Source organism: Martes martes (genome assembly GCF_963455335.1).
Source record: "Martes martes genome assembly, chromosome: 1".
Classification (NCBI taxonomy): domain Eukaryota; kingdom Metazoa; phylum Chordata; class Mammalia; order Carnivora; family Mustelidae; genus Martes; species Martes martes.
In genome coordinates, this window is record NC_137888.1 from 164141999 (window position 1) to 164207497 (window position 65499).

Here is a 65499-nt window from a genome sequence, read left to right on the forward strand (position 1 = left end):
CCGGGTACCAGCTCTGTGCGTCGCCCGGCACCGACTTGCACCCCTCCCCCCCAGAGACGGGGAACTCACCACCTTTCACCGGTAAACGCCTCCCTGTGATTCCTGTGGGTCCAGACCATGGTTGCAGGGCACGCGCATGGGATTGTAGAGTCTCATCTTCAAATCCCAGTTCCGCCGGTTCTCCTGCTATGTAGCCTGGGCCAAGTTACTTTACCCCTCTGAACCTCAGTGTTTTCATCCGTAGGCATTCAAGAAGCAGGAGTTGCTGTTGTAGGTCAAGCCAACCAAAGCACTTCCACCCTCCAACCCACTCTTCATGCTGGCCTGCTTCAGAGTCAGGCAAGATCTGAAGGGTGTACCCAGTCACCAGGTCCCCTGCCTGCCATCTCCAACCCTCAGACCATAAGGTCAGTTTATTCATTTTATAGAGATGCAGCTGAGACCCAGAGAAGCAGAGACTTACTAAGGGTAAGTCTCTGGACTTACCAGTGGACCCGCAGTGGAATCAAGACTGACCCTAGATCCCTCCGCGCCTTGGGCAACAATCCTTATGTGAAGCTCCCCACACTTTCTTCAGTTAGGTACAAGCTCAACCTTGGAGAATGTGTAAGAGTACCGGAGAGCCCTGTGCTTCTTTAAATAACCAGGAGGCTTCTGGCTCTTAAGAAAGGGAGTAGCATGTGCTTTGGAGCAAAACAATCCTGGGTTCAAATCCCTGCTAGTCAGCTTCCCGGCTGTGTGACCCTGGGATAATAACACAACCTCTCTGGCCTATGTTTTTCTCATCCATAAGATGAATAATTAAAAGTGCCTTTATAGCACACTTACTGGGTAGCTGGGTTCTAGAGCAGTGCTGTGCAACAGAACTTTCTTCACATTTTCTTTGTCTGCTCTCTCCAATATGGTAGCTACTAGCCACGGGTGGCTATTGAGCACTTGAAATATGACTAGTGTAACTGAGGAACTGAATTCTTAGTTCTATTTACTTTAAATTAATTTAAATTTAAATAGCTACCCATGGCTGGTGGCTACCATAGTGAACAGAACAGTAGGAATACAGCCCCTGACCCTTGGGGATTTATATTCTAGTGGATGATATGAGCACTAAGGAAGTAAGTGATTACATAAGGAAAACAAGAGCTATACTGAAACATACAAGGGGGTGAGGGAATAGAGAATGCCTGGCATATGGAGGGGCAACTTTAACTAAGATGGTCAGAGAAAGCCTTTTTGAGGAAGAGACATTTGGGTTAAGACCTGAATAGATGAAAAGGAGACAGCTGGGCAAAGATTTGAGGGAAGAGATTATCAGACAGAGGGAACAGCAAGGGCAAAGGTCCTGAGGTAGGAACAAGCCTGATGTATTTAGGAAAAGGCAACAGCTGGAATGTGGTCAGTTCCCTATTAGAAGAGAAGTCAGAGAGATGGGCAGGGGCCAGATCATTCTCAGCCTTTCAGGCCAAAATGAGAAGTTAGATTTCATGTCAGAGCATTAGGGAGCCACAGAAAGGCATTAAGCAAGGAGACGATGTGGTTGGTTTATTTCTTAGAAAGCTCCCTCTGGCTACTGAGCAGTAATGCAGTCAAGAATGATGGTGGTTTGCATTAGCAGAGCAATGTGAAGGTGGGAAGAAGTAGACAGATTCTGGATGTATTATAGAAATAGATTACAGCAGCTTCACTGAAAGATTGGATGTGGAAGTGAGGGAGAAGGAGGAGTCTAGGTTTTTAGCAAGAGCAAGCTGAGAAGATCATGATGCTTTTTATGAGGATGAGGAAATCAGAGGAAGGAACCCTTTGCAAGGAAGGAGGACTTAAGAGCTTTGCATTGACCTGTTATCTTGGAGATGCGCACAAGACATCTAAGAAGAAATGTCACATTGACAATTGGACACACCATTTGTGTGGTGGAGAGAGCATTGGGGTTAGAGATAGAGATCAAGGGAAGGAGTTCACACGGAGATGGTGTTTAAAGTGATGGGAGTGTACAAGGGTGGATAATATTAAGTGTTACCAAGGAGGTGCAACAAACAAAACTCTTCTATGGTGGGAGCTTTAATTGATGCAGCTACATTGGAAGACTGCTTGGCAATATTTACAAAAGCTAAGCATGCATCTATTTACCTTGACCTACTCACATAAGCAATTCCACTCTCAGACATGTATCCAAGATATACGAATGCATGTACATCCAACAAAAGAACGAATATACATATATACATACATATATCCTATGGATATACATATATTTATAAAATAGAATACAATATAGTAATGAAAACCAACAAACTGCTCTTATGCAAAATAATGTGAATGAATCTCAGAGGTATTATACTGAATAAAAGAAACACCATGAGTGCATACTGTATGATTCCTTTTGTATGAAGTTCAAAACCAGGCAGAACTAAGTGACAGAAGTCAGAATAGTACTTAACTAAGGGATACTGGTTGGGAAAGGGCACAAGGTAGCCTTCTTGAGGTGCTTTAATATTCTCTATCTTGATGGGACTTATAATTACATATATATATATATGTATATATGTATCAATTAATCAAGCTGTATTTTGATATATGTAAGTTTGCCTCAGTAGAAAGGAAGGAAATGAAATAAATATATAATTTAATACATTTGTTTTTCTGTTTAACAGTATTTTTATAATAATTTTATAAGTTAGTAAATACATTTTTTTCCAGTCAGAAATTACTAAACAGTTTGGCAGTTTCTTATAAAGTATACGTGCCATATGACCCAGTGGTGACACTCATAGGTATTTACCCAAGAGAAATGAAAACCTATGTCCATACTAATACTTGTACATGGATTTTCATAACAGCTTTTTTCCTAATTACCAGGAACAGGAAATGACTCAAATGTCCATCAACTGGTGGATGGGGAAACCAACAGCAGCACATTGGTATGATAGACTTTTACTTAGCAATTGAAAGGGATGAATTGCTGGTATATGCAACAAAACAGATAAATCTCGAGAACATTATGCTATGTGAAAGGAGCCTGAGACAAAAGTCTACATATTATTTGATCCCACTTATGTGAATGTCCAGAAAAGGCAAAACCATAATGAGAGAAATCAGATCAGTGGTTGCCAGGATCTGGGGATGGGAAGATTGAGTGGAAAGGGAACAGTTTGGAGTGATGGAAATGTTTTATACCGTTACTGCAGTGGTGATTAAATCACTACATACAGGTGTCAAACTTTATCAAGTCGTGCTCTTAAAAAGGACAGAGTTAGGGGGTGCCTGGGTGGTTCAGTCAGTTAAGTGTCGACTTTTGATTTTGGCTCAGGTCGTGATCTCATGGTCATGAGGAGTTCTGAGTCAGGTTCTACTCTGGGCATGGAGTCTGCTTGGGATTCTCTCCCTCTGCTTCTGTCCCTGTTTGCTTTCTCCTCTCTCTCAAAATAAATAAATAAAATCTCAAAAAAAAAAAAAAAAGGAAGGCAGAGTTACTCCTCAGTAAAGCTGATTAAGAAGAATTAATGAATATATAAAGTCTTAGAGGTGAATGAGATCATTAGAGAGGGGAGATGAGAGAGAAGAGAGCCTGGGACTATGAACTACGGAACTCCAACATTCAAAGGTTGGGGAGAGGAGAGGGAGACAGGGAGACTCTGAAGGAGTAGGGGTAAGGTAGGAAGAAAAGTTGAAGATAGTGATATCCAGAATCCAAGGAAAGAGGGATTTAGGAAAAGGTAAGTGGGGTGCCTGGGTGACTCAGTTGGTTAAGCAACTGCCTTCAGCTCAGGTCATGATCCTGGAGTCCCAGGAAAGATTCCTTCATCAGGCTCCCAGCTCCACGGGGAGTCTGCTTCTCCCTCTGACCTTCTCCCCTCTTATGTTCTCTCTAATAAATAAAATCTTAAAAAAAAAAAAAAGGAAAAGGTAAATGGGCACATAGAGGGCTATCCCTGACACACATCAAAAGGTAACTGTAACACCGATTAGGATGGCTATCATTAAAAAAAGAAAGATAGTAAAGAACAAGTGTTAACAAGGATATTGAGAAATCAGGGCCCTTATGCAACATGGGTGGAAATGTAAAATGGTGCAGCTACTGTGGAAAATGATATGGTAGTTCCTCAGAAAAATAAGAATATAACTACCATATGATCCAGTAATTCCATTTCCAGGTATATACCCCAAAGAATTGAAAGCAAGGTCTCAAAGAAATATTTGTACAACTGTGTTCATAACCGTATTACTCACGATAGCTAAAACATGAAAGCAACCAAAATGTCCATTGTTGGATACGAGTGGATGAGCAGAATGTGCTCTCAAATGCAATGGAATATTCTTCAGCCTTAAAAAGAAGGAAATTCTGACTCATGCTACAACACAGATGATCCTTGAGGCCATTATGCTAAGTGAAAGAAGCCAGTCACCAAGGTCATGAATTCAAGACCCACATTGGGCATACAGCTTACATATAAAAATAAATAAATAAAAACAACAGAAAATTTTAAAACGTGGGGGTGGGGCACCTGGTGGTTCAGTCTGTTAAGTGTCAGATTCTTGGTTTTGGCTCAGGTCATGATCTCAGGGTGGTGAGATCACCCTGCATCAAGCTCTGCGCTCAGCTGGGAGTCTGCTGGAAATTCTCTCTCCCTCTCCTTCACTCTCCCACTCTGCCCCTCCCTTCAAGTGCACACATGCCTGCTTGCTCTCTTTGTCAAATAAATAAATAAAAATCGAAAGAAAGAAAGAAAGAAAGGTAAAAAAGGAAGAAAGACCAATCACAGAAAGACAAATACTGTACGATTTCACTAACATGAGGTATCTGGAGTCATCAAATTCACACAGAAAGCAGAATGGTGATTGCTTAGGCTGGGGGTAGTGGGGGTGTGAGGAGTTGTTCAGTGGGGTCAGAGTTTCCGTTTTGCAGGATGAAGAGTTATGGAATTAGATGGTGGTAATGGTTACACAACATTATGAATGGATTTAATACCACTGAAGTATAACTTAAAAGTGGTTAAGGTGGTGAATTTGATGTTATGTGCATTTTAAAAGAATATAAGAAAATTGGGGGGTGGGAAATAACTATTATTATCAGAGATAGGGAGGGGAGGAATTAAATTTAGACTTACCGAAAAGTTGTATAGAAAGAAGAAAATAATAAACAGCTGAACAGAAATGAATGAAATCGAGACTAAAAAGGTAATGTAAAAAAAAATCAGGAGAGCCTGGGTGGCTCAGTGGGTTAAGCCTCTGCCTTTGACCAGGTCATGATCTTAGGGTCCTGGGACAGAGCCCCGCATCTGGCTCCTTGCTCAGTGAGGAGCCTGCTTCTCCCTCTGCCCCTCTGCCCCCACTCATTCTCATTCTCTCAAATAAGTAAATAAATAGATCTAAAACAAAACAAAACAAAAAACCAATCCTTCTCAAACTCTTCCAAAAGGTAAAATAGGAGGGAACATTACCAAAAAGTTGCAAAATAATACGGCGTTTCCATATACCCTTCACTCAACTTCTTCCCTTAATGTAGAGAAATAGTTTTCCTTTAGAACACTAGGATTGAACCAATAAGTAAAGGCGTTATAGGTAACAAGAGAAACATTTATCACTGTCAAAGAAGGAAGTTACATATGAGGAAAGGGGGAAGGCTAGAAGGAACCCTGCCTGTGGTGTTGGATTGAAATCACACCAGTATGAACTTGTGGTGTTTATTATCAATATGTCTTAGTCCATTGGGGTTGCTGTAACAAAATACCATAGACTGGGTGGCTTCTAAACAAGAGAAATTTATTTCTCACAGTTCTGGAGTCTGGGAAGTCCAAGATCAATGCACTAGCTGATTCAGTGTTCCTGGTTCAGGGACGGCCTCCATCTTCACTGAGTCCTCCCACAGCAAAAAGGGTGAGGGATCTTTCTTAGATCTCTTTTATTTTTTAAAATTAATTAATTTATTTATCAATTAAAGATTTATTTATTTATTTGAGAGAGAGAGCAGCAGGGAGGGGCAGAGGAAGAGGGAGAAAGAGTCTTAAGCAGACTCTGTGCTGAGCGTGGAGTCCAAGGCAGGGCTCCATCTCATGACCCTGAGATCACGACCTATTTCTCTACTCACAATGCTTCTGACTTTTCAAATGTGTGCTTTTTTTCCCTCACACCAAGCAGTTCTGACACTAACTACCCATACTGGGCACAAACCCCAAAGTTTAAGAGCTTAAATGCGTGGGGCGACCTGTGCGGCTCAGTTGGTTAAATGACTGCCTTCAGCTCAGGTCATGATCCCAGGGTCCTGGGATTGAGCTTAGCATTGGGCTCCCTGCTCAGTGGGAAGCCTGCTTCTCTTTCTCCCTCTCCCTCTCCCCCTGCTTGTGTTCCCTCTCTGGCATGTGTCTCTCTCTGTCAAATAAATAAACAAAATCTTTAAAAAAAAAAAAAAAAGCTTATCTGCGTAACATTGTCCCCATTTCAGATGCTAATTGCAAGTCTGAGCCTCTGATATTCCTGACCAAGTGGCTATGAATCAGGGGTTCCCATACTCTCCTCCTTAGGTTCACTAATTTACTAGAATGGCCCATAAAACTCAAGGAAAAGTTTACTCATGTTTACTGGTTTATGATAACGATATAAAGGACACGGAGGAACAGCCAGATGAAGAGGTGCTTAAGGCAAGGGAGGTCTGGAAGGGTCCCAAGTGCAGAAGCTATTGTCTCCAAACCCCATAGTTTAGGGATTTTTTTATGGCAGCTTTGTCACATAGGCAAGATCATGATTAGCCCAATCTTCAGCCTCTTTCCTCTCCCCAGAGATTGAAAGTTTCAGGCTTCTAATCATGGCTTGGTCTTTCTGGTGACCAGGCCCCATTCTGACACTATCCAAAGCCACCAAGACTCACCTCATGACAACAGAAAACATTCCCATCCGCCAGGAAAGGTCAAGGACATTAGGAACTCTGTGTGAGATGCTCCTTTCACCTCCATGAACTCGGGAAATGACAAGGGTTTTAGGAGCTGTTTGTCAGGAACTGGGAGCAGAGATCAAATATTAATTTCTTATTATGCCACATATACATATACAGTAGTTTCAGAATTGCTAACCCTTACTCCCGGGAGTAAGGTGCTGGGCGGGGTGGGGGGGAGCATTTCCTTATTTTCTGGCACTACAAGGTACTTCAGACTCATCCTGTGTATTTCCTCACCCAATCCTAATGTTAGCCATTTCTCTAAGGAGTCCTGATTCCTTTGACTGGAGAATGGTATTAGAAACCAGTTTCTGAGTGTGGGATGTACTTGTTGCTACTGGGATGTCATTGCTCGCAGACCCTCTTAGCTGACAGAACAAGGAGTAGCAAGAACCTACTTATATCCAAATACCTCAAGAAATGTCTATATGTAACCATTTGTATCTCTAGTAAGTCTCCTTCTTTTAATAACTATAACCTCCTACTCCAACAATGAGAAACCTGGCTCCCACCATCAGCCACCCACTTACCTAATTGTTCAATTCCAGTGTATATGTACAACAACATCAGAGTTGTGAACCTGTATCTCCATGGGAAACAATTTGATCGAGTATAGTACTTTGTATATCTTCTTTTGCCTTCAGTTTTGCAACTTCCACTCATTTCCAAAGGATTTAGGTCAGCATCCTTCTCCCCCATTCTATTCAATGACGTTGTTGCATACTTTTATAATATAATTAGATTGTTTTGTCACATTCTGCATTCCATCTTCAAATCTTCTGTCCTTCCTAAGTGGTTTTATAAAATTTGAATATATTAAGATTCACCGTTTATGCTGTAGAGCTCTGAGTTTTGAGAAAAAATGGTCATGTGTTCACTATCATAAAGAATAAATTCATCATCCTAAAAAATCCTCTCTGTTCCACTTATTTGTTCCTCTTTCTTCTCCTGGATTCCCTGGCAGCCACTCATCTTTTTTACTCTATCTACAGTTTTGCCTTTTCCAGAATGTCATTTAGGTGGAATTATACAATGTGTAGTCCTTTCAGATTCGCACTGTTACTTAACAACATGCATTTAAGATTCACCCATGTCTTTTGTGGCTCGATAGCTCATTTCTTTCTCTTTTTTCTTTTTAAAAATGTTATTTATTTATTTGACAGGGAGAGAGAGAGAGAGAGTGCACAAGCAGGGGGAGCAGCAGGCAGAGGGAGAGGGATAAGCAGACTCCCTGCTGAGCAGGGAGCCCAATGCAGGGCTAGAACCCAGGACCCCGGGATCATGATCTGAGCTGAAGGCAGAGGCTTAACCAACTGAGTCACCCAGGCACCCCAGCTCATTTCTTTTTATTGCTGAATAATATTCTATTGCATGGACATACCGTAGTTTGTCCGTCCATTCACCTATCAAAGGCCATCTTGGTTGCTTCCAGTTTTTAGCAACTGTGAATAAAGCTGCTATAAACATTCCCATGCAGGTTTTTGTGTGGACATGAGTTTTCAAATCAGTTGCATAGATGCCTAGGAGTGGGATTGCTGGGTCATATGCTAAGCTATATATAGCTTTTTAGGAAATTTCCAAAATGTCTTCCAAAGTGCCTGAACCACTTTGTATTCTCACCAAAAATAAATGAGAGTTTCTGTTGCTCCACATCCTCACTAGTATTTGGTGGTGTTAGCTTTTTGGATTTGGGCCATTCTAATAGGTATCTTGTGGTATCTTATTGTTCCAATTTACAATTTCCTAATGACAACGATAATGATCATTTCTTATATGCTTATTTGCTCTCTCTGTATCTTCAGTGAGGCGTGTTCTTATTGTCAAATTTTAAGAGTCTTAAATTTGTATGTTTTTGGATACAAGTCCTTTACCAGAACTGTGATTTGCAATTATTTACTCCCAGTCTGTGGGAGTAATAGTGTCTTTTGCAGAGCACTAGGTTTTACTTTTTTTTTTTTTTTAAGATTTTATTTATTTATTTGACAGAGAGAGAGAGAGGAAGAGAGCACAAGCAGGAGGAATGGCAGAGGGAAAGGGAGAGGGTGAAGGAGAAGCAGGCTCCCTGCTGAGTAGGGAGCCTGATGTAGGGCTCGGTCCAAAGGCAGACTCTTAACTGACTGAGCCACCCAGGAGCCCCAGTAGATTTTACTTTTAATAAAGTCCCACCTACTAATTTTTTCTTTCATAGATCATGCTTTTCGTGTGTATCTAATAACTCATCATCGAACCCAAGCTCATAGTGATTTTCCCCCAATATTTTCTTCTAGATGTTTTATACTTCTATGTTTTATATGTAGGTCCAGGATTAATTTGGGGTTATTGCTGTGAAAGGTAGAAGGTCTATATCTATGTTTGCTTTTTGCATGTGGGCGTACTATTGTTCCAGCACCATTTGTTGAAAAGACTATCCTATCTCCATTGAATTGCCTTTGCTTCTCTGTCAAAGAAGAGTTGACTATATTTATGTGGGTCTCTTTCTGGGTTCTCAGTTCTGTTCCATTGCTCTATTTATCTCTTCTCTCACCAATACCATACTCTCTTGACTACTGTAGTTTTATATCAAGTGTTGAATGTGTATAGTATCAGCCCTCTGAATTTGTTCTTCAATACTGTGCTGGCTGTTTGAAGTCTTTTGCCTTTCCATATACATATTAGAATCAGTTTGTTGATGTTTATGAGATAGTTTGCTGGGATTTTTTTAGGATTATGTTGAAACCAATAGATCAAACAGGAGAATTGGTATTTGAACTGATTTTTCTTCAGCCACAACCAGTCTAATGAGCCCATCAAAGTCATTCTTCATTTCTACCATGGTGTTTTTGATTTTTACTATTTCCTTTTGATTCATTCTTAGTTTCCATCTCTCTGCTTACCTTACCTACCTGTGCTTACATGTTGTTTACATTTTCCATTTTCCATTAGAGCCCTTAACAATGTTAATCACAGGTATTTTATTTTATTTTATTTTATTTTTTTATTTTCAGAAGAATTTATCTTTTTTTTTTGACCCATCTTAATTTTTTTTATTTTAATAAATATATAATGTATTTTTATCCCCAGGGGTACAGGTCTGTGAATCGCCAGGTTTACACATTTCACAGCACTCATCATAGCACATACCCTCCCCAATGTCCATTTCCCCACCACCCTCTCCCGTCCCCCCTCCCCCCAGCAACCCTCAGTCTGTTTTTTGAGATTGAGTCTTTTATGGTTTGCCTCCCTCCCAATCCCATCTTTTCATTTTTTCTTTTCCTACCTCCCCCACCCCCACCCCCGCCTTGCATCTCCACTTCCTCATATCAAAGAGATCATATGATAGTTGTCTTTCTCCGACTGACTTATTTCGCTAAGCATGATACCCTCTAGTTCCATCCACGTCGTTGCAAATGGCAAGATTTCATGTCTTTTGATGGCTGCATAGTATTCCATTGAATCACAGGTATTTTAAACACTGTCTGATATTTTCAGCATCTGTGTCATATCTGCATCTGGTCTTCATGCTTGCTTTGTCTCTTCAAGCTGTTTTTTTCTTGTTCTTTAGCCTGCATTTTGTTTTTTTTTGTTTTGTTTTGTTTTTGTTGAAAGCCAGACACAGTGTTCCAGTAAGTAGGAACTGAAGTAAATAAGCCTCTAGTGTGAGAATTTATGTTAATCTGGCATGGAGTTGGGGTTGGTTAGTGTTTTCTGTAGCTATAGCAGCTAGAAGCTTCAAATTCTCACATCTTTGTTTTCATTTTTCCCTATTGACTTTGGGCTTCCCTAGATTCTCCTCCTCAGAGAGAATCTGCATCCTTCAACCATAGCCTACTGTTGTTAATCTGGAGTCCTATTGTGGTGTGGTAAGGGGTGAAAGAGGAGAAGTGTTTTATAAACTTATGATTAAATCTCAGTATTTCTGTGCATTTGTGTCCCTGGGCTGTGAGTCTTGTGCATGTTTCTTAGCTTTATTCCTCCACTTTAGGTGATGTAGAACAGCCAGTGGGATCTGGAGTGGGAGAAATGTCGTTCCCCTAGATGGGATAAGGATTGGTAAAGACTTTTCCCCTGGAGTGTTGGGGTTTGTTATAGAGAATACTCTGGGTGCATTTCATGGCAATTACTCTTTGTCTCCTGTCAGAACCAGGAGGATATCTCTTTGTGCTCTTCATTCGAAGAATTTAGTGAGATTTCCAGAAGTAAAACTCACAAAAGTTTGAATCTTTGATTCTTTCCTTCCTCCTTTGTTCAGTTTCATTTTTATTGATCTAGGAAACCATGAAAGTTTTTTTCAGCAAAAATCTAAGAATGATAAATGTACTCACTCTGTGATGCCTTTATTAAGCATTTGCTCTTAAATATTTAGGTGGATTTTGAATTCTAAGTTGATAGTTATTTTCTTTCACCACTGTGAAGATATGATCTATTATTTTCTGGTTTATATTGTCGCTATTTACATGTTGGCTCTCATTATAACTAACCTTCCTGGTATTGCCTCACGGTCAAATATTGCTACTCTGACTCCTGCCATCACCTCTACATTCCAGTAGGAGGAGATACTTTCACTTACAATTTCTTGGCCACATGTAGGTGTTAGAGCACTTGAAAATGTAGCCATGTGCCAGCTATTTTTCTAGAATAGGGATCAGAACTGGTTTATTCCTGGACTTTCCACCTGTAGGTACCCATAGGTAACTAAAGATGGGTTTTATCAACAAATCTTCCTCTTCACTCATATTGGTTCCTAGTCAGGACTTACAGTGTTGCCTGAGGAGAAGGCCTGGGCAGCAGAACCAGCCCCTTTCCCCCCAGACACAACCCTCTGCCCCCAGGGTTATTTCACTTGGTCCTGTGGGGAGGCCAGGCTCCCCTATGTCCCACTTCTGTCTGGATCTCAGCAGGGCTCCCTGTCCATCTCTTGGCACTCCATGTTATGAGATCTCAGCCCACTTCAGAGGGGCTTGGATGAACTCTTTAACTTACTGCAGGACTCAAAAGAAGCACTTACTGAGCACTCTTAGACCCTTTCTCCTGTTGGCAGGTGACTTCTCCATTTGCCGTCTGAAGAAAACGTGGCTCAGAGAGGTTAAGCAATTTGACTCAACTCAGAACTCAAATTAGGTCCCCCAACTCTCAGCTCTGCACTATTTATAAGACTAAACTTCCTTCTGAGGGAAAGATGTTTGTGGCTTGAAACAAATAAGGTTGAACTCTCGTTGCATCACATAACTGAGGAGTGAATGAGGCAGGCAGGTTGCTGGGAAAGATTGGCATCTCCCAGCTGTGGGGGGAAGCCAAGGATCGAAGTGAATGTTCCTTCAAGTATTTACCGAGGAGCCAGGCCGTTTGCAAGGCATAGGAGGATATAAAGGCAAGTTGAGCTTAGAGCTGTAGCTTAGAATAATTTACTTTGTGGGAAGACAGAGCTTAGGGCTTAGAGCTGTAGCTTAGAATAATTTATTTTGTGGGAAGACAGAGCTAAGTTTAAGTACCCTCTAGCTGTGTGAGCTTAGGCTAATGACTCAATCTCTCTGAGCCTCAGTTTCTACATCTATAAAATGGAAATAATAACACCCACCTCAGGAGGTAAACTTTTGGCAGAATACTTGGCACATGGAAAGCCTGCAGTGAATGGTAGCTGTCAGTTTTTGCTGTATTATTGTCATGACACCTAGCAGGGGAGACATACACCGCCAATGTATGATGGCTGAGGAAGGATTATGGGAACACAGGGGAGAGAGTTGGAATGTCTGAGTCAGACCTTGAGGAGCAGGTATGTCCTCCAGGCAGAGCACTGGGCTGCCATTCCAGACACACAAGCTTGCATCTGTGCAACCTCAGGCTTCATCACAAGGTATCCTGAGCCTGCCCTTCACACCCACAGGACAAGTGTGTCCTGTGACATCTGGGCTTGAGCCCAGTCTGGACAGACTTGCAGGGAAGTCACTTCCCAGAGTTCTTAGGAGAATTCCCAGGCTAAGGCATTATCTCCTCCAGCAGAGATTACCTATTTCCAAACTCTTGGTCTTGGATCTCAAGATGCTCTCAAAAGCTTCCTCTTTAAAAATCTTCCTCCTGGAGCCCCTGGGTGGCTCAGTTGGTTGAGCATCTGCCTTCAGCTCAGGTCATGATCTCAAGGTCCTGGGATTGAGCCCTGTGGGCTCCCTGCTCAGTGGGGAGCCTGCTTCTCCCTCTCCTTCTGCCCTTGTGTTCTCTCTCTTGCCCTTGCTCACCCCCTCTCTCTCTCAAATAAATAAAGTTTTTTTTAAAAAACCTAGCTTCTCCCATCTTCCCTCCCTCCAGTTCATCTTTCTCTTTTCTTTCCTCTTCTCCCTCCTTCCCATCCTTTCTCCCTTCTCTCCTCTCTTCTTTCCATTCTTTCTTTCCGTCATAGAGTTTAACAACCCACACTTCCCAACTTACAGAGATGGTTGAACCACTCCTAGAGAACATGACTGTACTTGTGGGTCAGACAACACCGGGATGGGTTCACAGTTCACAGCCAGAGGTTCCACGACACGGTTTCTAGCTGGGAATCTTCTGGTGTCCGGTGTCTGATTGCTAAATGTTTAAACACTGGGTTTAAACAAAGACATGGAAGCCACAGTCCAGACACTATTAAAGAACAGGACCTCTCTATTGCTGAGGAATGTGGGTCCAGTGACATACCGTATTCTTTTTTTTTTTTTTAAGACTTTATTTACTTATTGACAGACAGAGATTGCAAGTAGCAGAGAGAGAGGGGGAAGCAGGCTCCCTGCTGAGCAGAGAGCCCCATGTGGGGCTCCATCCCAGAACTCTGAGATCAAGGCCTGAGCTGAAGGCAGAGGCTTAACCCACTGAGCCACCCAGGCACCCCAACATACTGTATTCTTAAAGACTTTTATGATGGAAACTTCAAACATACACAGAAGTAGGAAGGGTCGTGTGATGAACTCCCACCTACAAATCACCCAGCTTCAGCTCTTATCAACATTAACTCATTGTGATTCCTTTCTCCCACTCCCACATTTTCTCCATTGTTGGAATGCTTTAAAGCACACCCCAGACACTATCATATCACTAGTAATCACTTTACTCTGCATCACTGACAGATCACATTGTTTTTACATAACTGTGCTATCATCACGCCTAACAAAAATAACAATGGACCTTAAATAATCTAATAGTTAATCCACATTCAGATTTTCCAGATTGTGTCCAAGATGTCTATTTGCAACTGGATTCTTAGAAAAGCATATCATCATCCCCATTCTACAAATAAGGAAACTGAGGCTACCCTCCCTCAAGTCACAGAGTTAGTAAATAACAGATCTGTTTTATATCAAAGACACTGTCCTCAATTTTTATCCTGTACTGCTGACTTAAAGCTTCAAAAGCCCTAAGGAAGAGAGAAAGAGACAGAGACAGAGAGAGGAAGGAGGGAGGGAAGGCAGAGGAGATGTATAGAAGGAAGGAGGGAGGGAGGGAAGGAGGGAGAGAGGAAGGAAGGAGAAAGAACAGCCACTATCATCTGGAAGCTGGCATTGTGCTCACAGTTGGACTGTGCTATTCTCTGCCAAGACATAACCAGTTTCATGAAACACCAACCTCAGATAAGGTCCCTCTGGGACCATGATAGAGACAAAGCAAGGCCACTTCACAACTGTTCTTCAGCCCAGACAAAACAAGGTCCCTGTGCCACCCACTAAATACCTAGCACCCCTCTCTTGGCTAAAATCAGTGGGAGTGCTACATCTTTATGGTTCATAGGTCCCCTCCCTGTAGGTGAGATTTATCGAGATCTCTCATCATAGGCTAGCCCCTCCTTTCTGGCAGCATCTAATCTAGTGAGCCCCTGCTACCTCAGGCCCTCCCCAAACCATCTGGCCAAAGCAGCAATCCTGTAATAGTCTCTTTCCAGTACCCTCTATCAAGACAACCCATGGGGGCACCTGGGGGGGCTCAGTCCCTTAAGCGCATCTGCCTCGGCTCAGGTCATGATTTGGAAGTTCTGGGAGGGAGCCCCATGTCGGGTTCCTTACTCAGCGGGGTGTCTGCTTCTCTTTCACCCCCTCCCCTCCTCTCCTCCTGCCCCTCTTCTCCCCCTCCTCCTACCCTGTATACACTTGCTCTCTTTCTTTCCCAAATAGATAAATAAAATCTTTTTTTTTTTAAGATTTTTATTTATTCAGGGACAGAGAGAGATCACAAGCAGGCAGAGAAGCAGGCAGAGAGAGAGAAGGGGGGGCCAGAAGCAGGCTCCCTGCTGAACAGAGATCCCGATGCGGGACTTGATCCCAGGACCCTGAGATCATGACCTGAGCTGAAGGCAGAGGCTTAACCCACTGAGCCACCCAGGCGTCCTGATAAATAAAATCTTAAAAAAAAAAAAAAAAAAAGACCCTTGTGGTCCCCACAGGTGTGTTCTCCCTCAACCTCAATGAGTAGCAAACCCACCTTGTTTAACCACAGGTGGCTCCAGTAGCCTCTGGCTGGAGGACAGTGATGGCCCTTGGGGTTCCATTTGGCTCTGGATTCTGTAACTATGACATTTCCACAGTTTTGCCTCCTAGACCAGCTGCAAGGCACACAGCGATAGGAAATGCATCACATCCCTTCTTCAAAGCTGCAGCTGGGTGCTGGACACAAGTTGGCCCTCAAGATGAGACCAGTTCCCCCCTAACCCAGTACTGAGTCCAGCAGTCTTGGGCGGGGTCAGGCCTCGCTGTCCTGTTTCCCCAGAGGCCATTTTCTGCCCCCCCCCCCCACCAGAGCCGCAGGTTTCGGAGTTTTGCCTGTGTTCTTCCTGCTCTTCAAATGAAGGGCGTTGCTATTTGGCCAGAACTGTGGGGCCCCAGCTCCTGGAGCCTGGGATTTGAGCTCTCCCCCATCTGATGGGGAACTTGATTCATTTCTCTTTCCCCTGATTCTCTGACCTTCAGGAAAAATAAACCCTAAGGACCTCAGGGCCCATACTCAGCCATAGGACCCAAGTTCCCAACTCACTTCTCCACCTTTCTTCTAATGGCACCGCAGCTCCCCAGGAGAGAGGACTCCCCCACCCTGTCCCTGATTGTCACTGTTCATTTTTCTCCAAGGAGTGCTGCTTTTTTCCTTTCTTTCCTGCAGGCCGAATGTTTATTCCTACCAGAGCCATTGAATACACCCGATTTCTCTCTTCCTTTCCTATATAAAGCCAGACTCAGAACTGAAAGGACGGGGCTGTCAGGAGTTTGGTAACTGTGGTTCAACCCCAGATCTCATCATTTCATCACTTTGTGGCCTGGGGCAAGTTACTTAACCCCTCAGGGTTTTAGCTTCTCCCATGAAGCTTCTTGTGTTCTATCTGCTCCAGGGTCAGACACTTCCCTCACCTGGAGTAAGGTTCACATTTTCTGAACACAGGATCCTTTTGGGAAACTGGCTCATCTTCAGGCACAGACATCCCTCTTCTTTGACTGAAAGCCTCAAGGAGGGCAGCAGTTCTAGACTGTGATTTGAGCACCTGAGGTGACAGTGGGGGAAAGAGGAGTGTCTCTTTTTTCTACAAAGTGGTATGATCACTGGGCTGAGGGTCAGGAGTTCTGGGTTCTAGTCCCCCCTTTGCCCCCAAACTTTCTACACATCGGCGGTCAGGTCTGTTTAATCTCTGGACCTCGGCTTCCAAGAATGCTTGTTCAGGGGCACCTGGGTGGCTCAGCTGGTTAAGCGTCTGCCTTCAGCTCAGGTCCTGATCCCAGAGTCCTGGGATCAAGCTCTGAATCAGGCTCCCTTGCTCAGCAGGGAGTCTGCCTCTCCCTCTGCCCCTCCCCCTCCCACTGCTCTCCCATGTACACACTTTCTCTCCCAATGAATAAGTAAAATCTTAAAAAAAAAAAAAAAAAAAAAAGAATGCTTGCTCAGTTTGCGTCCTTGTTCAGCCAGATCCTGAGAACTGGAAGAGAAAATAACTGGCACTTTGAAGGGTGGCCCATGGACTGGGAGAAAATATTGGCAAACCACATATCTAACAACTCAACAGTAAAAATATAAACATCTCAACTAGAAAATGGGCAAAAGACATGAGTAGACATTTCACCAAAGAGGATGTACACAGATGGCAAATAAGCACATGGAAAGATGTCCAACATCATGAGCCATTGGGGAAATGCACAATGAGACTCATCAGAAGGATTCAGATAAAACATGGCAGCAGCATCAAATGCTGGCAAGGATCTGGAGAAACTGGATCACTTGTCCATGGCTGGTGGGAATGCAAAATGGTACAGTCACTCTAAAAAAGATTATGACACTTTCTTAATATACTAAACAGGTAATTACCATATAACTTGATAATTGCATTCATGGACATTTATTCCCAGAAGGGTGAAAATTTATTTCCATATAAAAGCCAGTATATGAATGTTCGTAACAGCTTTTATTCATAATAGAACTGGAAACAATCAAGTGTCCTTCGGTAGGTGAATGGCTAATGATCTATAACAGATCCACACCATGGAATAGGGCTCAGCAATGAAAAGGAACAAGCTATTGACACAAACAACAACGGGAACGAATTTAACAGAGAAGTAAGCAGGATGAAAGAAGCTAATCCCCAAAGGTCACAAACTATATGGTTCCTTTATATAACATTCTTTTTTTTTTTTAATTTTATTTATTTATTTGACAGACAGAGATCACAAGTAGGCAGAGAGGCAGGCAGAGAGAGAGAGGAGGAAGCAGGCTCCCTGCTGAGCAGAGTCCGACGCGGGGCTCGATCCCAGGACCCTGGGATCATGACCTGAGCTGAAGGCAGAGGCTTTAACCCACTGAGCCACCCAGGCGTCCCTCTTTTTTTTTTTTTTTAAAGATTTTATTTATTTATTTGACAGAGATCACAAGTAGGCAGAGAGGCAGGCAGAGGGAGGGGGCAGGAAGCAGGCTCACCACTGAGCAGAGAGCCCGATGTGGGGCTCGATCCCAGGACACCGGGATCATGACCTGAGCCGAAGGTAGAGTCTTTAACCCACTGAGCCACCCAGGCGCCCTATATAACATTCCTGAAACGATGAAATTATAGAAATGGAGAAGAGATTAGTGGTTGCCAAGAATCAGGGAGGGGAAAAGTGAGAAGAAGAGTGGGTGTGGCTTTCAGAAGGCAGCTTGAGGGATCCAGGTAGTGATGGAAATGTTCTGTATTTTAACAGTATCAATGTTAATATCTCTCTTTGTGAAACTGTCCTGTAGTTTTTCAAGATGTTCCCATTGGGGGAAGCTAGATAAAGAGCATATGGGATCTCTGTATAATTTCTTAAAACTGCATGTGATTATCTCAAATAAATAATTATTTCAAATACATTATAAAAAGTTTCATTAAAGAAAAAAATGGTCAGAGGTAGTTTTTTGTTTAATGTTTAATATTTAATTAATTTATTTATTTGAGAAAGAGAGAGAGAATGAGTGGTGGGAAGGGGCAGAGTGAGAGGAGAAGCAGGCTCCCCACTGAGCAGGAAGCGTGAAGAGGGGGCTCAAGCCCCAGAACTCAGAGATCATGATCTGAACTGAAGTCAGCTGCTTAAGTGACTTATCCACCCAAGCATCCCTCTTTATGAATTTTTATTCATGTTTTTTAAAGATTTTATTTATTTATTTATTTATTTCACAGAGAGAGAGAGATCACAAGTAGGCAGAGGCAGGCAGAGAGAGGAGGGGAAGCAGGTTCCCCGCTGAGCAGAGAGCCCGATGCGGGGCTCGATCCCAGGACCCCGAGATCATGACCTGAGCCACAGACAGAGGCTTAACCCACTGAGCCACCCAGTGGGTTAAAGTGCCCCATCTCTTTATGAATTTCTAAAATGTAACTTTGATCCTCGTTCTTTAAAGTAGACATAGAGACCCTGGCATGTGAGAGTTAGAAGCACTATCAGGGTCACCAGGTTCAAACTCTGCCTTCAGCTAAGGCTGGTTTTCATCCTGCCCATTTTATAGGCAGAACAACTGAGGCCCAGAGGCCAGTATGAGTCATGCTTAATCTGGATTTAGGAATATTTTAAATTCCAGCTCATATAGCATCAGCTCCGGCTGTTGGTTCTCAGACTATGGAGTTGCAAAGATTCGAGTCTCCGCCAGAGGCTAACTCTTCAAACATGGATTTCAGTGACATATATAGGGGTTTCTAAACCAGACGTTTAGGTTGGGGTTTCTGCACAGAGGAGTGGAAAAAGTCCCAGCTTTGCATCAGGGAAACTGGGTTTCAAATCCTGACCCACCCAGTCAGTTTCCGGTTAGTTATGTGACCTGGAGCAAATAATTTCAGCTCTGACCCTCAGTTTCCTCATCCATGAAATGGGGCCACTGCCCCCTGATTTAGAGGATCCATTTAATAAATGTTTTGAGGTGCTTAAGACAGGCCCTGTCCTCACAGATATCCGTTTGGTGACTCAGTAAAAGTTCACGTAGAGAACCAGACTCCTGGGTGTGCCTAGTAGGAGGACGCTCTTACCCCCCTATACCTGCATAGCATAACTCTCAGTTCCATCTGCCTGAGGGATCCCAGTGGCCTCATCACAAGAATGCAGAGGCAGAGTGTGGGCTGACGGTGTGCAGGCATGCTTCCAAGCACTTTATACCAATCATGTCACCATGGATAGGGACTGCCATCTCCCCATTTTGATGGATGTGGAGACTGAGGCTGAGCTTTCTGTTGCCTCCGGAGTGCACAGTGCACGTGCTTGCTGAGTCAGGTGGGCCCCCAGCAGGCAGTTCTGGAATGCAGGGAAGCCGGATGCCACGCTCAGCTGCTGAGTTGGCTACCCTGGGGCTGTCAGCTGTGTCCACAGGACAGTGGGAGGTTGTCTCATGAATCACCACCCCCCCATACACACACATAGGCCAGTGAGGTCACCTTGGGAGGGAGCTGAGCGGGGGCTTCCTGAGCACCTCTGGCAGCCCCGCCGCAGCCCTGGTCATCTGGCCATGTGGGAGAGATAGGAAATGCCCTGAGGTTGTGCCTCTGTCCTGTGTCAGGTCCATACAACCTGGTGCTACAGGTGAGGTAGGAAATAAACTCTTCATTTACTCAGAGAGGGGAAGTACCTTCGCCTGGGATCAGGAAACAAACAGAAGGTGAAACGGGGTTTTTCCGAGCACTTACTATGTGCCAGTCCTTGAAACTTTTAAATGATATGAAGTATTCTTTAGTCCAGTGATCCTTGAACAAGCATCAGAAGCACCTGGGGGGCTAGTTAAATACAAATTATGGGTCTCACCTACGGAGTTGCTCATTCAGTAGGACTGGGATTGGACCTGAGAATTTGCATTTCTAAAGCGTCTTCACATGATGCTAATACTGCTGGTTCACATTTTGAAAGTAACTAATCAGTTCAACTTCCTTTCCCATGTTTAATAGTAGTCTTTAACTTTCTTCTTACATACCTCCAGCGATGGGGGACTCATTGCCTCTTCTCTCAACCTATGCCATTTCTGGATTGTTCTTACTGAAAAGACAGGAATTTTGTGTGTGTGCTTGTGTTGAGATGAAAACTAACTTTATTGGCCTTCCCCTGTAGCCCATTCTTTCTGCCTCTGGATTACATTGTGTCATCAGCCAGGAGCAGCTGGAAGGGAGAGGAGATGTATAGTTAGACTGAGGGTCTCCCTTACCCTCCCAGTCCACCAACCAAGCCCTGCCTATTCTACCTTCTAGATCAGGGCTGTCCAACAGGAATATGTTGTGAGCTCTATGTACCTACAAAAATTTTAAACTTTCAAGTAACTACATTAAAAATAGCAAAAAGAGGGCACCTGGGTGGCTCAGTGGGTTAACTGCTCTGCAGGGAGCCTGCTTCTTCCTCTCTCTCTGCCTGCCTCTCTGCCTACTTGTGCTCTCTATCAAATAAACAAAATCTTTAAAAAAATAAAATAAAAAATAAAAATAAAATAAAAATAGCAAAAAGAAGCAGGTGGAACTAATTTTAATCACATATTTTCTTTAACCCAGTGTATCCAAAGTAGTATCTTTTTAACAGGTAACTAATATCAAAAATATCATTGAGCTCTTGTATATTCTTGTTTTTCATAGCATGTCTTGGATGTGTTTTACACAGCACATCTCAACTCTGACCAGCCACATTTTGAGGACTCCATAGCCACATGTGGCCTGTGGTTACTGTTTGGGACTGGGCAGTGCCCCATCCCCAGTCCTTATCTCCCCTGTCATGGCTTGTGCTCACCTGGATGCCTGCCCCTCACAGCTTCCCTAATCCATAACATGGCAGCCAAATTGTCTAAATTGTAGATTTGATCATGTCCCCCTTATGTGTGTTCTCAGGATAACATCTGGCCTCCTTGGTCTGGCTCCCAAGGCCCTGCCTCTTGCTTTCCCTTCTCCCCTCTTCCAGGCCCCACTCTCCTGCTGTACTGAGTTATTTCCAGATCCTCAGGACAGCAGTGTCTCTTCCTCCTAAACCTTTGCATACATGGTTCCCCCTGTCTGGAATGTCCTTGCAATTCTTCTTCGGCTTCCCTTTCAGGTCACTCCTTCAGTCAACAAACTTTATTGAGCACCTACTATGTGTCAGACACCAGCCTAGGTCCTGGAACAAACAATACATAAGGAGGAAATGTGTATTACTAAAAGTATATAGTATGTCGGATGACGAACAGTAAATCGAGATGACAGGGAAAGGTGGTGCTGGCAGTTACTCCTTGTACCTGGTGGTCAGGGAAGGCCTCTTAGTGACTTTAGAGCAGAGACCTGAAGAAGTAAGGAAAGGAACCAGGTGGCTACTGGGGAAAAAGCATTCTAGGCAGAGGGAACAGCCAGTGCAAAGGCCCTGAGGATAGAATCTAACTAGAGTGTTTGGGGCACATTCCAGTGTAGCTGGGCAGAGTGAGAGAGGAAGTCATTGGAACTAAGGTCAGAGAGAGCAAGAGGTTGGTCCCAGATAGTGGAGGGCTATGTAAGAACTTGATTTTTATCCTGAGTGAGGTGGGAGTCCTGCAATAGTGCTGAGTGGAGGAGGAACATGAGCTGACTTGGGTTTTAACCTGATACTTCTGATTGCCATGATTAGGACAGCTACTGGGCTGAGGGTAGGAGTAGACAGACTAGTGAGCATGTTGGCTGGACCAGCATGGTTGCCATGGAGGTGGAGAGAAGAGGTTGACTTTGAGATACATTGATGGTGGGGCCAACAGGGTTTTCCAGATATGTCAGATACAGAGTATGAAAGAGCAAAGAGTCAAGGATGACTCTGAGATCTTGGCCTGAGCTTAGGATCCAAATGACTCCTCTTCCAGGAAACCCTCCCGGGAATGCACAGCTCTCTGGGCCTTGCCCTAATGTGGCCTGTCATGGCCTGTCTCTAGCTTGCCTGGGTGCTTTCCAAAGCCGTATAGGACTTGTTTACTATTCTGCTTTCAAGTTGTTTGATAAGTGAGTAAGAAGCAAAGGCAGGCTGAGGTGGAGTTATTCTTGGACTCACTGTAGGTCAGTCCCCACCCCTCACCCCCTTGGGGCCTGTGTTTTCCTGTCTGCACAAGGCAATGGATATTCTAGCCTTTGTCCAGTTTCCTCACTGGAGAGGGCACTGTCAGTCCCATTCACAGGAGTCCCTCAGTCCTCTGAGTACTGGGCCTTGGGTTCTGCTCCCGGCCCAACCTCACCCCTTGGGAAAGCACTGGGTTGGCCCACACGGCTGGGTCCTGAGTCAGTCTCACCAATGAGGTGGGATCTGGGACACACCCCACCTCCTCCCCGCTGAGAGTTTGGCCCAGCCAAGCCTGGTGCAACTACCCCACACATCGCTTCCCCCTGACTCAGCAGTCATGGCCATGCGCAGAGGGTGGTTCTAGGGGTTTAGCTGCCTCATCTGCTGTGCCTGGGGTGTCATGAGGAAATTTCAAATCAGACAGGAAGGCCTGGGGCCCCGATAGTACCAGCAGGAAGGAATGCCACCCGGGTGAACGAGTGTGACCCAGGGCAACTCATGCCCCGCCCCCTCCCTGCCACGGGGGTGTGGCCTGGCCTCTCTTGCCGCCCTCTTCCCCTGCCCAGTCTGGCATCGGCACAGTCCACACACGGCTCTCCTGGCAGCCAACACGGGCCTCCAGACCACAGGTACTGGGACACGTGCCGGGTGAGGGGCGGGGAGAAGGGTTAATTTTTAGAACAGGCTCTTCCACCGGCCTGATGTTTTGTGGTTCCTAGGTGGACCTGGATTTGCTCTGCACCTTCCTGGCTGGGTGAGCGCCTCAGTCTCCATCTCTGGAGGTGTCAGGGGAGGATGACAAATATTCACTTCCCTGGGTTGTTTTGAGGATTGGGCCAGCCCTTGTCTGGCCATAGCAGGTGACCAACTCCTGTTTCTGTTGCCAGCTTGCTGCGGGACCTTCAGAAAAATCTTTGATAGCTCTGAGCCTCTTTCCCCATTTGTGAAATGAAGGGCCAAACTAGATCTCTGAAAGCTTCGTCCACTCTGCCCTTGCGGGACCAAACACTTGGGAGGACGAAGGTGTTTCCCCCCAAAACATCCCAGTTTCTGTGCTTTGACTAGCACGTGAAGGCAGCTGCCCTCCGGACATCCCCTCCGAAGGCGCCCTGGGCCCTCTGGGCTGGGCCTGATAGAAGATGAGGAGGCCAGTCGTCTCCTCTGCCTTGGGCTCAGTGGCACCTCTGGGGAGAAAACGCTGAACTTGCAGAGCCGGGCCGTGGGGGAAGGGAGCCCTGCTGCCTGTCAGAGGCTCACCCAGGCTGAGGGGCCTGGGAGGGAGCCCCGCCCCTCAGTCCCGCTCCCCTCAGTCCCGCCCCCTCAGTCCCGCCCCCCTAACGCAGCCACCGTCGTCGGGGGAGCCTCTCCGCTCGTAGGGAGCGTCCCAGCCCGTCTCCTCAGAGGTGGCCTTCAGGCCTTCAGCCAATCCGTTTTCTTTGGTAAGGGGGACAAAAGATGAGAGTCATGTGCTTATTATTTTATGCTGCTTTGTTTAGAAGCTGCCAGAAAAGTTGAGTCAGGAGTGTGTTAGGGGGAGTTGTGGTGAGGGAAGGATGCGGTGTTCTGTCTGGGGTCCAAACTAAGCGGACCTGTAAGTAATGGGCCCTCTCCTGTCTCTGAAACCCGTGGAACTGGGGCTAGTGCAGCTCTCTAAAACGCCTCTAAACCTGTGCTGTGAAATCCGCTCCGGCCACTCTCCTAGAGCGCTCTCTGCTCTCCCTCCCGCTCCGGCTCCGCTGCGGGGTGGGGGGGTGGTGCGTGCTGAACCTGGGGCGGGGGGTTGGGGGGGGTCCTCATCCTTTTTTTCGTTCCATAACAACTTTATTGAGATATCATTCACATACCATCAAATTCACACTATTCAAGTGTACCAGTCAGTGTTTTTTAGTATATTCAGAGTCGTACACCCATCACCACTAATTTAGAATTTAGAATTTTTATCACCTCCAAATAAACCCCAGACACTTTAGCAGTCACCCCACATTTCCTCCTTCCCCTGGTAACCTCTCATCTACGTTGTGGATTATCTCTGTGGATTTGCTTATTCTGGATATTTTATATAAATGGAATCATTTAACAGGTGCTCATTTCTGACTGGCTTTTTTTTTTTTTTTTTTCACTTAGCTTCATGTTTTCAAGGTTTATTCATGCGGTGGCATGTCATCAGGACTTCATCCCTCTTTCTGGCCAAATGGTGTTGTATGATTGTATCACATTTTATTTATCCGTTCATCAGTGAATGGACACTTAGGTTGTTTCTACTTTGTGGCTGTTATGAATAAAGCTGCATGGACATTCATGTGAGAGGAGTTTTTGTGTGGACATAGGTCTTCAGTTCTGTTGGATGTATACCTAGGAGTAGACTTGTGGGGTCCTATGGTGAATTTAGGTTTGACATTTAGAGAAGTCACTAAGCTTTCCCAAAGGGGCTGTACCATTCTGCAATCCCACCAACTATACATGAAGGCTCCCAATTTTCCACATCCTTGATAGCACTGGTTATTATCTGGATTTCTTACCGTAGCCATCCTAGAGGGTATGAAGCAGTATCTCATTGTGGTTTTGTTTTGTGTCTTTTTAAAGTTTTAGTTATTTAAGTAATATCTGTGCTCAACATAGGACTCGAACTCATGACCCTGACATCAAGAGTCATATGCTCCTCCGAATGAGCCAGCCAGGCGCCTTTCTCATTGTGCTTTTGATTTGCATTTCTCTTAATAAAGAGATGTCGAGCATTATTCCAGGTACTACTGACCATTTCTTTAGAGAAATGTCTGTTCAAATCTTTTGATTTTCAAATTAGGTTGTCCTTTTATTGTTGAGTTGTAGGCATGCTTGTTTTTCCAGGGGAGGGCTCTGAGGCTCTGAGAATGAATGTGGTGTGCAGTGATCCCATTTAGTGGAGGGTAGTGGTGGGAACTCAATCCAGGTCTGTCTGACGTTCAAGACCCAGCAAGCTCCTTCTCTAGAACTGGACTCCTCCTTTCTGGTTTTCACTGTTGCCAAATTGCATGTGTGTTGTGGGGAGAGGGGGAGAGAGAGACAAGAGAAAAAGATGAAAAAGAGAGAGAGAAACTTTGGTGACAGAATGAGAAGGGAGGCTGGAGTGGCTCTGGCTGTTTAAATAGGCACCCACCTTAGAGAGTCAGAGCTGGGGAAAACCTTTTAAGAGTTTTTGGTTTCTTCCCATTAATCTTCAAATGTTGTGGGGGAGGGGCTCAACAATTTTTACTAGGGGGCTCACTCCCCCCTAGTTTTTCTTAGTTCCTAAATCTGAAACAAATCTGATTCAACCTTGAAACCCCACCAGAGAGCAACAACCCCTAGTGTCTAGCTGGGTCCAAGGATCTGAAGGAGTGGTTGCCACGCCTTTTTTTTTTTCCTCTGTTTTTTTGGGGGTGGGGGCAGAATATGGGCAGGGACAGAGGGAAAGGGAGAGACAGAATTCCAAGCAGACTCCACACCCAGCACAGAGCCTGAAGCAGGGCTCAATCCCATTACCCTGAGATCACCACCTGAGCCGAAATCAAGAGTCTGATGCCCAACTGAATGAGCCACCCAGGCGCCCCAGTCACACTTCTAGATTGCACAGCCTTCCCAAGAAAAAAGCTTTAGGCACCTCCAACAGATACATATTTATAGATTTGGAAATGATATACAAGGACTGTGATGATTAGCTAATGTCTAAAGGCCCAATATACACTCAGTGTGAATTTAATCACAAAAATAGTGGATGGAAGTCCACATTCCGAGTAGTTTTCCTATTGTAATTTCAGTAAGCAATACACATTGTATTGTTATCCATGCTGTGGCATGTTGTCAGGACTTCATCCCTCTTTCTGGCTGAATGGTGTTATACGATTGTATCACATTTTATTTATCCATGGACACTTAGGTTGTTTCTACTTTGTGGCTATTATGAATAAAGCTGCCGTGGACATTCACATGTGTATTGCTTACTGAAATTACCTCTCCATGTGTATGAGATCCCATTCATTGTTGTTTTCAACATGGTATGGTGGCTGATAAAGGCCTTGAGCGAGGAGCAGGTAGCAGTCTGTGCTGCACTTTTCGTGCTGCTTGCTTGCACTTTCTGGATTAGTTATCTCCATCTGTGGTTTCTTTGTAGGGACTCTTTGAAGCCATTTTTCTACTCTGTAGAAGTTGATTTGGTTGAAATGCATTGTTTGAACCTCAAATCCACCCAACCTGGCACCAGTGTATCGCAATATATGGTAATAGGCTGAATCTAGAGAAATGAAAGACAGGGTCACAGCAGACCTATTGTGGGGCTTCCCATTGGGCTTGGGATGCCCACTTAGTAGGCATGACATTCAGTATCTGTCATATAGCCAAGGGTGCACATCAGGGTTAAACTATATACTGTTAGCTATTTTTAGTTAAAAGTTTAGTAGAAATAGGTGGACTAATATGTCCCTCCTGTACTTTGGAGGTTATAATTTGAGAGACTGGTAGGTTCTGAGCTAAGAACATCTAGGCCAACCTCTGCCACCCTTCATGGCAGGGTGCCCATGACCAACCAAAGCAGTTCTCTAAAGAATTTTAGAAAATTGTTCTTTTTTATTGAGCTGGCATCTGCCCTAGTGACCTCCCAAGGTCCTGGCCTCTGGAGCTCACAGCCCCATGTGGTCCCTCTGTCCTGAAGGAAGCCCTGCAGATACTGGGGGACAGTGACCAAGTCTGTCCATGCAGTGCTTATCCCTAGGCTCCTGTTCCTCCAGCCACTTCTCTTGGCTTTGATCTTAATACCCCACACATCCCCTGGATTATCTGTTTGTCCAGACCCTATTCAGAACCTATGTTCAGAACCCAGGATTGAACATAGGATGGGAGATGGTGAGATATGGGTCACCTTCTTCACTGTAGTCTCTGTCTTTCTGTTAATATGACCTAAGGGTGTGTTAGCTTTGCTCTGTAGCTCTATCATTTTGTTGGCTCATATTACACTTTAACAAACAATGGTTATGCACCTGCTATCTGCTGGACACCAAGTTAGATGCTTGTGCTAACATTTACTTATCTTTCAGAGGGTCTTTGAAAACTCCTAGGTCTTTCTGTATGAACGGCCTCCAAGTTGGGTTCACCCATCCTCTTTCTGCACAACTTGATTTTGTCCCTTTTTATTTTTCTATTTTATTTATTTTTTAAAAAAGATTTTATTTATTTGTCAGAGAGAGAGAAAGCACAAGCAGGGGAGTGGCAGACAGAGGAGAAGCAGGCTTCCCACTGAGCAAAGAGCCCAATGTTGGACTTGATCCCAGGACTCTGGGATCATGACCTGAGCCAAAGCCAGACACTTAACCGACTGAGCCACCTAGGCCTCCCGATTTTATCCCTTTTTAACCTTCTAGGTTCAGCTTAGGTGCACTGCTCAGAGGCAACCTTAGGCCCTGGCTGCTTTGCTGGGTGTGCTGTGGCCAAAGGGTCATGTAGATTCCTAACGGGTCCATCTGGCTCGTGGTCCACTGGCTGGGGGCAGAGTGGGTTGTTATCCCACCATTAAACTGCCTGGACAGACTTGAGACAAGATGGTGGAGGAGGTGGAAACTGAGGCATCTCCCTTCTTTCTCTCTGTGAGGTTCCCCTCATGCTTGACTTCAGACTCAGATTTGAGTTCATATCTAGACGCCTTGCTTTGTGACCTTGGGCAAGTCCCTTTCCTTTTCTGGGGCTTGGCTTTGGTGTCCTGGCTACAACTCTGTGGAATTGTAGCTTGGAGACAGGGAGAGACCGCCAAACCTGGGAAGCTGGGGGTGGGGTGGGGGTGAAGTGAGCCTGGGACAGGAAGGGAGAGAGTTTTAAGAAGAAGGGGTATGAACAAGTAGTATAAAAGAAAGAAAGAGATCCTAAAGAAATTTTGTAGGCTGGCATTTCTCTAAGCTCTTAAATTCAGTACTCTTCCACTTCTTTTTATGAAGCACTTTGTCTATGCCAGGGACTAGAGTGTAGTAGAGAGCAAGAAAAACATGATTCCTCTTCCCAGGGAGCTCAGAAGTAAAGTCTTTTTAATTTCAATCCTCACAGCAACCCTGCAAGCAAGGACACTAATCCCCATTTTACAGACAAAGAAACTGAGGCTTAGAGAGGTAAAGTGATTTACCCAAAAGATTTACTACAGAGCTGGGAAGCAAAGTGATAAAGCACTGCTTGAATGGGCTCTGTCAGACCCCATTGCCTCAGTGACTTAATCAAGATACCTCTCAGTATAATGTCCCAGCAAAAGGCATGATAATTTTACCATGTACTTTCCTATCCACAACCCCATATGCACTCCAAAATGTGAATAACAAGAGTGATGTTATTATCTGTCTTGCAAATGAGAATAAAAACCTAGAGGGTGGAAGTGATGTGCCCAAGGGCCCAGGGTGGGTAGGAGGCACGGCCAGGACTAGGCTCTTGGTCTTATGACGGTTGAGTCAGTTTCCTCCCCCACCCCTGTCCCTGCCCTGGCCGTGCTGAGAGGACTTACGAGCCACACCTTGGGATCCCAAAAGCTGATGAAAAGACCATTTCTGTTCCAGGCCCCTGGCTTCCAAGGGTCTGTTTCTAATTCATTCCCCTCCCTAACAACTCTGGACCTGGGCATTGGCACTGTCCAAAATGTGCAGCAATAGTGCCCAGGCCTGGACTCCAAGATGGAAAGGCTGACCTGGAAAATGTCAGGGATTGAAGCCTGTGGCATCTCCCAAAGCTGCTCCAAAATACACTAAACCATATTCTGGGGGAAAAGAGCTGTGCTCTTGCACGCTTTGGGGAAGCGTAGGAATAGGGTACAAGAGCTTTCTCTTCTGCAGGCCTTTTCGGAGCCTTTAATATGCAATTGCACATTTTAGAACTCCAAGTGGGGGCTATGGAAAGCAGTGTCACACAAACTTCTTTGAACACAAAATCTTGGGGCATTTCAATGGCTTGCTGTTTCCCACAAGAAAGTAGATGCATCTTATTGTTAGAACATGCTGTCCTGGGCCTTCCTGCAGGTCATATCAACCGAGTCCCAAAGTTCTTTGCTAACTGGATGAATCAGGTAGACATTAACTGGAGGAGAGCGCTAGAATGCCAAAGCTGAAAGAACCTTACAGAAGGCAGGCCAGCTTCTACATGTGGGGTAACTGAAGCCTAAGGCAATCCAGCAATGTGTTTGGAGGGGCGAGGCCAGAGGCAGGGAGGGAGAGGTTCTGGTAGTCCGAGTGGACCATGCTCTGCCTAGCATGTGGTGGTTTTATCAACAATGCAAACTTCCTTGAGCCACAACCTAACCCTAACTTTGCTCCTAACAGCAGCTCCCTGAGTGGAAACCTCCAAAGGAGAGAGAGCTGGAAATCTGCCCTGTCAACAGTGCTCCTAAGGAAATTGGATTATTAGCCAAACTGGAGAGACATTGGGCATGGGCAAAGAGAGGGGATATTCTCATTTATTAAGTGCCATTATTCTGGCCTTGTTATAGGCACAATATCATTTAATCCCCACAACACTCTCAGGGACATATATTAATACCCCATTTTATAGATGGGAAACTGAGGCTGAGAGGAACCAGGCATCTAAGGGACAGGGATAAGAGCACAGTAACAACCAACTTCAGAGCCCTCAGTTCCCTTATTAGCTCTCTTGGGAAGGAGGCAGTGGGAACGGAAAGGCCAGGCCTCTTGAAGGGAAAATGGGACAAACTTGGGCTTTGGCTGGCTGAGGAGAAAGGAGCCAGGGCATCCTTCCTATCTTTGGCGTTTGGGGGCCCAGGAGCGTGATGGAGTCAGAGAGGGAAACTGGTTTAAGAAAGATGTTCAGCCTCTGCAGGGTTCCAGGCTGTGGCAGGCACTGGGGTTAGAGACTATGGCAGCCTAAATAATGGCCCCCAAAGATGTCTGCAACCTAATCTCTGGAAACGGACCAAGTAAGCTTACATGGCGAAGGAGAATTCACATTGCAGATGGAAGTAACGTTGCTCATTGGCTGACCTTAACACAGGGAGTTGATCCTGAATGACCTGGGTGGCTCAATGTCACAATGACACAAGGGTCCTTAAAAGTGGAAGAGGAAAGGGGCACCTGGCTGGCTCAGTCAGTACAGGTGTTGGAGAAACAGCAGCAGCAAGGAACAAGAGCAAGGAAACGGATTTTCCGCTAGAGGCTCCAGAAAGGAATGCGGTCCTGCTGACCCCAGGGATACCTGAGTTAGACTTCTCACCTACAGAACTGTGAGACTAAATTTGTGTTGTGTCACAAGTCACATTCCCAAAAGGGACAGGCTGATGGTCTTACCTAGGTACAGGGCAGTGACTGCTTGTCCTGGAGCTGTGTCAGCCAGACCAGGATACATTTGAAATTAGGGTGTATGCCTGTTTGGGGTGGCTTGGGAAGCCAAAGGAGATTCTGGAGGACTTTGGTATAACCTCCAGAAGAAAGGACTTCAATACCAGGTAGGCAAAAACAAGCATCCACCCTTAGTCAGCTCTGTTCTCTGCACAGCTGCTCTTTCTGCTTCCAATTCCCTTAACGCCTTTACTGCCCTGGGCCTGTTTTTGTGGTTCATAGGCACAAGGCTACAGTCTACCTACAGGGAAAGGGCCATTCGCCTGACATTCAAGTCCAGGATGATTTTCCCCAACCTCACGGGCTTCCTACCCCTTCAACTGCCTGCCACCCACTTCCTCTAGTAAACCTTTATCCCATTCTGCCTTTTGCCACCTGTTGAAATCCACCTAGGTCCCCTCCTCCAAAAGGGGCAACAGGGGAGGGTAAGCAGCTCCTGAATCAAGAGTCAGGGCTCTGGAGTCAGCCTTGCCCCTGAGCTGCCTTGAGACCTTGTCCAAGTTCTTCTCCATTTCTGGGTCTCAGTTTCCCTGTCTATAAAATAGGACAAGAATCCCCTCTCTGCCTCCCTCCTGGTTCACATGAGGATCAAGTGAGCTGGGCTGGGAAAGCACTGTGAGGCTGTGATGCCTGGGTGTCCCCTAGTGTCCCTCCCACACTGGGCCCAGGCCCTTGTGACAGCAGGAGCTTAGGAAATGTGGGCTGAACTGAAGGGGAAATCCAGTTTAGCAAGACCTGTGGGTATAGAGGCCCTGGCCCCACCAGTGACTCAGCAGGGCTGGGCCTTTGGGAAAAATATGCTAGAAAGTCAGGCATTCTGTTTCCTTGTAGGACCAGCCTCGGATCTGGATGGTGGTGGGGAGCACCTGTGAGAGGGGATTTTAGGGGCCTCTAAATCAGAGGGATTTAGGGAATCCCTAATAGAGGGAATGGAGCTTCTCTGCTGGGGGCAGGGGTTGGATTCGAGTCCACACCTCAGCTAGGAGACCTTGAACAAGTCACTTGTCTATCTGAACCTCAGTTTCTTGCTGCATAAAATAAGACTTACATTCATGAAATAAGATCTTCGGGAACATACCATGTTCTCTCCTTTTGCTTTCTTCACTTCTCCTGTCTCAACACCCCGTGGTCCATCTTGCTTCAGAGTGCACACACTGTGCCCTTGAACTTTGGAAGCCCGTCCCAGAAATCTGTCAGCCAATGCCTGATGCTCCACCATTAGGTCTGCCCTTTTGAGTTAAGCATTGCCCTGCACCCCGATCCTTGAACTTTAATTTTTTCAAAACTCCGTTTCTCCTTTCTCATAATAGAAATGTGCAGGGGGAGGGATGGGGCAAGGACATTAAAAGGAGAAATGGGGCTTCCCCAGGTCCCACCTCCATGATAATTCCATTTCCCTCGCTTCTGACAGATGAGCTGAGCAAGTGCCTGAGGCAGTTCCCCTGGCCATGAGGACGCTGCTGGGGCTCCAGGATGACTGACTAGAGCCAAGTCAGCATCATTTGCATAGCACCCCCATGACTTAGTGGCTTCATTCCTGGTACTAATGACAGGGGCCTGAGGAGAGGTGACAGCTTCACTCTTTCCCATCTCCCAACACAGACTAAGCAACTCCCTTTGCTCAGCTACTTACTAGCTCTGGCCCCAGGAAAGTTTCTTAGTCTCCCTGTACCATCTAGAAAGTGGGCACAACCACAGTGAGCCATCACAGAGTTGTGAGGAATATGTGAGATGACACCTGTGATATGCTTAGAGGGTTGCCTGGAAGATGGGAAGTACTTGGTTGTCGTCGTCATCACCATCATCATCATTATCATCATCATCTTCATCATTTTTGCTTTTTGCCAGTCCTGGTGCAGGCTTTAGGTGACACAGAAATGAATCAGTTTCAGTCTCTCGCCCGATGGGTTCAGGCTCTAGTGGAGGAGACACACCCTGCTGAGTCCTGAGCAGAGATTTGTGTGTGACTAAGAACAGTGGCCCTGAAGTTGTGCAACAAGGTGCCCTACCCTGAGGAAGAAGAGTCTGGCACAAGGCAGAATTGACGAGGCTCAGGAGAGCGATATGCCTGGGGACCAGCTGGGGGTTCCCTCTGGGCCTCCCCCCAATCTCTTTCTTCTTTAGCGTTGCCTTCTGCAACTATTTCCCATGTGGAACAAGGCCCCTTGCCTCTATGCCTTTGTACATTGTCCCCTCTGGCCTTCTAAACTCACCCCAGCCCTCTCTCCTTCAGGAACTTTCCCTGACTAACCCTGGTCTGACTTGGCCCCTGAGCTCCCACAGCTCCCTAGTCTACCATGAAATTCCTTGAGGACAGGGATGCAACTTGTTTACCATGTATTCCTGTTTTAGCACACAGTAGATGCTCAATTAACAGATGTAATGTAGGAGAGGGAAAGTGTGTATCAAAAATCCGGACTATGAAGTTTCATTTTTCTCAAATAACAAGAAAACAGGCAGCTGTTGGCAAGGACTCAGCGGCTCAACAACATCTCCACATTTGTTTTGGCCTTTCCTCATGGTCACAAGGTGGTCACTGGGTGCTTTTGCCATCACATTTATGTCCAAGGAAGGAAGGAGAGGCAAGACACACCACCAGCACTGTTGGTTTCTTTTGTCAGGAGAAGAAAAACCCTTCCCAGAACCCTAGCCAACTTCAGCTACAAGGAAGGATGACAAAACTAGTATCTAACTGGGACTGGAAGAACAAAATTGCAGTTTCATTGTAAGAAAGAAGGGTAGGACTGATGAGAGCAGGGAGGATTAAGGGTGTGGAGTAGGAAGGATGAGGACTGGTTAGGTAACTAGCGTAGGGCTTTCTGAAGGAGGAGATGTTTTAGCTGTGCTTGGAAGGTCAGAAATAATTTTGACAGAGCACGGGCAGGGCTGGGGCTAGATACCGAATATCTGAGGGTAATAGGAGGTCTGTAGAAGAGGAACCTCACATTCACTGAGCACTGCCATCTTTCCTCCCTAAGGTACTACCATCACCAGTTCACAACTGAGGTAACTAGAGCCAAGAAAAGGGGACCGCTCTGCCCAAGGTCATCTGTGTGCAGATGACTGGAATATGGTTGAACCCTGGTCAGTCTGATCCCAAAGTTCATGCTCTTGCCACTACATACATACTGTCTTGATGCCACTCCTGTTGTAATAATGAACAAAACTGCAGTTTTGTTAGCAAGAAAGGGCAGGGGTGCTGGGGGAAGGAGGATTAAGAGAGTGGGGATAAGGAGGGTGGCATTAGTTAGGCAAATAGCATAAAGTTTCATGAAGGAGGTAGCATTTGAGCTGTGCCTGAAAGGTCAGGTACAATTTTGACAATAAGAAAAAATGGCCTAGGTCTGGAGACCTGAAATCATCTCATCCGGCATTTATTCCATACCTGTTCTATACCAAGCCCTGTTGTAAGCACTTTACATGTTTTAATTCATGCCATTTCACAACGACACTATGAGATAAGCACTATTATTGTCCCATGTTACAGCTGAGGAAACTGAGACAGCAAGAGGTTAATAATTGCGCAAGATCCCATGACCAAAAGCATTAGATAGGATCCAAGCCCAGATGATCCATCTCTGAGGCACAGGGAAGGATACTGCCTTGCCAAAGTCTTGGTGGATTGAGAGTAGATTCTGTACCAAAAACAAACAAATATACAAAAATCCCAAACTCATAGATACAGAGAACAGATTGGTGGTTGCCAGAGGTGGCAGTGGGGGGTGGCTAATATGGGCAGTCAAAGGTACAAACTAACATCAATAAAAGAAATAAGTCATGGGGATTAATGTACAACTTGGTGAGTGTAGTTACTAATATGGTACTGCAGGGGGTGCCTGGGTGGCTTAGTTGGTTAAACATCCAGCTCTTAATTTTGGCTGGGGTCATGATCTCAGGATCATGGGATTGAGCCCTGCACAGGGCTCCATGCTCAGCGTGGAATCTGCTGGAGATTCTCTCTCTCTGCCTCTGCCCTTTCCCCTGCTCATGCATGCACACATGCATGTACTCTCCCTCTCTAAATAAATCTTTAATAATAATAATAATAATGTATTCCATATTTGGAAGTTGCTAAAAGAGTAGATCTCAAAAGTTCTCATCATAAGAAAAAGAATTTGTAACTATGTATGGGAAGAGGTGGGAACTAGACTTACTGTGGTGATCATTCACAATGTATAGAAATATTGAATCATTACGTTACACACCTGAAACAAATATAATATTATATGGCAATTACACCACCATAAAAACTTTTAATACAATTAAAATTTTTAAAAAGAGTAGATTCTCTAGACCAGTGCTTCTCAATGAGTGGGGGTGATTTTCACCCCCAGGGGACATCTGGTAATGTCTGGAGACATTTTTGATCATAACAACTGGTTGGGGGATGCTACTGGCATCTAGTGGGAGGCTCAACATCTTACAATCCATACGATGGCAAAGAATCCTCAGGCCCAAATGTCAGGAGTGTTGAGGTTGAGAACCCTAATCTAAACTAATCAGAGAGTAGTGAAGCTATCCCCTCTCCCAGTTGGGGACTTGGACTCAGAGCTGGGAGAAGAAACAGGGGAGGCTTTAAGATTTTATTTATTTATTTGACAGGCAGAGATCACAAGTAGACAGAGAGGTGGGGGGGGGGGAGCAGGCTTCCCGGGGATGCGGGGATGCGGGGATGTGGGGATGCAGGGCTCAATCCCAGGACCCTGAGATCATGACCTGATCCAAAGCCGAGACTTAACCCACTGAGCCACTCAGGCGCCCCTAGGGGAGGCTTTAAAATGAAGCCTGTGCAACTCAGCTATGCTGCTGTAACAAATAGACCAAATCACGGGGCTCAAATAAAAGAGAAGTTTATTTCCTGAGCACATAGTTTATCAGAAGCAGGTTCAGGTGGCCAGGCAGCTATGTGTGTGAGGCCTGGCAAGACTTAGATTTCCTTTTGACTTCTTGCTTAGGAATTCCCTGGGGTATTGACTTGTTTTGCATGATTGAGGTAGTTCACAGCCCCCATCCCCCCACCCCTGAGTCTGCGAGTCTGTGAGTCTGTGAGTCTGCTGCTCCAGCATACACAAAAGCAGGAAAGAGGAAGTAGAAGGCAAGCAGGTATGTCCAGGGCAGACACTAGGCTGTATTGCCTGTGAAAGCAGTTCACTGAATCATTAAATCTTTAGGAATTTTAGGAGCTGATTGTTAAACCCAACCATTATTTAATTATAAAAATGTTCAATTAAATAAATTCTATTAAAAACAAAGTTAATAAGTACTCAAAGGGTATCACTTCCTGATTTATTTTACTACCTTCTACTACTACCTAGGCACTTGAGATTTTCATACCTGTTTTATCAGTATGGTGGAAACATTGTATGGTGTGTCCTATGGCAGCCCTTCCCAATTTCGCACTCCATGACCACAGGTAGTTTGAAATCAGCCATGGTGGGAGTGTTTACACCATAGGAATCAGTAAACTCTGCAAATCAGAGCTCAATGGTTTTTTGTGGACTGTCTGCATTTTAGAAAGTGATCAAGAAAACACTAATAATGCAGATTGAACCTAAAAACCACATTGCACCTATAGCCATTACATTGTGAGTAGCCTAAAAATCGAGAAAATATTCTTTCAGACTTTGAAAACTGATTCAATTCAGCATTGCTCATATCACTGTCAAACTATGACAAGAAATGTCTTAGTTGATTCACTTTTTTCTTATTCATTAATGTGAAAGAAAACAGCAGCTAACATTCACACTGGAAATACTCCTGTTCATCACTGATGTCGGCAAGTTTTTTGCTGTAACTGGTAGTACTCAAAAATATATCAGATTTTGTGACCCTGTCGTTGGTAATGGACTTATAAAAAATGATAGTGGATTTTGTAAGAAATCTCAAAGCACTCTGAAGTTATAGGTGTGTTGAATTTGCAGTAAAGAGTGCTATATATTTTATTATTTGTAAACTGTATGCTATATGTTTTTGACATCAACAAAATTTATAACGTGTGTGTGTGTGTGTGTGTGTGTGTGTGTGTGTGTGTACTTTCTTCTTCCTGGAGAGCCATTAAACATTCTGGGCACACAACCACGCATATCCCATCCACCCACATTCCATGAGCAGAAATGTAGTCAAATGACCACACTTAGCTTCAAGGTATGCTAGCATCCATAGTCTCTAGCTGGCTGGCCCTGTGCCCAGCAAAAATAATGGCTTTGTAGGGGAGCCCCACTCCATGTGTTTTCCCCTGGGGAGAGCACTAGCTGACTGAAGTAGCCATTTGGATCTTCCAGAGTCACCATTATGGCCTTCTTGTGGCCTCACTGGAAGGTTGACCTCCAGAGTTGCCTCTAGCTCCCACTCAGAATGTCAGGAAAGTACAGAGTGTGGTGTCCTGAAGGGACAGCTTCCCAAACTTTGCTTGTCACTTCAAGTGCCTGCTTTCTGCACTTAGGTTCACTGCTTGCATCCATAATCCTGACAGGCATGCTGGCAGGGACAGACTCCAGTTCTGTGCCCCCAGACCAGCGTTTTTGGGTGTATTAAACAGAATGTGGGTTCTGGAGCACCTCTATAAAATAGGGATAATAAAACGTACTTGCAGGGTTATTGTAAGAGTCAAATGAGACAATCTTTGGGGAAGTTTTGTTGTCTAGAAACTACAGTTCAAACGTGAGGAGCCATGAATCCCAATTTCTACCTGATTGGTTTGTGACAGCCTCAGATAAGCCTTTTGTAAAACCATGAAGGACTGCACTGAGACAAGATATGGGCATATTACATTTATAAGTACATAAGGAAAAGTTATTGGTGCTTTTATATTTAAAAAATTTATTTTAGATTTTATTTATTTATTTGAGAGAGATTGAGAGAACCAGAGCCTGAATGAGGGAAGGGGCAGAGGGAAAGGGCGAGAGAGAATCTCAAGGTGACTCCACATTGAGGTTGGAACCCAAAGCAGGGTTCAATCCCATGACCCTGAGACCATGATCCCAGCCAAAATCAAGAACCAGACGCTCAACAGACTGAGCCACCCAGGCGTGTGTCCCTGTTGGTGATTTTATTATAACAAAAACAATACTGTTGAAAATTTGGAAAATGTAAAATAAAAATAAGAAGTTAAAAATACCCATAATACCACCACCCAGAGATAACTACTATTTATATTTTGATATAGCTCCAATAACTACTAACTCGGGCTCTTGTGTGCTTATTTGGATCCCTACCTATGCCCTTGGACTCCTCAACAAGATCATGTTGAAGAAAGTCCCAGATGTCATATAATTTCATCATAAAAATTTCAGTATCCTTACATTTAAGGACACTTTAAATCAATATAATCTCAATATAAATATCACCTAAAAAAAACCTCTGGTGGAGGTTGTTGATAATGAGGGAATGCTATGTGTGTTTGAGGCCGGGGGGATGTTGGTTAGCTCTGTTTATACCTTCCATTCAATTGTGCTGTGAACCTCAAACTGTTCTAAAAACTAAAAATAAATAAGTTATTAATATTGTCAAAAGAAGACCAATTGTTCAAATTTCCCTAATTTTGTGTACTTTTTTTTATAAGTTATTCACTTATACTTTTGAGTATTGGGTGTATGTCTTTTTCTTCTTTATTTGCCAAGCTCTTTATATGTTTAGGGGATTAACTAAGGTGGTAATTAATTAATTTATTAAGGTGGCAAGTGATTAATTACTTATTATTTTATTCCTCCAGAGAAAATCATGGAGATGTCAGGACCTTCCTCCCAGACTCCAGATCATAGTCGAGTCCATGGAGAAACAGAAGATCTAGACTGTATGTTTGCCTTCTCTCACCCTCTGGGCAAAGCCACATGGGAGGTAGAGTCCAGCAGTGGGTGGAACAGAAGAAGACCTTGCTCCCCGCATGTGACATAATGGCTCAAGTCACAGCCGAATCCTCTAGAGAAGTAATGTTTTACACACACACATGCTTGGTCAGTTTGTCCCCTAGAACTTTCTAGCTTTGGGGACCTTCAGTTGCTCCCCAAATCTCAAGGGGGCTCTGGAGGCTTGGGCTGACACTAGGGAGGGCCCTGAGAAGGCAGGAAGGCTCCTGCACTACCCCAGAATTGGGGATGAAAAGGTTCACTTAGCCAGATCGTACCTGCCCTATAATTTACAGTGAATCCTAAGTTGGCAACTATTGTACACAGTCTAGTGGTCTCTGGGCAGAATGGCCAGAAGGGCCAGAAGGGCCTTAGAAGGCCCTTTCTGGTTTCCATATTCAGAGAAATTTATGCTTTGGGGCTTCCTTGAGCCCCTGGGGTCTCTGAGAGCTCTGATAGCCTGCACCTTCCATTGGCCCTACTTGTTTGGGAGAGCGTCCCAGATAATCCAGTCATTCCTGGCCTCCAAGTCCAAGTAGATGCCTGGGGTGGTCTTGGTGGTCTCTGGAGTGGGAAAGACAAGAAACACTCATCCTTTTCTATGTGTGCCTCCCAGATGAAGAGATGGGTTTCCACAAGCCAGACAGGGAAGCTGGACTCTTTTCTCACGAACAACCTAAGAGAGACAAGTCTTCTACCTCCTCTTCCTCCTCCTCGTCATCCTCCTCTTCCTCCTCGTCATCCTCCTCTTCCTCAGGTATAGCAATATTAACATATATGTACACATATATTCACAGTATTATTCAAGAAAAGCATTTACATGGAAAAACAATGCCCTGTGACCTCCCACCTTGATTCTTTAATTCTATTTTTCCATATCCCCTTCCAGACCATACCTAACAGTACGCATAACTTGTACACAGTTATAACTACCAGACAGATAATTTTGTCCTCTGTTTAAAATGTTTGCTGGCACATCCAGGTATTCTGACAGGTTGTTCTATAATATGTTTGCAGCTAATTTTCATGTTTACCAAAAGGCCCCTCAAGGGGCTGCATGTCATGTAAAGTAACATTGAGGTTTATCAGGAACACTGTGGTGTTGAACTCAATGCCTCTGTCTGCTCAAGCAGCCTGCCTAGGTCCAAACCCTTTCTTTGCCACTCACTAGGTATGTGTCCTTGGGTAAATTGCTAAAGCATACATGCCTCGGGTCCTCATCTGGAATTTGGGAATGGTAACAGAAGTTACTACCTCATAAGATTATTGTGAGGATTACATTTTGTATACATTTCAAGTCTTAGTATCTAGCACTTTGTAAAAGCTCTAGAAAAAGAACTGTACAGATTATCCCCCAACCTTCTACTAGTTTATCATGCTCATAGGCATCCTTGCTCAAAGGCTTTTACTTTTTGAATTTTTGGCACAAATTGTGTCCTCAGCATCGATTCCCCACAATTCCTTCAGTGGGTTAACAGGAAGTGAACATTTCCCATTGGGCCTTGATTACAAATTGCCACATTATTCTCCCATGAAAATGGAATGTCCTTTCATTTCTGTTCTCTTAATTCAAAATGTTAGGCTGAATGGATAGCAGCAGCAATGTCATGGCTGGCATTCATTGAGCACTTACTATGGGCCAGGTACCGTCGCAAGCACTTTACATGTAATAACTCAGTTCATTATCAAAGAGACCCGCTGAGGAAGGTGCTATTATTATTATTTCCATTTTACAGGTGAGGAAACTGAGGCACGGGGAGGCTGACTGACCTGCTGTCAGAGGGCTCAGTAACCAACTCAGGATCCCTGGAGGTCTTTCTGGGACTGGGGAGGCTAAGAGTGGGCTCTGGTTTACTCCTCCATCAGAATCCCTGCACTAAGATATGCTTTACAGAGTGGGCTTGGGCCTGAGGTTTTATTTGGAAAAAGCATTCTCAGGCTAAATCCTAAAAAATGCTCGCAAAGTCCTGGCCTCACACCCTCACGTTGCAAATGATGGGACTGAGGCTCAAGACCACAAAATCTATGCTTGTTTCTCCAGACAGAGGAGAGTGAGTGATTGGTGGGTCCAGTGGGATTATTTGTAGCCAGTCTCCTTGTGGGACTGGAAAGGAAGCCACTGCCCTTATCATTATTTTTTTAAAGACTTTATTTTTTTTGAGAGAGAAAGGGAGAGACAGAGAGCTTGAGCAGGGGGAGGGGCAGAGGGAGAGACAGAAGCAGACCCCCCTGCTGATCAGGGAGCCTAACATGGGGCTTGATCCCAGGACTCTGGGATCATGACTTGAGTCAAAGGCAGACACTTAACCCACTGAGCCACCCAGGTGCCCTGCCACTGTCCTTATTAAAAAGTACAACTGACCCTTGAACAACATGGGGACTAGGGACCCTGACTCCCCAGGCAGTTGAAAATCTGTGTATAACTTTGGACTCCCCCCAGACTTAACTACTAAAGCCTACTGTTGTCTGGAAGCCTCACCAGAAACATAAACAGTGATGGCTACATATTCTGTGTCTTGTATGTATGATATGCGTATTGTATCATGTATATTATATTCTTACAATAAAGTAAGCTAGAGAAAAGAAGAAGTTATTGGGAAAAGGAAGAGAAAATATATTCATAACACAGTGCACTGAAAGATCTGTGTGTAAGTGGACCAGTGCAGCTCAAACCTGTACTGTTCAAGAGCAAACCATATATAAACCCACCCCCTGTTAGGGGTAGCCCTGGAAGAAGAGCTTCCAGGTGCAAGGGGGCTCTTGCCTGTCCTTTTGTTTCTCCTTCCTGGGTGGGAGGTGACATTTTGTCTTCCGATTGTGGTTGATCCTCAGGGATGCTGCTCCCCTACAGATGTCCTCCCCCAAGGATGGCTCTGAACCCCTTCCCTCAGGTCTCCACATTGCACATGGGACTAATTAGCAAAGCAGAACACTAAGAAAAAAGCAGCAAGAAAATAAGCAGAAGCACAGAGACATACTGATATCAGGATTCTGATCTCTGGTTCACAGTGACTGGCCTGCTGCTAGAACTCAGATCCTGCCCATTCTTTGGGCTTGGATGGCTCCCAAGGCCCCGAGCCTGGCTGGGTACCTCACTGCAGCCCCAGCCTTCCTCCACACACAGGACCCGAACTCATAGTCTAGCATCCAGTACTGCTCTGCCTACATTTCTTTTTGTTTTTACTGTATCCTGTTGGTTTTTAAATAAAACTTTTTATTGTGAGAGGCACCTGGGTGGCTCAGTCAGTTGGGCAGCCAACTCTTGATTTCAGCTCAGGTCATGATCTGAGGGTCGTAAGATCGAGCCCCACGTCAGGCTCTGTGCTGAGCATGAAGCCTGCTTAAGATTCTTTCTCTCCCTCTCCCCCTGCTCACCTGTGTGTGCTCTCTCTCTCTAAACAAAACAAAACAAACTTTTTATTGTGAAAGATTACACATAGAAACACTGTAGAAAATGTGGAGCATATAAGGAAGTAGAAAAAATAAAAAATCATCCTTTGCTCTGTCACCCAGAGATAACTACTAAACACATATTAGTGTGTTTCCTTACATTTATTCAATAAATATTTGTTGAGCACCAACTATGCGCCAGGCTTTGGGATGGATACTAGGGGATACCAGGGTTAATTTTTTAAGTAACTGAATTAGAGAGCACATACAAAAGTTGTCCTCATTTTAGACAGCATATAATTTTATAATGCCTTTTATAAAAAATGCTTTTTCTAAATAAATCTTTTTATTTATTTCTTTTAAAGATTTTATTTATTCATTTGACACAGAGAGAGAGACAGCAATAGAGGGAACATGAGCAGAGGGAGTGGGAGAGGGAGAAGCAGGTTTCCCACTAAGAAGGGAGCCTAGTGCGGGACTCAATCCCAGGACCCTGGGATTATGACCCGCACCAAAGGCAGATGCTTAATGACTGAGGCATCCAGGAGCTCCCAAAAATACTCTTGATCTCAGCTCAGGTTTTGATCTCAGGGTCATGAGTTCCCACACTGGGCTCCACACTCAGCATGGAGCCTACTTTAAAAAAATTATATGTTATGAAGATATCATAGAGAAAGCTAAAATAATGTTCATTTGCATGTGATGGAGGTTGTCCCTGGCAGATAGAATCTGGAGTAAGTTTTGTTTTCATTTTCTGTCTTGTTTGATATTTTGCAAAATGCAATGAAAAGCCTTTTTTTTTTTTTTTTTAAGATTCTATTTATTATTTGAGAGAGAGAGAGGGTAGTGCATGAGCAGGCTGAGTGTCCGGCAGGGGGAGAAGCAGACTCCCCACCGAGCAGGGAGCCCAACACGGTGCTGGATCCCAGGACACAGGGATCAAGACCTGAGCCACTTAATCAACTGAGCCACCAGGCATTTGAAAAAGCCTTTTTTTTTTTACACTGATTTATAAAATACAGAAAAGAAGAAAATAGAAGCCAACCCAAATCTTATCCTCTGAGATAAATACTACCGTTGTAATCTTGATGTACTTCCTGATACCTTTTTCTCTGTATCTAGCTGAGATCACATATGCACTGATTTTAAAGCACAGTTAATCTGTTTCCTGGAAATCTGAAATTTATCGATTGAGCAGGAGCTCCCCAAGCACACTGAGGGATATCAGCACTGCCGGAGCCATCTTGGTCATCCTAAGGAAAAGGGAGTCCTCTGGACCTGCAACCAGGAACTTCCTGCAATGCTGATCGTCCAAGAGTGCAAACAAGTCTATCATTCTTCAGGTCTCGATCAATCTCCTCCTCCAGGTACCCTCAGAACAGTGAGGACCCAGGCCTTGTCCTTCAGGAGCTCAAGATGATTGGAACGATGACCACCACCACCACTGGCCCTCAGGCCCACCGTGTCAAGCTATAGTAACCCCAGACGAGGGAGGGCCAAGATGAGCATGAACTGGGGCAGTTGGAAAAGCCTTCCTGCCCCTTAATCTTCAAGATAAAGGAGACAAATGGGAAGGGCCTTCTAGGTGGGAGCAAACAGAGTTAGCATGGTGTGGGGACACACCCCTGTGCTTGTGGTAGGATACCTTGGATGACCTTCTCTTATCTTCACGAAAGCAGCAATGGAAATATTAAATGATTTGTCCAAGATCACCCATCTTATCCCCCCAAGAGCTATCTTTCTTCCAAACCACACTCTTCATATAAGCTAAATTCTGAGAACACCAGAACAAATGTATTTCAGACTCATTCCAGACTGAGGTTCCCCTACAGCTTGTGTTTGTTCCCTGCAGAGAGCAGTGATGAGGACCAGCACCCAGGAGTGACTGGGAAACATCAGCAAAGCCAGGGAGCCGGACACCCCCCAGGGACAGCTCACCTGGTAGGCAGTAGGCCTTGCCCTTTCTCCTTTGCCCGCCCAGTTCACTACTGAGTTTCTCAGTGGGCCTGAGCGTGCCTGCAGGAGGGTGTTCCTCTCAGCCTTGTTTATAGTAGGCAGCAGTAGCAAGCAGCCTAAGGTCCAACACTGGCAAAGGACACCCTGTCCTGCCTATAGCTCTGCTCTTCACATAGCTCTGAAGTAAACGAGAAAGACGTCAAGTTGTATGATTCGTTTGATCTCATACATGCTCTGTAAAAATTCACACATACATGGTGATAAATAATACTGGAAGGAAAAATAGCAAAATGGTAGTAGTGGTTATCTCTGGATGGTTAATCATATGTGATTTTTATTTTTGCTCTTTTGACCTATCCCATACTATAAATATTATATAATGAGCATGTTCTGTTTTGACAACCAGAAGAAAATTTTTGGAAAAATAAAAATTTTAAGTAAATTTTGGCCAAAATGGATTGTGGGAAGGAAAGAGCATGGGGGAAAGAGCCTAGATTAATGCCTAGGATGGAACCTGGCACACATGAGATACTTAATAAATGCTGCCCTTGAAGCTGGAGTTGCGGTCTGGGTTATTTTTCTTTTCTTTTTTTTTCTTTTTTAAAAGATTTTATTTATTTACTTGAGAGAGAGAGAGAGAGAGAGTGCGCACAGAGGCAGAAGCAGAGGGAGAAGCAGGCTCCCTGAGAGCAGGGAGCCCAATTCAGGACTCAATCCCAGGAGCCTGGGATCATGACCTGAGCTGAAGGCAGAGGCTTAAGCGACTGAGTCTCCCTCTGGGTTATTTTTCTGAAGATAAAAGCGATTGGGGGTGCCTGGGTGGTGCAGTTGGTTAAGCATCTGATTCTTGGTCTTGGCTCAGGTCTTGATCTCACAGTTTGTGAGATTGAGCCCCACCTCAGGCTCCATGCTCAGCGGGGAGTCTGCTTGAAGATTCTCTCCCTCTTCCCTACCCCCCTCACACATTTGCTTGTGCACGCTCTCCTGCTCTCGTTCTTGCTCTCTCTCTCTCTCTCAAATAAATAAATATTTTTAGAAAAAGGATTAGGATTGTATGCTTGGGTGTCAGATCTGGGTTTGAACCCTGGAATTTCCACTTACTGGCTATGTTACCTTGAGGGAATAATTTAACTTTGTGAGCCTCAGTTTCCTTACTCAGAAAATGGGGGAGGGAGAGGTACTAATACCTTCTTGATAGGATTTCTGTAAGGATCTAATGAAATATTAAATATAAATTATTTAGTTCCATGTTATACCTAGTAAGTGCTCAATAAATGGCAACGCTTTTTACTGACTTTGAAGGAGGCCCACTCAGACCCTCAGTTCTTTTCCAGGAAACTGACCACAGTCACCTCTGAGTGCGTGTGGGGGTGTAGACAGGGTAAAGGGGAAGTATTTGTAAAACTGCCTTGTATTTGTAAGACTGCCTGGCTCACCCCCAGCACAAACAAGGACTGTGTTACTTTTTAAGGCTTCAGATGTGCGGGAGATGGAAGCTACCCTGGGGTGCTGTGATGGGGAGAGCTGACTAAAGAGGGTTGTCTCCACTCAGGTGCTGAGCATGAGGAGCCTGACCTTTTGAAGGATGAGCTTCAGCTCTATGGAGGTAAGTCATTGTCCAGTGGCTTTGGCGAAAATGGAGTTACACAAGGACGTGAGTGCTTTGGGCTTTGTTGGACAGAAACAAGTTCATGAGGGTGTTTCATGGCTGAAAAGTGCTAGGAAAATATAGGAGACATGGCAAGATGAATGATTAGCATTGGCAGATGGAGATGGAGGCAAGCATTTTCTGCCATGGTGAGAGTGTTCCTGGATTCTCTTCTGAACTATAACCTTGACTTGTAGGGTGACTTAGCGCAGTCACCTAATCATTCTAGGCCTGAACTTCCCAGCCAGCAAAATGGAACATGATTAGCACCCACTGTCTTGGAATACTGGGCTGTTTTCAGGTGCACAGGAAAATTAAGGCTATCATCTCTAAAAAACTCATGTTATGGAATAATTCTCTCTAGGCATCGTGATTATTACAGCAAGGAGAAATAAACATTATGGCACTTGCCTTGGAAGCACTTTGATGAAATGGGGGCAATTTGTAGGAATGAACCAGTTTGCCAAAAAGACTAACAAATGTTAAGAAAACCCAGTTAATTTGTTTAATCCCTGGGATACCTGGCTGGCTCAGTCAGGAAAGCATGTGACTCTTGATCTTGGGGTTGTGAGTTCAACCCCCACGTTGGGTGTAGAGATTACTTTTAAAAACTCTTAATTTTGTTTAATCCAACACTTCTATAATCTATGTAGTTTCCTAACACCTGATAATAACCCAAGAACCAACAAGAAATACAGACACATTCTAAGAAATGTAAATGAAATATATTAATTTCTGCATCAAGATATTACCTGTGGCTGCCTCTGGGTGGTAGCATTGTGAGTAATTTTTACACTGTTTTATTTGCTTAACTGAATTTTCTGATTTTCTTTCTTCCCTTTTTTTTTTTTTTACACAAAAGCAAGTCTTACTTGGTTTAGAAAAATGTTTTTAATTACTCAAATAGCGTAAGAATGGTTTCACTGAGTGTAAAATGAGAGAGAGAGAAACTGTTACATTTACATATACTTTAAAATGTTTTTGGGGACACCCGGGTGGCTTAGTCAGTTAAGCATCTGACTCTTAATTTTGGCTCAGGTCATGATCTCAGGGGTCATGAGATTGAGCCCCATACGGGGTTCTGTGCTCAGCGTGAAGTTTGCTTTGGATTCTCTCTCTCCCTGTTTCTCCCCTCCCCCATGCAAATAAATAAATCTTTAAAAAAATGTTTTTGGGGTGCCTGGCTGGCTCAGTCAGGGGAGCATGCGACTCTTGATCTTAGGGTTGTGAATTCAAGCCCCACATTGGGTGTAGAGATTACTTAAAAATGAGATATTTTAAAAAAGGGTTTTTTTCTCATCATAAAAGTAATTCATATTTACTATAGAAAACATAGATTTCACCACAAACTTGTGAATCACCTTTCCCCCCCAAGACATTGGAGGTTATATTCTTGGAGTCTCATTTCATGCCTTTCTAGTAGGAATGTTCTCCTTACCTTCAGCACTGGCCACCCTTGGGTCACATGCTGATGATGCTTCTCATTTGCATATTAGCCCTAAAGACAAGCCAGCATGTTGATTTTCATGTGCCGAGTGCCCCCTTCTGGTGTCTGTGTCCTGGGGCTGACCCAAATGATGGAAAATGTACTACTGGTGATGGGGTGGGGGTGCTACACGGGGTCCTGCCTGCCCTTGAGGGGAAGGATCTGACAGCCTAGGAGAGAGGTCCCCAGGAACTAAAATAGGTACCAAGAATCAGGGTAAATTGGTAGGCCACCCTAGACCAGATTAATGGGGAGGCTGCTGCTTGGGACAAGTACATAGGACTCACATCACCCTCAGCAGCACAGACAAGGAGCTCAACACTCAGGGTGTGGGGCTGTGGTTCCCAATGTGCAGCCTGGCTTGGCTCCCGTGAACTCAGGACCTCGTGAGGCTGGGTCCACGTGGCTGAGTATCATCACCTGCATCTTGCATAGTCAAGAACAGGCACAGGTGGCAAACTGGTGCCCATGTGTGTGCAGGTGTGTTTTGTCTGTCTCATAGAGCATTTATTATTATTATTATTATTATTACTACATTTCTTTTTTTTATGATTTTATTTATTTATTTGACAGAGATCACAAGGAGGCAGAGAGGCAGGCAGAGAGAGAGAGAGAGGGAAGAAGGCTCCCTGCTGAGCAGAGAGCCTGATGCGGGACAAGATCCCAGGACCCTGAGATCATGACCTGAGCTAAGGCAGAGGCTTAACCCACTGAGCCACCCAGGCGCCCTATTATTACTACATTTCATCAACTCATACTTTTTCACATTTAGACATCTCTGAAATCAAGATGCATCTTAAAAATCACTGACAACTTACAATTAAAATTGGCAGTGGTTTTCCTCACATAGTAATGTGTATAATAATGTCATGTTTCACAAAGGATGACATCTTTGATTCTGTGGAATCCAAGAGTTTCCAACCTTTTTTATAATCAAGAAGTGGATGTGAAAACTTGGATTTCTGGCTTTTCGTGGGAAATTGGATAACCTATAACACTAGTGTGGCAGATGGGTGGGGGCTGCCCCTTTAGAAGGAATAAGCTTCCAGCTTGCTCCAATCACCCACTTGGCCCACTCAGGTCACCTGCAAAGTCTCTGAGTGAGATCTGCCTTCCCCACAGTGTAACTTCTCCCCACCCAGAACGTAAGGGATATGTAATCACTGATTTTCCTTCCAAGTAGGTGCCCCTGGAGAGGTAGTACCCTCTGGAGAATCGGGTGAGTGGCCACTGGAGAATCGGGTGAGAGGGGATGTCAGTGCTGATGATGGACAGGTCTGGGCACTTTCTTTCCCCTGGGAGAGCCAGCTACGGTTGGGGTTCATGGGTGTGAGATAGGAACTCCAAATCCACTTGGGGTCCTGGGGCTCTTACCTGGGCTCAGCCAGCCTGCTCTCCAGGCAGGAGTCCAGTGCAGATTAGAAAAGGGTTTCAGGCAAGAGGCAAAGGGATTACAGCCAGAAACTGATAGATGGAAAACAGAAATTGACACGGCATTTTCAGAGGTCAACTATTTCCCCCGCTGGGTTGGAGGCACTTGTTAAGGTCCCAACCTAGCCTGGCACTGACATTGAGTTTCTCATTTCCAGGGCTCCGAAGACGAGGCTCTGACCCAGCAAGTGGTAAATACACAAACTCTGAGAAGAGAGGAGGAAGGGCCTGGATTCTGGGGGTTTAGGACAGGACTAGACAGCCTGAGAGGGTGGGTCAGTCACAGCAGGGATGCTGTCACCAGCCAGAGGGTCACCTTGATTCTGGAAAGGGACCTCCAAGCTCAGGAGAAGGGAAACAGAATGCAGACTCAGGCCTGTGCAGAGAAGAGAGGGGGAAGTGGGGGCCCACAGCTTTGCTCTGACTAGTCCTGCGGTGAGTGCCCTCCTACCCAGGAAGAAGAACCCAGGAGAGTCAGTCTCAGTGAAGCAGGGAAGAGAAAACCCCACCTGCCCTCCCTCATCAAAGTTCAACACTCATCTCTCTCTTGTTCCTAAGGAGAAGTGGAGGCCTCTGAGTTAAGAAGACTGAATATAAAAAAAGATGGTAAGGAAATTCATGCCCCGAAGCTGCTTCTGCCTGTCTGGTCCAGATTTCTATGGGTAGAAAGTCTGCCGGTGGCCTAGAAAAACAACGATCATAGCCCACCTCTGTTGTGTCTCCTGTTTGCAGACTCCTCAGCTTGCAATCCCCTCAGGAAGGTGGTATGATGACTCCCATTGTGCAGCTATGGAAACTAAGGCTTAAGGATGGAGTGTGGACTTTCAGCTAGCAAGTGGAACAACCTGGGCTTGAACCCTGGTCCTGGGCTGTTTCTGCTATATGTGGAGTGTAGGAATGATAAATGCTCCCTAGCCCTCTGGCCACAAGGGGGAGCTAGTAGGGGGGGGCCAGGAAGCCATGAGGTTAGATTAGCCTTGACTCTAGAGAAGGAGCCATAAGAACTGGAAGGAACTCTTTCACTCTAAGCCTGCGATCTTTGCGGGCTTCAGGGAGGAGGGTGAGAAGGGGGCAGGAGACCAGGGTGTTCGATTAAACAAATGGCAGTTGTCCTAGAAAATCTGGGTTGTTGCAAAGCCCCACCTTCAGGGAGTGGGAGACTCCGTGTGAGCCCCTGACTCTGTCTCTGTTCAGCTAAATGAACCAGGGTTTTAGATCTTCCCTGGGCTATGAAATGTGCCTCATTGGACTAAAACCAAGACTCCTAAAGTGCAGGACATGACATTATACCCTAAAGCAAGAAGGTGATTCCCCTTTCCGCTCTCCTTCCTAGAGCATGATCTCAGTTTGGAACCCCTGTGCCTTTAATGCCACCCTGACACTTGCTCATTGCCCTTTGGACACAGACAGCAGAGCCTCGTCTAATCTCAGCCCCTCCACTGAGTCAAGGGCCCTGGGTCATCTCTCTAGGGACTAGCCCAGCACCTGACTAAGTGCAGGAGGGCCTCATTCACAGAGCCCACCTGAACAACTGCTCAAGGCACAGAACCCACTCTCAGCGCCTCTCCTTGGAGAACCCTCCAAGCCTACAGTTCCACTTCTGGGCATGGGGTCCACAGAAATACGTGCACAGAGATTCGTGTGTAATGGTATTTGGTGCAGCATCAGTAACAGCAAAAAATCAGACGCTTCTAGGTTCATCAGTGGGGGACCAGACAAATAAATTAGGTTAAGTTTATACCATGGAACACTATGCAGCCATCCAAAAGAACAGGGCAGATCTACATATGTTCTGAGATGGAAAGATGGCCCTGATCTATCTATGACAGGAATAAAACAAATGATGGAGCTGCAGGTGTACAAACTGGTCCTGCTTTAAAAAAAAATTCAAGTATAATTAACATACAGTGTTACATTAGTTTCAGGTGTACAATATAATGTTAAGTAATTCTATATATTACTCTGCTCATCATGATAAGTATACTCTTAATCCCCTTCACCTGTTTCACCCCTTCCCCCACCCATCTCTCCTCTGGTGACCACCAGTGTGTTAAGAATCTGGTTCTTTTGTTTGTCTCCCTTTTTTCTTTGTTTTGTCTCTTAAATTCCACGTATGAGTGAAATCATATGATGTTTGTCTTTCTCTGATTGACTTGGTTCACATAGCATTATACTTCATCCATGTTGTTACAAATGGCAAGATCTCATTCTTTTTATGGCTGGGTAATATTCCGTAATATATACATACCATATTTTTCTTATCCATTCATCCTTTGATGGACACTTGAGTTGTTTTCATAATTTGGCTTGTATAAAGTTATAATAGACATAAGGGTACATATATCTTTTCAAATTAGTGTTTTTTTTATTTGAGTAAACACTGAATTGTATGGTAATTCTATTTTTAATATTTTAAGGAACCCCCATAATTGGTTTTCCACAGTGGTTATACCAATTTTCATTCCCGACAACAGTACACGAGGGTTCCTTTTTCTCTACACCCTGCACATAGTTGTTATTCCTTTTCTTTTTTATTTAAGCCATTCTGACGGGTGTGAGGTAATATCTCATTGTGGTTTTCATTTGCATTTCCCTAATGATGAGTGATGCTCGTCATCTTTTTATGTGTCTCTTGGCCATCTGGATGTCTTCTTTGGAAAAATGTCTGTTCATGTCTTCTGTGCATTTTTAATTGGATTATGGGTATTATTATTAATATTGCTGTTAGGTTACATAAGTTTTTTATATACTTTGGATATTATCCCTTATCAGATATATCATTTGCAAAAGTCTCCTCCCATTCTCTAGGTTTCCTTTTTGTTTTGTTGATGGTTTCCTTTGCTGTGCAGCTTTTTATTTTGGTACACTCCCATTTGCTTAATTTTGCTTTTGTTTCCCTTACATCAGGAGACATCTAGAAAGAACTTGCTATGGCTGATGTCAAAGAAATTACTGTCTATATTTTCTTCTAGGAGTTTTATGGTTTCCTGTCTCTCATTTAGGTCTTCCTTCTATTTTGAATTTATTTTTGTGTATGATGTAAGACAGTGGTCCAGTTTCATTCTTTTGCATGTTCCTGTCCAGTTTTCCCAATACCTTTTGTTGAAGAGACTGTTTTTTTTCCATTGGATAGTCTTGCCTCCTTTGTTGATGATTAATTGGCCATAAAAGCATGGCTTTATTTCTGGACTATCTATTTTGTTCTGTCTATCTATCTGGATATCTATTTATTTATGATTTTATTTATTTATTTGACAGAGAGAGACACAGCAAGAGAGGGAACAAAAGCAGGGGGAGTGGGAGAGGGAGAAGCAGGCTTCCCACGGAGCAGGGAGCCCTGACATGGGATTCCATCCCAGGACCTTGGGGTCATGACTTGAGCTGAAGGCAGATGCTTAATGACTGAGCCACCCAGGCGCCCCTACTTTGTTCTGTTTATCTATGTGTCTATTTTTATGCTAATGTCATACTGTTTTGATTACTAAGCTTTGTAGTGTATCTTTAAATCTGGGATTGTGACACCTCACTGCTTTTGTTTTTTGTTTTCCCCCTGCTTTTGTTTTTGTTTTTGTTTTTAAGATTTTATTTATTTATTTGACAGACAGAGATCACAAGTAGGCAGAGAGGCAGGCAGAGAGAGAGGGGGAAGCAGGCTCCCTGCTGAGCAGAGAGCCCAATACGGGGCTCGATCCCAGGACCCTGGGATCATGACCAGCCGAAGGCAGAGGCTTTAACCCACTGAGCCACCAAGGCACCTAGGTGCCCCTGCTTTTGGTTTTTTGAATGTGCATATATATGCCTGGAATCTGTCTTTAAGGAGGGGGATTAGGGAGGGAAAATGGGGCATTGTGAAACTTTTAGGCTTGACACATTTGCATTTTTTACAATTGCACTTAATATTCATTTGACAAACAAAGTATTGGGCAGCTCTGCATGCCTGGCAGTACTTTAGTCTCTGAGCAAAATTCCTACCTACCATCCTACTGAGAGGGACAGAGAATAAATCTGTTTCACATTTTTTTCTTTGTTTTTTGAGAATAAGGATGGAAATAAATATATAACAAGTTGAGTGGTGTCAGTGTCAGAAAAATAATAAAAAGAGATAAAGCCTGGAAAGGAGTGGGGCTGGGGTGAGTTTTTAGTTGGGTCCTGAATAAAGTTACATTGGAGCAGAGACAGCACTACTTTTAGTAACAAAAAGAAGAAAGAAGAGAGAGAGAAAGAAGCAAGTAGTAATTCCCCACCTCTGCCTTTACAGATGAGTTTTTCCATTTTGTCCTGCTCTGCTTTGCCATTGGGACCTTGCTGGTGTGTTATCACTATTATGCAGGTGAGGACCGTGGGAACAGGTGGGGGGATAGGAGGGTCCAGACTTGCAGGCTGATACTTCTCTCCCTTGCTGCCCTTGCAGACTGGTTCATGTCCCTTGGGGTCGGCCTACTCACCTTCGCCTCCCTGGAGACTGTCGGCATCTATTTTGGGCTGGGTAAGCTCCCCCATACACACACACACACACACACACACACACACACACACACACACACAGACTCTTTAGGGGTGGTGACTGGACGCCCACAGATGCCCACCGAGGGTCAGAAAGCCACCACATAAACATTTTTTAAAGATTTCCTTATGCTCATGTTTTCTTCCTGACCGCTTTCAAGGTCACGGTGAGGTCATTGGCAAAACCCCATGGAAAAAATGGGCAGCTCCACAAAAATGCAACAAAAACAGTTTAAAGTGGCAAACAAACAGAATTAGCCAGAGATGGAAAACAGGGCAGTTCACGGAGCCGGGTACTGAATTCACTGAGTTTCCTGGCACTGTTATTGCTATTGGAGGTCATTGTTTTTAATAATAATAACTCCAGTACTATTATCTAAGCTCAACCTGCTGCCTGAAATTCCACCGCTAATCCCTGTGTGTGTGGTTTAAGCTTTTGTCTGCAGGTGGATGGGGGGTGAGCCTGAGTCCCTTGTTGGGGCACAAAGCTCAAACTCCTTTTCTCTGTTTGTGAGCAGTTTACCGGATCCACAGTGTTCTGCACGGCTTCATCCCACTCTTTCAGAAGCTTAGGCTGATGGGTAATGTTTCCATCCTTCTTATGTTCACCCTCATCCTCCCTATCAGGGTCTCGGGTTGCAAACGAGGCTTAGCCTATAGGAAAGAGCACAGGGTCTGGGGTCAGGGGCCTGGGTTCAAGGCCTGCTCTTGCCGATTCACCAGCTCTGGGGCCCAGGATCATCTTTCAGCCTCCGTTTCCTCCACTGGACGATGGGTGTAGTAATACCCACAGCACAACGGTGTTACGCAAAAGCATGTGAGAAATGGAGGTGAAAGTCCTCAAGTGTAGAACACAGTAGAAAAGTGAAGGGAATCTGGGTGTTCCTCATTCTCTCATAGACCTTTACACTTACCCAAACACCATTTTTGCCAGGATTTTATTTGCCTACTAGGTGTGCTGCAGTTATGTTGCACAGGACTGATGAGGGAACTGAGGCCCAGAGAGGTGGAGTGATTTGCCTAGGGTCACACAGCTAGTGTGGTTGGGCTAGGCTAAAGGAGATCCTCTTTCTTTCTGACAGCAGCTCTGTGCCTACCATGATGTCTCAAAACTGAGAGGCCAGGGGGTTGTGTGGCTCTGTGCTGGGGATATCTGTCTCATATAACTTATTTAATTTATGAAAGGGAAATTAATTGCAGTGGCTGCAGGTCATGGAGACCATGGCTTCTAGGGTGACAACATTATCCCAGCTGTGAGAAGTATTTGGGCAACTGGGGGGAATGGTGTAGATGAGGCCTTGTTGCCTTCAGAATCCCATGCCATCCTGTGGGCTTTGCTTTCCAGGATTCAGGAAGACTGACTGAGGCCAGTGCTGGGCCAGCAGCCACGCTGGGCCCCCGTATGACCACCACTGCATCTCCTGAGTGCATAAGGGCAGAGCCCCGCCCTGGGAGACACGCGGACGGGCCAGTCTAGAGCAATAAAGAGAGCGCTTTTCCTTCCATGTAGTCTGAACGTTGACACCAGCCTGGACCCAGGCATCATTTGGGCAGTACTGGCATGCAATCCAGCTGCCAGGTTGGAAGGCAGAGGAAAGGTACCAGGCCTATGCCCTTCGTGGTTCCTGGATCAGCAGGAGGATTCTAGGATGTTACTACTCTCAGAAGACAGTAGGAGACCCCTGGGCCCTACAAGCTATAATCCGTGTGACCCCCTGATTCCTCTCAAATCGCCAGGCCATCCAGGTGGCCTCTAAGCCTTACAGAGTCATCCAAGGAAAGAGAACCTACTGCCCTGAGGCAGGGAGCCATCATGCCAGGCCCCTAGGGTAAGCCTGATACAGGGAGCTGCTGGGGACTAAAGCCACAGCATCAAGGCATCTTCTCTAGCCCCATTGCCTAGTGCCGGCCCTGCTGCTTTGGATTCCAACAAGATTCAAATAAACGTTTTCTTCCCTGGACTAAAAAAAGAGTCAGCTAAATGTTCCTTCAGGTTTCTTGAGTATGAGAACACATTTGGAGTCTCCTTTGACCCCATCTAGTCAGGGAAGGCAACTTGTCTATTGGATAAAGTATAAAAGAGAATAAATGTACAGCCCCTCACTTTAGAGCCAAGACTCCAATTGCACAAGTTCAGAAAGAGGGTCTTGCAAACATTCCTATGAATAGATCTGGGGCTGTTAGGTACTCTAAGCCCAACAAATACCAAAGGAGTGAAACAGAAGCACACATACACAAAAATTCACTGCAAACTTGGGTTGCATAAATGGAGGTACAGAGTCTAGATTGAAGGAGGTGATAGTAGATCTTTATACAGCTAGTCCACACCAACAGCATGTATTCAGTTGTAGATTCACATCTCAAGAGCAATAGTGACAAACTAGAGAACATACAGAAGAAACCAGAGTGGGAATATAAAGAATGACTGAAGAGGTAGGAACTCTTCAGTTTACAGAAGAGAAAAGTGGGGCCTTCCCTGAGCTCACAGACTCTTGGAGGATACATTCTCAAGCATTTATGATGGTTCAAGTACAGTCACATATGTTATCTGATTTAATTCTCACAGCGGCCTTGACGTGTCAATCAGCCTAATTTTGCAGAAGGAGAAAGAGACTCAAGGAACTTTAGTAACTTGCTCAAGTTCCCACAGTAAGCAAGTGGCAGAGCCGCCATTTAAACCCAAGCTTATGTTCTCCTTATGCCAAGCTGCCTTATAGAGCTTGGCCAACCTAGGCTCCCGCTCCAGGGAGAGCAGCCCCAAGGCAGCTGCAGTTTTCCCCTGTGTTTCCCAGACTTTGGGATTTGTGAGTTAGAGAGTTTGTTTTTTTTTTTTTAATGAGGGGGGTGGTGTCTGACTGGCTTAATTGATGGAGCATTCAACTCTTGATCTTGGGATTATAAGTTCAAGTCCCGTGTTGGGTGTAGAGATTACTTAAAAATAAAATATTTAAAAATAAATTAAATAGCCTGGGGTGGTTCAGTTGGTTAAGCAGCCAGCTCTTATTTTGGCTCAGGTCATGATCTCAGGATCCTGAGATCAAGCCCTGCATCTGGCTCCATGATGGATATAGAGCCTGCTTAAGGTTCTCTCTCTCCCTCGGCCCCTCCCCAGCCCCCACTTGCAGGTGCTCGTGTGCACTCTCAAGTGAATAAATAAATAGTCAAAAGAGGGCTACCAACTCTTTCTCTTGCTGATTGAAGACAATAAAAACATCAGCATCATTTTATAAAAGAAAGAATAGTTTCACATCAAAAAAGCAGGGAAGGGGAACCTGGGTGGCTCAGTCAGCTAAGCGTCTGCCTTTGCTCAGGCATGATCCTGGGGTCCTGGGATCAAGCCTCATGTCATGCTCCCTGCTTAGCAGGGAGTCCGCTTCTTCCTCTGTCCCACACCCTCCCGTGCTCTTTCTCACTCTCTCTCAAATGAATAAATAAAATCTTAAAAAAAAAAAAAAGAGGCAGGGAAGTTATCATTGGAAACAAAAGAGGTTTTTAAGTGAATAAATGAAGCTTTATGAAAACTTTACTGTGTGTCCTTTTTCCTCGAATCACTGTGGTCTGGTGAAAAAGTCATCTCTCAGAAACCACGAAACCAGAGAATTTCCAAGGACTTTTAAATTTTCTTTTTTCTACTCTCATTCTAAGACACCTCTCTCAATGAAGCTTACGGCATTATTTCAGAAGAACAGTGACCTCTGAGTAGGGAATGTTCTCAGTAAGCACGATCGTGCTGTCTCAGCATTCAGCTCTGATCCCGGCCCTGATGTGGATGCCTGTGGCACAGGTCTCCACCTTTACTCCTCTTCCTCAAAATTGTTTTGTTGTCCTGGGTCCCTTGCATTTCCACATGAATTTTAGAAGCAGCTTATCAACTTCACAAAGAAACCAGTGGGAATTGTGATAGGATTGCACTGCATCTGTAGATAAATTTGAAGGGTATGGTGCTTCTTCTTCTTTTTTTTTTAGTGATTTATTACCTTTTTAACATTTACATTAGAAAAAAAAATTTTTGCCCCAAATCCCAGCACCCAGAATCCACCACAGTTAATGTTTGGGTGTGTTTCCTGTCTCTTTAGTGCATGAGTTATTTATTTTTATTTTGGGCCCTTTTCTCTTGCACATAGGATAAGGATTTTTCCATTACATAATAAGGATATTTCCATAAGCATCATCTCCACCCACTGTGCATTTCATGCTTTGCATAATAATCCTTCCAGATCTAGGTAATCATATCAATGGTTAACATCTGTTCAGCCCTTCTAATGTGCTGACTGTGGAGCTAGGCACTCGGTGAACACCATATCATTCTTCTTCACTGAAATCCTGTGAGGTAGCATCTGTCATGATCTCCATTTTAGAGATGAGAAAATGAAGACACAAATCTAGGTCAGATATTTACCAAACAGGCATAGAATGTAGATTTTTATGATAGAAAAAGGAACCTACAGACTTGGGGACAGTGTGGTTAGCCTCATTTTGTGAGAATGCTGTGTCCTTGTGGCTGGCTCTACTACAGCCTGGCTGGGATTTTGGCCAAGTCCTTCTCTGGCCCGGACTCAGTGTCTCCATCTGTACAGTGGGGATCACAGCCGCACCCACTTCACAATGTTGCGGCAAGGACAACATGGGATTAGTGCATAAAGTCTTTATTTTTAAAGAATCATCCATACAGATTGTTATTAGATGCCTAGTTTTATGTCTCATATATTATAATAATTGGTTTTATTAAAACCCTATTATTAGAGAATTTTCTTTCAGGTTTGTATTCTCTTATTTGAAGGCAATCCTTTTTGTGTGTTTTTTTGGTGTCTGTTTTTATTACTTGAGTATAGTTGATGTATGAAGTCTTATACATGGTCTCTGGCACACAGTAAGGTGCTCAATAAGGAGCATCTCCTTGGAAGGTACTTAATCAGAGCAGGGGCACACATCTGATCTCAGGCAGGCCAGGTTAGCCAGAGGAAGTCAGGGAGAGGGGACCAGGCAAGATGATACCTGATCTGGGGGGTCAGCCACTGTCCAGCATTGCCAGGCAGGAACAGCAGCCGAGTGCTATAGACCAGAGCCAGCGAGGAAAATGGAACCACACCAGGTGTTTCAACAGAGAGATCTAATATAGGGGATATGTTAAACACACATATAAGGACTGAGAAGGCAAAAGGGATCACTGAGGTATCACAGAGCCTACCTAGGGCTGGGGAACAAAGGAAAGAAGTTTGAGTTCTTACAACCAAGAAGCTCAGAACAGGGACCCACAGAGCTGCATCCCAGCCCTGTGAGGAGGGGGCACTGCTTGGTGGGACTGGTGTCTCTCCAGGGAACCCAGTGAGGCTGGTTCAGGACCAGTGATATCAGAACTCCAATCTCTCAACAGAAGCCGAATTTTTTTAAAATTTGATTTGATTTGATTTTCTTTCAGTGTTCCAAAATTCATTCTTTATGCACCACACCCAGTGCTCTGTGCAATATGTACCCTCCATAATACCCACCACCAGGCTCACCAATCCCCCACCCTCCTCCCCTCCAAAACCCTCAGTTTGTTTCTCAGAGTCCACAATCTCTCATGGTTTGTCTCCCCCTCCGATTTCCCCCAACTCCCTTCTCCTCTCCATATTTCCATGTCCTCCGTGTTATCCCTTATGCTCCACAAGTAAGTGAAACCATATGATAATTGACTCTCTCTGCTTGATTTATTTCACTCAACATAATCTCTTCCAGTCCCATCCATGTTGATACAAAAGTTGGGTATTCATCCTTTCTGATGGAGACATAATACTCCATAGTATATATGGACCACATCTTTATCCATTCGTCCTTTGAAGGGCATCTTGGTTCTTTCCACAGTTTGGCGACTGTGGCCATTGCTGCTATAAACATTGAGGTACAGATGGCCCTTCTTTTCACTACATCTGTATCTTTGGGGTAAATACCCAGTAGTGCAATTGCAGGGTCATAGGGTAACTCTATTTTTCATTTTTTTAATCTTTTTTTAAAGATTTTATTTATTTATTTGACAGAGATCACAAGTAGGCAGAGAAGCAGGCAGAGAGAGAAGAAGGGAAGCAGGCTCCCCGCTGAGCAGAGATCCCGACATGGGGCTCGATCCCAGGACCCTGGGATCATGACCTGAGCCGAAGGCAGAGGCTTTAACCCGATGAGCCACCCAGGCGCCCCTATTTTTCATTTCTTAAGGAATCTCCACACTGTTTTCCAAAGTGGCTGCACCAACTTGCATTCCCACCAACAGTGTAAAGAGGGTTCCCCTTTCTCCACATCCTCTCCAACACTTATTTACTGTCTTGTTAATTATGGCCATTCTAACTGGTGTAAGGTGGTACCTCAATGTGGTTTTGATTTGAATCTCCCTGATGGCTAATGATGATGGACATTTTTTCATGTGTCTGATAGCCATTTGTATGTCTTCATTGGAGAAGTGTCTGTTCATGTCTTCTCCCCATTTTTTGAAGTGATTATCTGTTTTGTGTGTGTTGAGTTTGAGGAGTTCTTTATAGATCTTGGATATCAGCCCTTTGTCTATAGTGTCATTCATGAATATCTTCTCCCATTCCATGGGTTGCCTCTTTGTTTTGTTGGCTATTTCCTTTGCTGAGCAGAAGCTTTTGATCATGATGAAGACACTTCAATCCAAAACCTATGGGATATGGCAAAGGCGATCCTAAGGGGGAAATACATAGCCATCCAAGCCTCCCTCAAAAAAATGGAAAAATCCAGAATACATCAGCTCTATTTACACCTTAAAGAACTGGAGAATCAACAACAAATTAAGCCAACCCCACACACAAGAAGGGAAATAATCAAGATTAGAGCAGAGATCAATGAGATGGAAACTAGAGATACAGTAGAACACATCAACGAGACTAGAAGCTGGTTTTTGGAAAGAATCAATAAGATTGATAAACCATTGGCCAAACTAATCCAAAAGAAAAGAGAGAGGACCCAAATTAATAAAATTATGAATGAAAAGGGAGAGATCGCGACTAACACCAAGGAAATAGAAATAATCATCAGAACTTATAATCAACAGTTGTATGCCAATAAATTAAGCAACCTAGACAAAAATGGATGCATTCCTGGAAAACTATAAACTTCCAAAACTGAATTAGGAAGCAACTGACAATCTGAATAGACCAATATCTAGTAACAAGATTGAAGCAGTGATCAAAAACCTCCCAAAAAACAAGAGCCCAGGACCTGATGGATTCCCTGGAGAATTCTATCAAACATTCAAGGAAGAAATAATACCTATTCTCCTGAAGCTGTTTCAAAAAACAGAAACAGAAGGAAAACTTCCAGACTCTTTTTATGAAGCCAGCATTACCCTGATCCCCAAACCAGGCAAAGACCCCACCAAAAAGGAGAATTTCAGACCAGTATCCCTGATGAATATGGATGCCAAGATTCTCAACAAGATCCTAGCTAATAGGATCCAACAGTACATTAAAAAGATTATCCACCATGACCAGGTGGGATTTATCCATGAGATGCAAGGGTGGTTCAACATTCGCAAATCAATCAATGTGATAGAACAAATCAACAAGAGAAAAGAACCACATGGTCCTCTCAATTGATGCAGAAAAAGCATTTGACAAGATACAGCATCCATTCCTGATTAAAACGATTCAAAGTATAGAGATAGAGGGAACATTCCTCAACTTCACAAGATCTATCTATGAAAAACCCACATCAAATATCATCCTCAATGGGGAAAACTGACAGCCTTCCCATTGCGACCAGGAACATGACAAGGATGCCCACTCTCACCACTGTTGTTTAACATAGTACTAGAAGTCCTAGAAATAGCAATCAGACAACAAAAAGGAAAAAAAGGTATCCAAATTGGCAAAGAAGAAGTCAAACTCTCTTTCTTCACAGACGACATGATACTGTATATGGAAAACCCAAAAGACTCCACCCCCAAACTACTAGAACTCATATAGCAATTCAGTAATGTGGCAGGATACAAAAATCTGTTGCTTTCTTATACACTAACAAGTTTTTTCTCATGCTGGCAACTAATTTTTTAAAATTTCAAATTCTGTTGTGAAAATGCTTCCTCAAAAAAATTAAAAGTATTATTACCACATGATCCAGCAAATCCACATTGAGTCATATGCCCCAAAGAATTGAAAGCAGGGATTCAAAGAGATATTTGCACACCCCCATTCATAGCAGCCTTATACACAATTCTAAAAGGTAGGAACAACCCAAGGGTCCATCAGTGGATGAATGGATAAACTAAATGTGGTCTATCCATAAATGGAATATTATTAAGTCTTAAAAAGGGAGGAAATTCTGACACGTGCTACCACATGGATGAACCCTGAGGATATTATGCTAAGTGAAATCAACCAGTTATAAAAGAACAGATATTGTATAGTTCCTCTTAGATGAGGTCTCTAGAGTCGTCAGATTTATAGAGACAGGAAATAGAAAGGCCAATGCCAGGGGCTGGCTGGGGTAGGAGAATGGAAAGTTCCTGTTTGATGGGTACAGTTTTAGTTGGGGAAGATGAGAAAGTTCTGGGGATGGATGGTGGGGCTGGCTGCATGACATCTAACGGTTCAATGTCACTGCACTGTACACTTAAAAATGGTTAAGATGGTAACTTTTATGTTATGTGTATCTTACCACAATTTTTTTTAAAAATTCAAAATATCTGTGACCAAACAAAACTGGATCCAGCCTGCAGGCCATCTGTGTTAGTGGTTTCTCCAAGGTGTGTAGCTGGAGGTGCACACAGAATGGGAGAGAACGCCAGAGCAAGAACAAGGACACAATCATTTCTGCTCCACTTTCCAACTTTGGGAAGCCTGACCATGCTGTGGGGACATGAATTCAGTCCCTGGTCTACCTCTGGTAACCTTGGCCTCTCTGAGCTCCAACTGTCAAAGGAGGGGCTCAGGTGGGTCAGGTTGTAGGAGTACCTCATGCCCTGAAAGAAAGCCCCCCACCCTCTGGAGCTCAGTAGAGGGTTCATCTGCCCTAGTGTGCTGCCTCCCAGGGGCCCTAGCCCCCAGCACAGCCTTTGGACCTTCTCATGGTTCCTCTGCCAGCTAGAGCTCAAGGCTAGTGCCACCCTAGAGTCTGGTTACACCTCAGGCGTCAAGCAGATTCCCAGTCCAGTATGTGGTCTAAAAATAAACCATTACATCCTAAGTAAGTCCAGGAAGGCAGGACTGCAAGTGGAGGAGGGAGAGAGAAAGCCCTTGGATCGGGGTGGGCTTCAATCTCTGGTTGTCCTGCATTCTGTGCAGTGGGTTTCTGTTGTAACCACTGGAGAGAAGATGGGGGGTGTGAGACTGTTTTGAGGCCATATAAGCCATCTTGCTCTGGGAAGGTAGGAGCAAAGCCCGAGAGGACAGTGGCAGTTGTTTGCCCCCTTCTTCTGTCACAGCCACAGGAATCCACTGTCTACTCCAGAGGATGTGGGCCTGAACCAGAGATAGAGCCAGGAATGCTGCTGACTGGGAAGCTGGAGAAAGCAGTTGACATTGAGCTGGGCTTTGATGGGAGAGATGTAAGGACTTTCCGGGCAGAGGGCACAATATGGGCAAAGGCATAAGGGAATAGAAGAGAATATACATCCAGGAAGCAATGGGTAGTCTGTCCGGTCTGGTTGAGGGATATAGGCTGTGCTTAAGAGTGAGGATTAGTGAGCAATGGAGCACAAAAGGTAAATTGCCCCCTTTCCCCCAACAGGACTTTGAGAACCAGGATAAGGATTTAGGGATTTTAAAGATTTACCCTGAGGACACTGGGGAGCCGTGGAAGGTGTTTGAGCTGAGGAATGGCACAGTGAGACTGCATTTTAGAAAGAGCACTCTGGCACCTCTGTGGGGGTTGTGGGGTTCAAGAAAATGAGCCTCACAGACCTTGAACTCCAGAGACTATAACTGACCAAGGGTTGCTGTGCTCTTTGTTTGCATCAAGGCCAGGCTTCCCATGGGATGCGCCCAGCCAATGACTTAACACAAGGGGTTTACTAAGGCAGGTTCCTTCCTGGGAGACACGGGACTGCCTGACATCTACCAGACCTTCTTTAGACAATCTGGCAGGCTAGATCCTTCCACCCAATCTTCCTTCCCTCTCTTCTTCACCTGGGGCTAGATGTATATCACAGCTTGACAGCTCTCCCAGCCTTCCACTCCCTCCTCATTACCTCTCACACAGGTGTTTCACCTAATAAAAATCCTTCTATAGTTTATCCCATCCTGGCATTAGCTTCTCAGAGGGCCCAGACTAACAGGGTGAGACTAGAGGCAGGGGCTATTGGTGGCCACAGGAACAGAGAGGAGGGGTGAATTTGAAGACATTTTAAAGGGCTAAGCCATGGGATGTCTTCAACTGTACACCCACCCTCAGCCCCCCCTCTTGGCTTTCCTTAGGGTTGTAGCTCTTGACACCCAGCATGAGGATTATCTATGTCCATATTTTTCTCTCCCACTAGATTCTGAGTTTGTCCAATAAGTAAATGAATGAGTGAATGAGTGTGAATGAATGAATGGATGGATGGATAGATGAAGTAAATGAAAAAGGAGAATCTCGGATGATCCTGGAGCTCTGGTTTGGGCCCTTTAGTGGATGGTTGTAGTTGTTATTTGCTATTTGTCTCCCTGGTGTTTTTTGCCACTCCAATTTTCCTTCAAAGAATAAGTCTACACCCTTTTGTGTATCAAAGAACACTATCGAGAGAGTGGAAAGACAGCCCATGGAATGGGAGTGGAGGGAAGTATTTGCAAATCACATATCCAATAAGGGGATAAATACCCAGAATATATAAAGAACACCTACAACTCAACAACCACAAACACCTAATTCAAAACTGGGAGGAAAAAAAGGCAAAGGCATTAAATAGGCATTTCTCCAAAGAAGATATATACAAAAGTCAATAAGCACAGGAAAAGGTGCTCATTATCTTTAGTTATTAGGGAGACGAAAATCAAAACCACAATGAAATATCACTTCACACCCATTAGAATGGCTATTGTATTTATTTATTTGGTTGGTTGGTTTTTTGTTTATTTATTTTTAAAGATTTTATTTATTTATTTGACAGACAGAGATCACAAGTAGGCAGAGAGACAAGCAGAGAGAGAGGGGGAAGCAGGCTCCCCGCCGAGCAGAGGGCCCGATGCAGGGTTCGATCCCAGGAACCCTGGGATCATGACTTGAGGCAGAGGCTTTAACCCACTGAGCCACCCAGGCGCCCCTGGCTATTGTATTTAAAACAAAAACAAAAAACCAAGAATATAGCAAGTGTTGGCAAGGATGTGGAGCTGGATGCCTGCCAGACCTTCCTTGTACGTTGCTGATCAGAATGTAAAATGACGCAGCCACTATCAAAAACAGTTCAACAGTTTCTAAAAAGTTAAACATAGAAGCCAGCAATTCATCGCTCAGTTGGTTAAGTGTCTGCCTTCAGCTCAGGTTGTGATCCCAGGGTTGCCCAGGAGTCCCATATCGGGCTCCCTGTTCAATGGTGAGTCTGCTTCTCCCTCTGTCCCCCGACCCCCTCCCCTGCTTGTGTGCTCTCTCTCTCTCTCTCTCTCACCTTCTCTCAAATGAATTAATAAAATCTTAAAAAAAAAAAAAGCTGGCAATTCTACTCCTAGATGTACATTCAAAAAAATTAAAAACAGGGACTCAAACACGGCTTGCACTCCCACGTTCATAGCAGCATTATTCACAGTAGCTAAAATGTGGAACCAACCCAAGTGTCCATCCATTGATGAATGAATGCATAGAGACAAAATGCACTCTACCTGTACAATGGAATGTTATTCAGCCATAAAAAGGAAGGATACGCTGGGCCTCCTGGGTGGATCTGTTGGTTGACTGTCTGATTCCTGGTTTCGGCTCAGGTCATGATCTTGGGGTTGTGGGATCCAGCCCCACACTGGGCTCTGCCCTCAGTGCAGATCTGCTTGCCCCTCTCCCTCTGATCCTCCCCCCACTCAAGGTCTCTCTATCTCTAAAATAAATACATACAATCTTTAAAAAAAAAAAAGGAAGGAAATTCTGACAAATGAGTATTGTATCGTTCCACTGATATGAGATACTAGAAGGTAAGAGATGATGGTGGCTCAGCCACTGAGACCAGGCAGACTGGGATGGAATGGGAGAGTGGGGTTTTCAGTGGGGTAGGGGGAGCGTGGTTGGGAAGAGCAGGGTTCTTGCTATAGTGTGTAAACTTTGAGCCATTAACAGACATTCATGTAGAAATGTGGGTCTTTGATTCTATGAGTCTGGAGATCTAGGGGTGGTCTGGGCTGCAGATACCTGTTTGGGAGACATCAGCATGAGGATGGAATTCAAGGTCCCAAGACTGGATGAGGTCACCAAAACTGCAAGTACAGAAAAGAGTCATAACCCTCCCTGGAGAGGCCCTGTCATCCTTCATTTGTTCCCCACCCGCTAACTTCATGTGTTCCCAGATGGAGAGGTAGGGAAAGGGTGGTTCAAGAAGAAGAAATAATGTGTGCAGACTTGGAGGCTCTCGGATGCCTATGCAGTCACACAGGGCACTTTTGAAGAGGTCAG

The 65499-nt window shown here is 44.6% G+C and overlaps 1 protein-coding gene across 1 annotated transcript; it reads left to right on the forward strand.

The window, feature by feature from the left end:
- The first annotated feature begins 22906 nt into the window (after nt 1-22906).
- Nucleotides 22907-54902, forward strand: TMEM40 (transmembrane protein 40). Its single transcript, XM_080822119.1, has 11 exons — nt 22907-22982; nt 38392-38472; nt 39141-39281; nt 45423-45476; nt 48188-48223; nt 48594-48626; nt 48994-49041; nt 52694-52765; nt 52847-52921; nt 53457-53519; nt 54284-54902. The coding sequence occupies exons 2-11, from the start codon at nt 38400-38402 to the stop codon at nt 54301-54303; spliced, it is 615 nt and encodes a 204-aa protein (XP_080678245.1). The 5' UTR covers nt 22907-22982; nt 38392-38399; the 3' UTR covers nt 54304-54902.
- The last annotated feature ends 10597 nt before the right edge of the window (nt 54903-65499 follow it).

Bases quoted from the DNA above. Each gene is read 5' to 3' on its own strand.
- TMEM40 (XM_080822119.1), top strand. From the start codon at position 38,400: ATGGAGATGTCAGGACCTTCCTCCCAGACTCCAGATCATAGTCGAGTC. The intron at 45,477-48,187 runs GTAAGTCATTGT...CCTTCCAAGTAG, and splicing joins TGAGCTTCAGCTCTATGGAG to GTGCCCCTGGAGAGGTAGTA. The intron at 52,922-53,456 runs GTAAGCTCCCCC...GTTTGTGAGCAG, and splicing joins CGGCATCTATTTTGGGCTGG to TTTACCGGATCCACAGTGTT.